Below are 72,089 nucleotides of genomic sequence, written 5' to 3' on the forward strand. Positions count from 1 at the left end.
TTTTCTTGAGGCGTGTGGGCCTATCTCTGCGAGAACCTTTCTATCGTAAGTAACAAGTTGAGACAAGATGTTTAAAGGTTTCATTTGGAGCATATGTCATGTCTATCAGCTGTGAATCCTAACGCAAGTAACCGAAGGGGTGGGGGGTAGTGTGCTCCCATTTTTTTTTTTTTGCTCCAGTGTTGTTGTCTGTCTGCGCGCTGACAGCAGCAGTTGTGAGGCTGTGACTGCTAGCGCCAGAGGTGTTACTTTTCCTCCTTTGACTTTTGGATTCATCACCCAATGAGCAGAGGCTGTGACCCATAAAAACGCCCATGGGTAGGCTTCCAGCGCTTGACTATGCGTGCGGGGGTAAGGTAGCAGATTTCCATCTCAATGATGAGTCAGTAAATGGTTTTAGGGAAGCAGTCTGTGCAGAAGATAATCAAAGAAACACATTTGAAGGGGAGGGAGATTGAGGTTGCTCCAGTAAACCAATGACCTATCATTACAGGATTAATAAAACTATATTAAAAAAAACAAAAACAAAAAAACAGATTTGAGCACTTTCCACAAAGAGCCCTTCTAGTAAACGTTCTAATTTTACTACCCTATGTGCAAATGTACTTTTTTTTTAACATCTACTTAAAGGCACAGGATGTAGTGTCTACCACCAGGGGGCTCTCAATCAAGACATTAACCAAAGATGATGTTGAGGCTGGCAGGGAATCATGGGAGTTCTCTCTCTGCTTCCCCCCGACCCCCATGAGAACGAACATCGCCATCGTGGTGCAGAAAAACGGGCGAAATCATGATTTAAAAAAAAAAATTCTATGTAACATAGGTTTAGTCTATTTTTTATTGATTTAGATATTTTAAAGTAACCATTATATTAGAATTCAACATATTGTTAGTTTAAGCAATTTTCATCAATTGAGACTTTTGTCAAGATTCTTCCTCATCGCTCAACGTTTTTTCCCTTCTGTTGTGATCCACACAAGGAATAAATGTCATGCGTCATATATCATAAAACAATGTTGAACAACAATTATATAATTAGGTGACAAAACAAAAAGCAGTGTTCGTCTGTCACGCACATCAACACATATTCCAAACAGATCAACCTTTCCCCCATTCATCACTGCTAACCATAAATTCACAAACCGCGCAAAAAAAAGAGATGACTTATGTCAAAGCAAAGAATGACAGAAAGATGGCTGGTTTGGCTCAGACTCAAAAAATGTTAATTGACTGCTTCGGCGATGACTTGACAAGTGAGCCCGTGTGATCGATGTGCTCGTCGCCCTTTTCCCCTCCGAGAGAGAACATCTCTCTGGATGGGAACAAATACCGCTCCACATTTGCTTTGTCGAGAACCTGGGAGCAGGAGACGTCGGCGTATGAAAGCGTAATGATGACAAAAGACTGTGCCAGCTGCTCGGGTTACTGTACACAGTGCAGACACAACAAATGACTGTGATAATTAAACACAGGAAGGAGTGGAGATCCTCTGGAGAGACCGCTTCCTAGAATACTTCATGGAATTTACTTCACTGATGTCATGCCAAACTTTCTTTGAGAAGAGGGTGCACATAGAGCGGGCTGTCACTTTGTTTCCATTAATACAGTGATGTGGGGCTTAACTTGCAAAAGCAGTGTGTCTCAGGAGTATTGCCTTCAAACAACTTATTTTCAAAAAGTGCTCCTAATGAGGCCAAATATTGGAACAATTTTAAACTTATACTTTGTGTTTTAGTGGCTCACCTTCAACAATCCCCTGTGCTTGTGAGTGGCTGCACTTGTAGAACACTCTAGCACACAGTGGCACCAGCTCCGCCTTCATTTTCTTCACGGCTTTAACGAACGTAGCCGCGACTTCCTCCGTCACGCCCTTCACACCGCCGACCTCCAGGTGGTCGTCCGGCACGCTGAGGGAGAGGGAAAGTGAAGCGCTGGACGTGTCGGCGGACATGACGCCGTGGCACTCGATGGAGCCGTGCGCTAACTTCGTGGTCACGCGTTGAGAAGTCCTTCTGGTTGGCTCATCCTGAACCGCGTGGACGTGAAGCTCGACCGTCGCACTCCGGGGTAAGGCGGGCACCGTGGCGACAAACAATGGCGGAGGTTTGAGCTCAGGCCCCCACAACAAGTCCTGCAACGCAGAGAGATTTGATTCAAATTAGCTGGCTGGGAAATTATATACTTGTAGCACTTCAATCATGTATATGGCCCTCCTGCTGAGACCACACAGCAAAACAACCTCAATACACATGAAACATTATCATAAAGCACTCCATAGAATTCTATTACACAGCACTAAGAAAGGCTTTTCTCTTGACAGACTGACAGAGTATCAATTAAAATGAGATTGTGAGGTGACCCTTGGTAATGATAGTGTACAAAACACTTCAGAAAGAATCCATACTGTTTGAATCTGCCACCCCCCCCCCCAAAAAAAAAAAACACACACACAAATACATTTACTTTCACAGCAAACATGACAGGCCCTCTGCACGATGACTTCTAACCTTCATAAGAAGATCACTCACAACACATTACGGCGGTTTTTCTGCCCAAACGTTAAGTGGAAAACTGCCTCAATTTTATCCACAGAACCCAAATGTGTGCCTTTTTCTCTCCTTTGGACTCGGGGGCCATTAGCGGTAACAAAATGTCTTGAAGCAGTGCTACAATGTGGCCCCCTCTAATAATACTTGGCTATGGCTTCATCTGCTAATGGGAGAGAAATGAGTGTTTTATATAACCGTCATTCCAGTCGGAGTCGATAGGGCAAAAACACTTAACCCCCTTTTCAATTTGCTGGATCAATTTTCCTCCACTTACACCCCACTTTGTAAGAGCAGACTAATAACAGGTTACATACATTTTATTTTGATATTCACTCGCACACTCACACACAAAAAAAAAAGAGAGAGAGAAATCATTGACAAGAGCTGTGGCCGGCCTCTTTGTCCCTTCATCAGACGAGCCCGTCATGACCCAATCAGACAGATTCACTGAGGCTGCACTTACCTTCAGATTAAACTTTTGCAAACGCTTAATTGTGTATCAACAACTAACCGCTCGCTTCTTTGAGTGGAGACTGAAAGCGAGTGTCCAAAAGGAGCCCGCTGGCACAGGTCGGGTTAACATTTCTTTACTCCGCTCGCAGTTTGAAGAGAGCCGAGGTTTGCTGTGATCAACAATAACAACCTCAAGAGCAACGAGAACAATGGCGGACGTCTTGGCATGTCAGACAAAATGACAGCACACATACGTGTCCGATGCTTTGATAAATGTTATATTAGCACTTCTGGCGCAGGCTAGGTATTCTCCTGAAGGGGGAACTGCTCCTCCACTTGTCAATAGTGATTGAACATGGAACATAGAGTGGGAACTGTGGAGAGAAGTGACAGGACAGGGGGGTCCTGCTCAGCCAGGCTTAAAGGCCACCCTGCAGGCCTTGTGTGCTGAGGAACTCTACCCAACCGACCATCCACAAAGGAGATCAGGGGACTTTCTGCACTGCAGTTCCAGCCTCTGGCAGGACTTTATTGTCACGGCACAGTTGCTCGACTTTTTGTCCGAGCTGTCGGACGAGGTTACATCAATCCTGATTTGTTTCTTTATTAATGTAACCACCGAAATGTTACGTTTCGGAAAGTTTGTTCAGCACTTCTGTGGAACTCGATGTGCTAATCTTGCATTTATTATGTGTGTGTGTGTGTTTCTGCATGTACATGTGTGAACGAGTCAGACTTGGCTCTGAGTGCGAGCTCCTGCCAGAAGAGTGAGAGGGGGGAGAACACTAGCTGACATCCCTACCTGTCCAGAGATCAATTATTTAATGAATCCAATAAAACTCAAACTTTGATATGTGCTGTAGCTGAGTGCTGGAGTGGCATGGAAGGACAGGCAGGAGGCAGCAGGTGGCAGTGTGTGTGTGTGTGTCTGTGTGGGGCTCTGTTCTGTTCTCCATCAGCCACTTAACACAATCCATCTCATTACTTCATCCCACACCAGGTTCCGGCTTGCAGCCATTTCCCCAGTGCTCTCTCGCTCCGTGGGCAGCAGGTAAACGCATGAAGTCTGGATCTGCTGCGCTCAGCTCTACACACTGATGGGGTGTGACCTGCCTCTCTTTATGTTTGTTTTCTTTCTCCCCACTTTCCTCCCTCTAACTCTCGTCGGTGCGCCTGGAGCGTGCGGCGGGTCGGAGGGCCGAGAGGCGTGAAAGCCGAACGGTAAACACGGTAATAAGGAAGTGGTGTAAAGGCGGGGAACAGCAGGGAGCTGATGGGAGTGCGCTGCTTAGCCAGTTCCCCTACATTTCCTGCCCAGCGGGACACCTTCAGCATGTGGCTCTATGTCTCAGCACTTACTGTAGTGCTGTCAGTCTGCAATAATATCCCTGCCCATTCACTCTCTTTTTCTTCAACGGCAGACATTCTGGTGTAAATGAAGCACACAGGGCCATGAGAGTGGGGTGAGTAAAAGTTTAAGGGCAGGAGGGGGCATTAAAACCATAGAAGAAGCCTGGGTGTCTAAAGTAAGCAAGCTAAATATAAAAAAAAACTGTACTTCAGTATACAGAAGTTCAATACTATCAAGTCAAATTAATTATCAATCCAAATTTTATTCATGTCTTGACATTTTTTTTCACATTTTAAAAATAAATTAAAAACAAAATAAATAATCAAATCTGCATTGATAATTATTGTTTTTTTAAACTTTCTGACATGTTATCAGAATGTGTTATTGCCACACAAAGAGATTTCCGTTTAAGATTTATTGACTTATCACATCAAAATCTCCCTGTTCATCAAAGCCTCTGACGCACGCCGACAAACAAGCTCTTTGTGGTTTAATGCACCGTAAATACAATTTCACACTCGTAGCGACTCCAGTATGCTCCCAATTAACCCTGCAAGCTTCCTTATCCACCTGATTAGAGAAATTATCAACGCACAGCAACAACATGGCCCCGTGGCTTCTTCACAGACTGTGGTATTTCTGTCAGTGTACGTTGCAGATGGTCGTGTCTGAAAATACACCCGACGTATCTTTAAAGGATAAATCGAGAGGTCGCGACCCTAAATCTCAACATGGATCCAAAAGTGTAAGTCATAAGGACTTAACCAAAGTTGTGCTTTAAAATGTCTCCAGAATGCACATTAAAGTACAATATGTTTTCCTTACTAATTCACACTGAAGTAACTACAGCATGACATATTTATATTCTTTATATGATTTATATTGAAACTTGTAGATTTTTTCTTCCGAGCAGTTATTGAACATTTGGAATCATTTTCCCATTTCTTTATTTTATTTTGTTATGATGAACTAATCAGATGACCCAAAAAAAAATCAATCAAATTTAAGGTTACTGTGCAGCATAATATAGCCTCATATTTTCGCAGACCCAAGCTCCGTACACACAAGCTCCAAGTGTTGTCAACATTGATACGACCAACCCGACCACATGGCCCCCACATGGCCCCCACAACTCAACCATGTAGACTGATGGGCCTCAAGAGCCAGGGATTGCCGGGGTTGTTGAGTGGGCCACTTCTTTCTTAAATTGCCCCCCAGGGACAAATAAAGTTTTTTGAATTTGAATTTTGAACTTGCAGTTTAAGAATAGTTTTTATAATTCTTTTTATGTTAAATTGATCAGAGGGAAATATTCATTGTCAGACAGGGTGGGAGTCGGGGGTGTCTGAGCAGGCAGTTTGATATATATAAATGCCATATGATATTAGACTTAACACCTTATCAGTGAAGGATTAAAAGAGCAGATTCAGATTCACGCAGACATTTTTCTCAGTGACTGGATGCAAAAGTTCCAGGGCTGAAAAAAATGTAACCATTTTGCATTCCCTCGTGGAACTCACCCTTAAAACAATGGTAAATGTGAAGTAGTTTGAGTGTGTGAAACTCCATCAAAAGCTCTCTAAGGCTTTAGTTCAAAGAGGGCTGTACCGGTGAGTTTAGTGTTTCTGCCAGCGAGCGTCGGTTACTTTATCTGCTATCCATGGGAGTGGTTTTCAGTGTTTGACCTGCGCTAAACATTCTAATTACAGTCCATTTAAATGAGCACTGGTGCTTTGTGTAATCCTCACCCCAGGGAGAGAGCCCCCCCCCCACCTCCCTTTATACAGCTGTTCTTCAACTGGAAGAGAGGGGAAAGTGTGAAGGCCGAGTTTGGAAGTCCCACCTTGATGGTTTGCCCCCGGGGAGAAACCGAACAGGGTCAGGTCAGTCATCCACCACCTAAGCAGGATGCTCTATTCTTCAGGGGAGAGCTCGACTGTTTACGAACGGAGCTGTCAATTAGTAACAATATTTTTTTTTGATTGTTCCGACATACAGTATCTCATGGAAGGACAACAGATGGAGGATGTTGTCCATCTTCAGTGATCTCTCACATCAGGTGAGTCGTGTCGGCTCCCAAAGCTTTGCCCCGGGTTAGCCTTGATATCTGAACAACCTAATCTGCATGCTAAATTACTGGTACATTTTCAAGCCAACACCGGTATATATCCAATCCAATCCATCGTAACAGACACCTGTTTTTTTTTTTTTAATTGGAACTCCAAAATTCACACTTTAAAGCTTACAGACAACCATTGCTGGAATTGAATAACTTAATTTTTCATATACTTCTGCACTTATATGGAACTGACACAATGTTGACATCTTCTCTCCAGTCTTTTAGTGTTTGTCGAGGAACAGAGCCACATGTTGGAGGTGGGCTCCCGCCTCTCCCTTAGGCCCTATTCCCATGGCTAGACAGATTACAGTGGGAGGAGAAGGGCTGCCAAGGGAGACTGGTGCCCCTATTAGACGTACGGAGCAGGGGTTGTAAGCCGGCGTGGTGGAGCGGAGGGAGGGATGGAGGGAGGTGGCAGGAAAAAGGGGGGGGGGATAAGCTGCTCTGAGAGTTGAACGGAGCTCCAAAATGGTGTGTGGGGGCAAAGGATTAGGGAAGCTCTGAGGAAGACATCTGCTTCTGTGCCAAGCTCCGCATTATCAAAGACACCAGCGTTTCCCACATCATCAACTTTTCATGAGCGCGCTCGCTGGTAAATATCAGTCGCAGCGACTTGGGTCTCAAGGGGGGCAGAGAGGGGTGAGGAACTTTCACTTATTTCACAACTGTGAAATGTAATTCTGAAAGGCCTCTGAAAAAAACTTGCATAACGTATAAAGTTTCTCCTTTCTTTACTTATTTATCGACACCGTCTTCTAATCCATTAAACATGTGTTCATTCTATGTGGCTGTAGTATCACATTAGAAGCGTGATCAATATTTCCTCTGCATCTATAATAAAACAGCCAGTCAGTGCTCTTCTTCTTAACCACTTGTATAAACTTCCCAAACGACACTCTCACTCCGCAGTGGCTGACCTTCTCTTCCTCAGCGGCCCTCAGCATGCTCTCCCACACGGCCCTGATGATGGGGATGTCTTGGTGTCTTGTTGTGTAGCAATGGGCCTGCAGGACATGAGCTACAGTCAGAGTGCCGATCACCGCCTCCAGAACCTTCTTCACGTAGCTGAAGGACAAATGGGCCTGCGTCCTGGCGCCAGCGTTCACCAACTGCATGGTGCAGGGGACCAAAGCGATCTGGCCTGCACAGAAAACCGACTGATCAACCTGGAGAGAAAAAAAAGCATGCAAGGAATATTGTTAGTTATAAGGGGGTAAAACCTGCTGCATAAAAATGTGACAGTCAGAATGCTGAAGCTAATGTAGGTGTATGTTTGTCATGTTCACTGCTAACATTTGCTTACTAATAACACGTTTTTTGCGTCTTTTGTTTTTTGTAGAATTTGGTCACAAACACAACTAGTGAAATATGGAAAGACGGTGGAGCTACAATAGTTTAGAAACAACCAAACCTATTTAAATGAATACTAGGGAGCACATATATGTCAGTACCACATTTCAAACTATACAATAGCCATTGAGATATTGTATTTCAAGATGGGGGTCCCTGACAGAAGCTAATGCTTTACGGGGGTCCCTTGGCATTGCAAAGTTTGGGAACAACGTAGCTAACCGATGGACTAGGAAAAAGCCGAGCATCTCACTTCCAATTAATACTCACTAATAGTCTTTCACAGAAATGTTGTTGTTGTTTAGAAGTGTTGCTAAATAAAAGGAATATAAACCTATTGTTCCTGGAGTGAAACCTGCCCATCAAGGCTACAGAGTGAAGATGTAGGAGGTATATTTCTAAAGGAAAGTTTACAAGAAACCAGTCATCAAACTCCAAAATGACTTTTATAAAAAAAAAAAAAGAATACTCATCAACTAGGTGCGACAATCAAATTAACATTAATTATAATCTTTTGTTTGAGTAGCACTGCATTAATTAACAAGTCTACCTTTGCCTTTTTTTCTCGCATCTTATCACCAACAACTCCTATTTCACAAGCAGGAATTCAGCGAGAATCCTGTCAATGTATCTCGAGCACCAGTGTTATTTATAGGCCTAATCACCTCTGTGATAATAAGCTCAATTTCTGTTAAATACCTCTGTTAGAATTAAGCTTCTTGTATAATGCATACCTGAAAAAAATCTATCTGCTTAATGCAGGGAGATGAGTGGGGATGAGGAGTGGCATTAAGGAGGTCAGGTCTTTAGAGACCTTGTGGCTTGCCAATGTTTGAGGTTGGATGGCATTAACGCCGGACACTAGCTGCTGGTCAATGCAAATAGCTGTTGGTGACATGTTGATAATTGCTGGCCTACGCGAGGACCCTGAAGCACATGCAGATCTCCAGGGAGGATCAAGACGTCCTGAATCAATGGATGCAAGGCCTGAGACAAGGTCTTTTGCTTATTAGCAAAGACACAGCCGGGGTATCACGTTTTCAGCGTGGATACCAGGGTATGAATAGGCCAGAGGTATTACTTAACATTTAGAACCCTCTTAACCAAATGTATTCTCCAGCTCATTTCAAACAACTGCAGATAGGCCATTACAAAACTTGTTCAATGAAGAACTGAAAAAGACGTAAAATTTCCCTTCGAGAGATCTGTTTTATGAACATGCATTTTATGGAATAGCAGAAGAACAAGATGCTTGGCACACATTTATTTAGCTATTTAGCTATAGGGCAAATGTGATCGTTGCAATTTCCATAATCAGATGGGTTTGCCATGATCCCCAGCTCCTGGGATCACTTGTCAACTTAGATGAATCTTTATGGTGTGTGCAAGACACGATATGGGGAGAAAATAACAGGAAAGGGAAATAAGGTCTCACTGTTATCAACCAGTTGGATCAAACACTCGATCATCTACCTGCAGACACAACCTGCCCAAGCACTTCTATTAATATATCTGCTGAACTTCAGAGCAAGATTCCCACACATCAACAACAAATTGCCAATGGCATTCCATTTATGAGCCATCAAATACCATCATATCCCCCTACAACAAGAAAGGGCTCCATCAGGTTGTATGAGGTGGTCAGATTCTCTTAACAAGCTCGTCCTCATGAAAAAAAAAAAAAGCTTGCTCCATTTTGGATTTATAAAGGCAGGCTACCATTTGTCGATTTGAATATCAAAAGGGGCTAGCATGGGGCCCCTTGACTGTTAAAGGCAGACTCCCATAGCTTCCACCGAGCAGGTGTGTGATGATCAATTATTAAGGATCCCACTCTGGTTACTCTTAGTGGGAGGTGGAATTGGGGGGTTTGGGGGTTTGTGATGACGGGGGCACATCTCTCTGTGCTGAACCTGGCTGGGGGAGAGACAGTAGAGAAGGGAGAGCGAATACTATTTACATAAAATTAACAGTTCAAAAGAATAAGTTCACACACCAATCAAACTTGATAATTGACTGTCAATGGTGTGTCCCTGAATATACAACACAACTACATTATTCATCTTAGGCCCTGACAGGGAAGACAGGCCAATTTGCATGGGCGTTCTAAACGTGATCAACAACCACAATGCCACATGCATTTTTAATAGGCCAGAGATGGGGTCCTTTAATATTCATGAGGGTCAAATAATAGCATATGACATTAAACTTTCTATAACAAGGTAAGTATTTTCCAAATGTAAGCCTTAGCGGTCTAAATGGCCCACAGAGAAATGGCTCAGTGAATCAATACTACAAGTCCTTAAGGGTATTTTTCTGCCTATCTGCTTAATCATTACATTGGCTGTTTGCTATCATTGTTTTTCGTTTTTTTTAAAGAAATCTCTAATTAATATATCTGGAGAAAATGTAAAATTGTTTTTTCATTGAATTCATGTTTCATTTATTGGTTAAAGTGTTTGGATGTGTTTTGGTAAGAGGTGAACCCATTATAGAGAAATCTTTTTAGTTTTAGAATTTGGTCAAAATGTTTAACAGTGGACTTTTCTACAAACATACAAATTACTTCAGAAAGCCAACTTAGCCAAAGTTAAGAAGTAACTAACTCTACCCAATTCATCTGCAAATTTGCTCATGAATAATTGACCTTTATTATATTGTTACAATGCCATCACTTTTCTTGTCAATCCAATGACATGTCAAAAGGTCACCATACTTAAAGACATTCTCTCTGTCCATTTCCGTGTGCCGCAGACAGCAGCAAACATGTAAATGGACTCAGGAAGCGCCCGGGCAGTGTCTGCTTCCAACGGTTGAAGGTGTCTAGTTTCAGGCTGGAGTGTCTAAGGTGTTTCTAATTACACTTTTTTTTTGGTCAAAGAGCATCCAGAGATGACCAGACAGTGCCAGACTATATTCACATTGGTGTTGAAGGTGTCTCCATGTGTCATTAGCAGAGCTTTGGAATGGTATAGATGAACTGGTCTGGCCTGGATAAAATAACCTGGTATTGACGATCAGTCACTTTTTTTTCAGCCTGGTTCCAAGGACAGAAAGAGGTGGAAAACTGCTCCACTGCTCCTATCAGATATGCTAATGGTCACATTTCTCCCCATTGAGACCTCATGCATAATTTAACCAGGAAAATGATGGTACAAAATGAGTAAAATAGGTTGGATTAATATGCTGCAACTTCTCCCTTTGTGAAAGGACCCATGTAACTAAGCTAACGGGATGATGATGAGTGTTAGCAACAGAAATCAGAAATGTACAAATTTAGTTTTGGACATGATGCTCCTATATCTTTTCACCAATATTGTCTTGTAATTATGTAAGATTAAACCTGTGTATTATTGTCAGTGCTGCAGGGCAAAGCTCTTCAACTGTGCGTTTTAAAGACCATTTTGAAAAGTGGATACCTTATAAATGGTGAAAAGAATAAAAGGAAGAGAAATAAAGCATGAGATGTTCATCTCATTTAAATGCTGCATTATGTGGCATGTATTTTGATATATTAACTTTTAACTTGCTTTAAATGGGACAATCTTCTTATCACTTTTAATCCCTCATCAAAAATTCCTAAAACGTCTGACACTTTTCCATCTTGATTTTCTAGTCACTTTAATAATTTCCATTCATTTCCTGAATATTTTAGGCTTGGCAAATAGCTCAAAATAGTTGAAAATGTGGGGATAAAAAAAACTAAGGCTGAAGTTTTGTTCAATGTATTTAAGTGCATATATTATTTCTGCTTTTTGGCAAGGATTTGATATGCGACGACTGTTTAATCCTTGTGTGGTGGATGGCAGTTTGTCAGGGATGTGTGCTGTGATTTCATCTTGAACTGGCTTCAAGTCTGTGAGGCTCTTTCAGCATTAGTGCATTCAAAGCAGATCACGTCTGGGAGTGGGAAATGATAAGAGATGGGCTCATGTTGTGCTGCGCCCCGAGGAAATCCTGCCTCTTCTGACACCTAATTTCTACAAATACAAACCTTTCAGGAGAACCACAACTGTTCCTCCCTTCTACAGAATCTCTCCTCGTGTTAGACTTCTCATTTAAGGCTTCATGAGGGAAGAAGATTTTTTTGCCTTTTTTTTTTTTTCATTCCCTCCTTTCTTTCTTCACTATCTATTTTTCGCTTCCTGTTTGTGCTCCAGTTTGAGCCTAACCCCTGTATGCTCAACTGTCACACAAAATCAGTGTTACTTAAACGGCGACATAAATAGCCGTATGAAGTGCACAAAGACAGTCAGTATACAGCGTTAGTGAATGCATTCTCTCAGGTCTAAAAGTGTACATTTATACAGTAAACAAACTGTAAGCATACGTTAAAAACACAAAGTAATCATGATGATACTTTTAGGTGACTAATAAAAAAAAAAAAATACAACTATACTGAGCCACTGTTGAGGCAACGTGTGGTCAATCTGAGCTGGGGACACTTTTCTCCCCCAACCCCCCACCTTCTCTGAGCTTATGTGTATTTTTCTGTCGTGACTGGATGTCTGCCCTCAACATGCCCAGTGCATAGACACTGAACCGTGTGGAAGAGTAACACTGTCATGTCAGCTTTGGTCAACTTTATGCTGGTCAGGAGCTGCCGCTCAGTACTATAGCCAAGGTCAGGAGAGTCTGACTGCTGGATGCCCAGGGAGACATATCTGAATGCCAATGGGCACAAAAAAATGAATATATAAATAAACCCCTCCCACCATCAAAACAAAAACAAACAAACACAGAAAAAAAACAAGTTTTAAAGGGATTAATTATGTTTTTTGTGTGTGATTTATTCATGTCTAAAGAAATGCTTGAAAAAAATGGAGTAAAATGGAATAAAATGTAACAAATAATCTAAGCTGATGCTATAAAAATGTCTTCTGTTGCAGAGTAGTGTGCCACACCAGAGCCGGGCTGTGGAGGGAGAGTGATGGAGGGGCATGCTTTTTCGTTGCGTTAGGCAAAATGCCCTGCTGCCTTCAACTGTCCCGACCTCACATTTTTTGACAAATTGGTTGTGAGGCTTTTACGACTGATGCACATATCGCAAAAATCATTTCTGCCAAGCTTCCTCTATGACCTGCCCGTGGGACATGACAAGCCCCTCCATGCATCGCTCTATCAAACCGAATCTTTCCAGGACAATGCAAATTATGACAAATTCCATCATCCTGCATTATGCGCTTTCCTGCTAATCTCCCTAATTCGAGAGAATCGGGGAGGGTCTCGCTGTTTCAGCTGAGGGGCATGTTGTCTGATTGAATGATGTTGAAACTGCAAGCCTCAAACCCCCGTTTCTTTCTCCCTTCCCAGCTGTGACCACCTCGTCTCCTCTGTCTTTTCATATTTTTTCTCTTTTTGGAGCTCTGTGTCTCTGTCTGGCTGGTAATGGAGTCACTAACTTAACCTGGGCTTGAAAGGTTGATGTTAACACAATGTGCTGTGGCACAGCCGTTAAAGTGTCAGAAGAGGTGAAGTTTAGTCTATGAGTGTGCGACATAAAGGGTACAACCAAAGTCTAAAATGTCTTTTCTCAATGAAAATGTGTAAATGTCAACAACACCAAAACCACCTTTCGACCCAGTGCCACGAAGCTTCTGCTCCAAAGAGAGAGTCATCTGCATCCATAACATTCAGTTAAACACAAATGCCCACTCACTCTCCTCTCCTGGTCCTGTGCTGCTTGTAATGGATACAAACATGTAGTTGAGTTATAGAAGATGGACAGTAGAGCAATAAAAAACGCAGGACAGAATGAAGAAGACAGTGAAGAAAATGCAAAGGAGCGGAGAAAGAGATGCAGTCCCATTCTGTCTCAACAGATGGCAGTATTGCTGCATTAAAAAGGAAGCCGCACCGCTGTTCATACAAATCCATATACAAGCTGGCCTAGACAGACAGCATCAAAAGTCTTCTTGGATTTTCCTTTTCCTTTTCTGTTTTTGTTGTAAAGTCAAATATTTGCATAAATAAGCCACAAATTCCACCAGTGCACAGTAGGCATACTGACGAATGAGGAAAAAGGGTGGCTGTGTGTGTGTGTGTGTGTGTGTTGGGGAGGGTTGGATTTTATATTTAAAATTCTTAACAAGGACTGAAAATCCAATGTTGCTTAAAAGTGCCTTTAAGAGATTTTGTCAAAGAAATAGAAAACAATGTCTTTAAATTTCTAATATTCTAATTATTGACTTTTATTTTGGGAATATTGAATATGTATTTTACAGTAAATTTGATCGAATGAAATAATTTAAAACTACAGATTTACTTCTGAAAAATAGTGTCAATATTAACACTTTTGTCCCAGACATATTCAAATCAATAACTAAGGGCATGTTGAAAATATTGTGTTCTCTACAGTAGACGTATAAAACTCTTACTCTGAAAATCCCAACTTCGTCACATTACCTAGACTCACTAGACCTGACATCCCCTTACATAATAAATTCATAATATTAATAATAAAGTACTGTTAAAAGTGAACATGCTGATATGTCCACAGAAAAACCGGGGGAGTGTGTATTATTAATCTGCAGCAGGTTTTTTTTTTCAGCCTCAGTTTAGCATGCTACAATGGCATTTGAAAAATGAATGACCCGGGTTAAAAGTTACAACTCAGAAGAACTGCTCCATTTCAAATTTATGATGGAGCGAGTGGCCAAATTTAAAATGGAAAGTAAACGCCAGCCCTTCTATGAGTCGAGTGCTGCTGAAGAATGACGCTGAGACAAAATGGCAACACCGTGCACACTGTTGCATGTTGATGGAAGAACCATTTCTAACTAGAGGACACTTACAGAGCTGCAGCAGGGCATAAGAGTAGTTGAAATAATCTGTGAAATGTGCAGTGCAGCTCTGGCGTCAGATCTATCATGACTTGTCTTCGGTATAACGTTTGCCAAAAATCAACTCCATAAAAAATGCGAGACAATGTCAGTTATTCTGGCATCAAAAAATACACACAAAAATGGACTTAATTATTGCAATGCTTGATTCCTCATATTTCTGTGTCTATTGTTTTTGGAGATTTTTGTTGTCAACAAGTATACTTCTTGAAAAAGTATGGAGTAACATTTCCCCATAACAATGTCCCCTATTACAGTCTGTATGTCACCACATTAGTATGTGTGGGAACTGTCCAAGGCATTGTTTTGTCTGTATTTGCAACATGTGTATATTTCACAAGGAGCATCTTCCAGACTGTGTGTGTGTGTGTGTGTGTGTGTGTGTGTGTGTGTGTGTATGTGTGTGCAGGCCCTGTCAGCTATGCCCTCTCGTCACTGCAGGGGGAAGAAACACACCCGGGCAGCTCTGAATATAGTGGCTAGTTACCATAGTAATGGGACGGTCATACGTCTCTCCTCTCTCAGACAGTGATGGGAGTGGACAGGACACGCCGCTATGCTTTTTATCTATGCATTTGCTATTCAGTTATTTCATTCCACAAATAAAAAAAAATAAAAAAAATAAAAAAGCAGAGCAGGCCCACCTCTCCTCTCTCCGTATTCAAATAGAGGGGTGAAATGGGAAGTAAATAGTCGGATATGGGGTGATAATTCACACATGGGACTACAAATAATGATGTGTTTTGACTGAGTGCTTGTGATTGCGATTGTAATAGCGTTGAGTGTCGTGGCAGATATCTGCGGCGGTGGGATCTTTGCTGTGATGCTTTTCAGATGCTTCCTTGTTGTCTTTGAACCATTCACCCCTCCGACACTCATCATCAGCGGTGACAAAGCCAGACACAAACAAGCAAACACACACATTCATGTAGCATGTGATAGAAATTCAAAAGCAGTCTCTTATATTTTTTTCATAGAAAAAGCGGATAACGGATTACACTGTCGTTGTTCTATTAAATTCTCCAGAATAATCTACTCATAAAAATGTAGCCAGAACGTTCATGACGCAATTATTTCTGCACTGAAAGCAGTCCAATCATTCACATATCCTTAAAAACTAAAAGACCCCTGCACAATTAGGATGCTGACCACAAAGAGAACTTTTTCTTTTGAGGTTTCCAGTGCAATAAAGGAGGGTGAAGTTGTACATGTATGCACATTACCACATGACCCACATACTGTATATGTATTTGCATATCCAGTATATTTGTATTTCTCTCTGTAACAAAAAAGAATAGGGGAGATGGCTGTGGCTAACCCTGTCCCTGCTTCCCATGGCTTGTTGACATGAACCAAGGCAGTCAGGCACCAATAATACATGAAGAGCTGTTCAAAGGCAATTAGGATCAGTTGTCACGACTGGGCCCATTAATGAGTGGGAGTGTGGCAGGGGCCGGGGCAGAGGCGCAGCGCCGGCGTACGTGGCCGCCTGAGAGTCGATGCACTCTGACAGATCCAGTCCTTCCCCTGTCCTCGCCTGGTACAAGCAGATACCAGCCTGTTCCCACGTGGTGCTTGCAGACGCAGCAGCACGGGATAATGTAGCAGAGAATGCAGTGACTCCTGACAATGACCGCTGCCATGGTGGGTCAGGCTCGACGAGGTCACAGCAGGAGAGGAAGGAGGAGGGGGCGTGAGGCGCGTGGCATAGGGTTCAGAGAGACATAATTACCTTAGCTGCCTCCTGCACTCCCCAATAACTGCCCACTCATCACATTTATAAGGCGATCGGATTCGACCGCTTACATACATGTGCATACATGTAGGGGGACAAGTGTCCAACCCACATCCACAAGTGCAGACATTGTCTCAAGCAGGAGCTACAACAATGTGTCAACGCAGATATACGTCTCTGGATGAGGAGCTTTATGAAGAGAGGGAAGGACATCTACACGTGACACTTGCATGGCAGCATTGTATTAATGCACCAACACCAAATAACTATCTCTTATCAATAAAATGGTGACGTAATTTTGAAAAATAAGAAATCTTTTTCTTGGACACAAATGATAAAAGTAGTCGTTAACGTCTCTCGGCTGAGGTCTTGTTTGCAGATATGTTGGAATAAATGTTGGAAATTGTAAACATTGTATCATGACTACAGTGTTAAATATCATTATTTGGTCATTGCTGTCCCTTATACATGCATACGTGTGATTGGTTCACAGTAATGTCATAAATACCTGGAATATCAAGGTATTTATCGTTTTTAGCTCTTGTGTGTGAGTGTGTGTGTGTGTGTGTGTGTGTGTGTGTGTGTGTGTGTGTGTGTACTCGACTGTCTGTTTTTATCTATTTGCATGTCACAGAACGCTGTATATAAGCTGTATACCTGTCCTGTCAGTTACGCGCGTGTTTAAGTAAGTCACCTGTGACTTGTTTTAATAACAGAACCAGTTTACCTTGTCACACAGCCAGGGTTTATCACTAAGAGCACACAGGTGAATGAGCGTGTCTGGGTAAGGTCTGGCCTCGGGGCATACAGAAGACATGCCATTGTGCTAAGGTCTTACTGGGTTTGATCAGTGTGTGTGTGTGTGTGTGTGTGTGTGTGTGTGTGTGTGTGTGTGTGTGTGTGTGTGTGTGTGTGTGTGTGTGTGTGTGTGTGTGTGTCCAGCTCATGTGAAGACAGTTGACCCCAGTGTTTGGGGTAGGATGAGTAGAGCCTACAGAGACAGACTCAGGTGATGAACAAAGACAGAAAGTGAATGGACGCTCACTGGGGAAAGGTTGTGAGATGAAGCCCGACTGTCAGTCAAAAGAAAAAAAAAAAAACAAAAACCTGACTCTGACTCTCTCCAGACAAAAGCCCCACAAATTCTGGCATTCAGGAGAAGGAAACAACCAGGGTATTCTACGTTTGCCTTCAGTCAAATGAGAAGGAAAAAAAACAAAACAAACTGTGTTAACATCCATTCTGCTGCAAAAAGGAGCAAGTAACTACACGTAGTGAAGAAAACCCAAGATTTAAGTATCCTTCAATCTCCTGCCTGCTAAAACCGCTGAGCCTTCAAGACCTCATTTTTCATCGACTCAATTACTCGACAACTGTTCCCCCTCCCGGCCCCGTCTCCCCTCCTTCCTCGGTGGAAAGTGATCATTTGTTCTTTTATTAAACTTGATAACATCCCTTGCATTGTCTGAGTGTGCACGCCGGAGTGCCGCCCCTACTGTTCTAGCCTCCAGCGCTTCGTATTATTGGTGCATTATTTCACGCATGCCCTCCTCTTTTATCAAGCGCTTTTGAAGCAATGTTAATAGACTAGAAAATTGAGACATTTATGAAGTATGGGCTGTGTTTATGAAAAAATCCATAAAGTATGACAAGGGGAGAGGTGAGATAAAAGCAAGGTTTTAATAGATTATGGCAAACAGGGGAGAGGCATCAGATGCTGACAGGCACCTCCTCCGAGATCCCTCATATTTTATGGGATTAATTTTGTTATATTAGAAATGAAGTTAAATGTCCTAATTAATCTGTTCGTGCTGCCTGAATACCTCCCTGAACGCAGATGCACGCACACACACTGTTTTTGGGCTAATTACTCTTCTGCGGTAATTGAGGTGGATGCAGTCTCTCGATGTAAGCAGAGGAAGTTCGGGGAGGCGGGGGGCATGTTTGATGTGAGGGGGTTTTAGGGGGCTGTTGAATTGTGCATTGTTGGCTTTTTACAGTAGTTTAACAGTCCGGGTGAGAATAACAAAGCAAAAAAAAAATTAAAGCACTTAGCTTAATTTCCACCATTCATCACTGACATTTTTTTTTTTTTTTTTTGCTTTCTCATTTGGCCCCGCAAGCTCATTTTTTACATCGTCAACTGTTCGTAAAGCAGGGGCCTGCTGTGGACACACACTTCTCCGATCACATTTCTTATAGAAAACACTGTGGCACATTTGTGTTCTTTTAAAACACAGACGGAAAGCTCTTGTGTATCGTATGGTTGGCTCTGATGAGTCGGTGGTCACTGAGGGAAGACTGTGTAACTTTAGTTTAACAGAGTTTGGAACTCTTTATCACAACATTTGTCCACTTATCTCAAAAAGTCCTCACAGTCTTATTAACCCACTGGGTGTTTTACTTTGGTAAATGCTGAACGGACGTGAGCTTGTTTAACGCTTTTCTATTCTTCTGATTAGTCAAAGCGCTTTTACACCCGCAGGTCACAGCTACACAGTCACACGCTGATGGGAGAGGCTGCTATGTAAAGTGGCCATCACTGTTAGCTTAGCTCATACATACACATTTATACGCCACGGTCACAGAAGAAATGGGAGCCACTTTGGGTTAAGTGTCTCGCCCAAGACCACATAAAATGTGGCTGCAGGAGCTGGGGATCGAACCCCCAACCTTCTGGTTGAGAGGTCTTACAGCCACCCTTTCCCTTTATCTTATTAAAAAATATCTACATGGTTACGTTAAAAAAGAACTGCCTCTTAATGATATTTTTGATGAAGATAGTGATGATGATGATGATGATGATGATGATGATGATGATGGCTCTGTTTGATTATGGTGATTTCAGGATGGTTTTGATGCTGGTTAAAGCTCTCCAGAACAGCCGTCCATGTTGTGCTTTGCCTCTGTGCACTTCAGCACCTGTGTGTCCGATCGGGCTTAAAGCTGTTCTACCGACGCTGTTGGCTCTCTTCCAGATCCTTGTTCGTGTTGAACATACACACTAACGTACGTCGCTTTGGAGCAGCAGCATCAACATGATGTGACGTTCTGTTACGGTGAATATTAATGAGCGACTACCAAAGCTAAGCCGAAGACAAAAAGCTCAGTTCATTCTTTTTTTTTTTTTTTTTTAAACCATTAACTGCTGCTGCTTAATTGTGTTTTTTCATTCTGTTCTGATTTGTTGATTTTGAAGATTGTCCATGATGTGCTGCTTCTCTGTCAGGAACAGAAGTACATACACGTTATAAACCACTCTATAAACTCTCTCTATAAACCACTGGACTAAACAAGAAGAGAAACTGCTTCAAAAAACATAGACAACTTCTACCCATGGATCTTTTTTTTCCCTTCCTGGCCCTGAATGGGTGGCCCAACTTTACTGTGACTCATTCTGAACCTCTAACCTTGTCCATCAAGAGGGTCAGACAGGAATGATCTTATTGTTTTTAGGCATTAAGACTCCTGTGAGAAGATTATTCAAATTCAAGCGCCCGCCACTGCTCACTCCTCCCTTTGACGCTAATTGGCAACGTCAGAACCACTTCCCTCCTGATGCCTCACAGTCCACTTTGACAATTTTCAAAATCCGATGCAAATCCTATCGCCGGCTTGTGCTAGACAGCCTTCCACAATATTGACTGTCACTCACAATTAGGGAAATATGGCAAGGGGTTAGTGTTCACCAGCAACCCGAGGCTAGAGCAGTCGGCTCCCAAAACACACCCCGCAGAATCTGATCAGTGAGTATAATTTCCCGGCAAATATCCCAAGGGTGAGCCACTTACCTTAACAGGAAAGAGGAGATGTTTAACAACCATACAAGTGATAGTCTCTCTATTCAGACCTGGGTAGGCCATTGTGTTTGCCTCTGTAAATGTGGCTCCAAAGGGAATGGCAGCATCAATCTAAATAGATGTGGTGGGGGGAAAAAAATCCTGCAGTTTGAGACTCCTGTTGTTAACTCTGACTTCAGCAAATCATAGGTCAATTTTCTTCCCGCTAAGCGTAATCATCTGTTATAAGCACAAATGGATTCTAAGCATAAAAAAAAGAAGGAAAAAAAAGAAATATCTGAGCATAGCTGGCTGAAGACACAGGCTCTTTGCTCTTTTTTTCCCAGTGCCATTATGTTAATGCAAGAAAATGGTTTAAAAGCTCCTCCTGAGAAACAACGGACAGAAAATGCAGTAATAACTTTGATTTCTTTTAAAAGCATACCATTACTTGGCTTTCGCTGTACTGAGAGAATTTGTTTTGATTTTTTTTCTTTTTTCTGTCCTGCCATAAAATTGGATGTCTGAGAGCCTCCTTTGATTGTAATAAATTGACTGGTGTAATGCAAAAGGGTGATTTCTTATATCTTAATTAGATTATGCAAATGTCGTTTTAAACAAATGACAGCACATTTGCATTCGATATCTTAAAGTGTTTAAAGTAACAAAACAAAACAGTTAGTGACAAGATACCACTGAATACACAAGTGATGTATCAAAGTGCAAGAACATATTACAGTGATGGCAAAAACATGCCAATCAGATAAGGCGAAGATGTAAAAACAAAGCATAAATTAAATCACTGTTTTTTCTTTTGTCTTTATACCTTAGGGCTTTCACCTAAACCACCGGCATATTGTGCATTACCATACAATACAGAGACAGGGCTCCAGCTTTGACATGATAAAGGTTAACTAATTCTTTAACTCAAAGCAGATCTGAATCTGTCAGCTCGCCATTCCCGAGAGCTGAAGCTGCGAGACGTGACACGCCGAGCAGATAGATGGAATAGATGGATGGAGATGGAAGGTCCAGCATTCATCACATGCCAATCCCTAATGCCACCGCGCTCCGCCTCCACCAGCACCAGCCTTCACTGTGGACAGTCACATCCTGCAGGGTTCCCCAGTGCCGTGTTCTGTCAGCAGCCATGTGCTGGCTCTCAAAGCGATGGACACTCGTCAAAGGCATCCGCTGGTCTCGATACAGCTGGGCATTGGTCGACTTATGAAGCCTAATTGATCTACCGGTACATTACAATTTAAGTTCGGCAGTTTGCAATGGTTTGTCCATTGTTCCTGTTAAATCATAACTCCTTAACCCTAAAAAGAACTAATAAAAATCCAACGCTGTTGTTTAAAACTGACATAATAAAAAAAATAAAAAAATCATTATTTAATCTTTTCAAGATCCCCCGCAAAGAGCTGGATTGATATTTTAATTACTAGTTTTCCTCCAGGGAAAGTAAAAGTGCAGGGCTCCAGGTGATTTGGTCGCAGACAGCTCTGTCTCTGTCGTCACCAGAACTCGTTCACCATGGTGTCACATGGCAAAAAAAAAGAAGAAAAAAAAATCACAGAGGAAAAAAATTGTCATTAAGATGGAGCCAACGTGGTGGTGGAGAGAGGAGGGGTTTGACACTGCCTGCTCGCTCACAGCGAGGGGGTAATTGTATCAATATGTAAAAATCCCTGGCCGTACTGGAGAGTTGTTAAGACATTTTTGATCAAATTAAGCCATCGTAGCGTCGAGGAGGAGCAGACACGCTGGGAGGCAGCGCGGGGGTCGCGTGAAGTGCCGCGCGCCGCTCTGAAGCGGGCGAACTCCTTTCTCACTGTTTTCTCAAATGGCTTTGGATCTGAACGATCATTAGAGGACTGAGAGAAGAGACTGTTTTCCAGAGGCAAGAGCACACGCCCGCAGCTGACTTCAATTTCATGTCTCAATGAGACTCCATTGAGAAAATCAAACACTGCTGGCGTGCTAAAAGCAAACCTGACTCTGGAGGTTACATCTCAGGAATCCAAACTGCACAAGTTCCCCTGAGCTTCGGTGACACGCTGGTGAGATACGCCGTCAGGCTCTAAACGAACGGCTAATCCACACATGTTCTCACTCATAGACAGATTTGGCTGCAGGATCAAGGACAGTGTGGAGGAGATGGACACTATCCTTGTTGACAGTACCTTGACAAGTGTAATCCCATATAATACACACTGGGTAAACAAAACACCAAGCCAACCGTGCAACCGCGGCCCACACTTCCTCTGCTATGCCTTTGAATCCGACATTCTTTCTCTTTCTGAAACAATATGAAAGACGTTTAGCTCGTAGCTTTACAAACAAGCGCAAAAATTCGTACACACCGCCGATTGTAATGGGAGCGCGTATTTACATGTGTACAGTAATGAGAACAAACTATCGCAGAGAGCAACAATCACATGCATCTGCAAGAGTGCGTCTGCGTGTAAACAGACGACGAAGACACACTGAAAGTATTCCGCGTAATCCGAGATTCTTCAATTGCTTCGCGAGAGCAAACAACGAAGCATTACGAGATCCACCAGCTGGATTCGTCATTCACCAAATAAATCCTTAGCACGCCTGCATTAATCCATCACCTTCCCTCCTAGAGTTTGATTTGCTTCGCTAACAATAAGCAAAGATAATAACACGTCTCGTTTGTGGCTGAGCCAGCAGACGAGGAGAAAGACACTCACGAGTGTCCCACTCGTTTGCAATCGCAAGATATGTGAAAACTGGGAGCAGGATATGATATTGGATTTCAAGCAGATTCTTTGGCAGGGCTGTAATGCCTTTTTTTTTATTTATTTTTTTTAAACAAAACCATTGTGGCCACCACCACATTTAAACTCCCAAGATTGTAAGCCACCACATGCAACAGCCGATTGCTCTGCTGCGGACCTTGCAGACTCACCCTGAAGGCCTGGCTGTAGGGCCCGATGTTGGCTGGGGCCCAGTGCGACATGCTCTGCACATGCAGGGCATCCTTCTGGTGGAAGCAGCCCTCTTCAGGGGGCTCAGTCCAGTCATGGAGGAGACAGTCCATCTGCAGCAGCTGAGCAGCAGGTAAAGGAGCCTGGACACACACTCTGCATGGAAGAGCAGGGGAAGAGAGGAGGGTTTGAAGGACGTAACGACGTTCTTGAAGAGAGATTTAAAAAAAAAAAAAAAAAAAAAAAAGAATCAAAAGAGATGTGTCAGAGTGTTTAAATCTTTACCTAGCTGGAGGGTTTATGCCAAAGTGTGTCTTATAAACAGCATTGAGTGGGCCGAAGTCTTCCATAGACCTCACATACAGGTGAACCAGGATGATGTCGTTCATCTTCCACCCTCTGCTGTCCAACTCACCTGGACACAGAGGACACAGTAACACTGCAAATCAATGTGTGGATTATTGTAACATAACCCAGGCTACAATAAACTGAACTTATCCCGGCTAAGCTAAGTTGTTTAGATCTGGTAAATGTTGTTGTGAAAAATATAAACTTGCGCAGAAGTATTGCATTACAAATAAAAAGAAAAGGCATCCACGACAAATGCATTCCACATTTTCAGTGTTTACAGAGACAAAAAGGTTTGTGGACAAAGAGACGTGCTGCATTTTTCCCCCCATAACATCTCAGGACACAAATTTTGTGCAAGTGATTTTTTTTTTTTTTAAGATTTGTGGTTTTGGTTGACCTCTGTAAACTCACTCCAGAGTGTCTTTCAATGTATCTCGTTTCTTTTTCACTTAAGGACCACAGCAGATTCTGATTCTGTGTTCATTCACACAGAATGTGTACACCTACCTAGTCATTGAAACACTATCTCTGCTGTACATAAGATAGGTCATATTTCATTCTTTTTTCTTTTTTTTTAACAGAGGTAACGTGGTTTTTCCCTGACTATAAAGTCTAACACAGTATGTGCATATCACAGGCTTCAGATGCAAACTCAGGCACGAGGGCTCAAAGCGAAGCCTTTCTCCCTACAACCATTTGAAAGAGCTTCAAGTTTGTTTTTCCTTTGCCAACACAAGCGTCTCAGACTACTTCGCCCTCATACAAAGAGGTTGTTCATTAAATATTAACTTGTTTAATATTGTCTCAGCACTGTGAAGGCTGTTCAGCCGAGCACCACGATAAACATTAAATATGCTTTTCATCTTTTCGCTCCTCTTTCTCCATCAAAAAAAAAAAAAAAAAAAAAAAAAAAAGAGAGAGAGAGGGGAGGAGGGTAAAAAGACTCAGATACACTGTAAAAGCATGCACTTTTAAACTTCTGCAGGGCAAAAACAATAACCCACCCAACATGACTGCTATGTGTGTGTGTGTGTGTGTGTGTGTGTGTGTGTGTGTGTGTGTGTGTGTGTGTGTGTGTGTCTTTAAAGATGCTTGCTTTCGTTTAATTTGAAGTGCTTGTCCTTGTTTGGTGGCCGGCACGCTATCCCATTCTCGTGACGGATGGAGCCTCTGACACGCAGCGGTTTTCGCCTGCTGGGTTGACAAGCACTTTTGAATAAGGAACGACTACCCCGGCGCTGCCACACCTCCTCCTGCGTCTTTAGCAAAACACAGCGAGGAGAAAGAAAGACACCCAAGGGACAAATAAGTTTTCCTCCATATGTTTCTCTCCGTCGAATTGAGTGTGGATTTTTGCACAGAGAGCCCCCGCAGATTGCGTTCCACTGGGCTTCTGCAATCACCCCTGGACAAAAGGAATTCTCGAGCCTTCTCCCCCCTTGATCATATCAAAGATGCAATCTTTATTTGATCGAAGAAAGCATCACTTATTAAAGGTTAGCTCACTTTCGAGCGTTGTAATGTTTGTCTTTTGATTTGGCTTGATTTGAGAGAGGCGAAAAAAGAATTCTCTAGTAGCCTCTTCGTTATTGTTCTTCAAGAAACATCCCCTCTCCCTTACTTTTCAGCTGAGTGAAAGCTGCCCATGTCTGGCCCCGGATTCCAGATTCTTGGCTCTGAAGGCCATTGATGCCAGAGATCCACTGAAAACCTTTGGAGCTTCTTGGTGAGCAGGATGGAGGAAGATCTGCAGGAAGAGAATGAAGGGTGAGCAGGTTTGGACGGCTCCACAGAGGGCAGCTCTAATGCTGTCTAAAATGCTTGATCCAGGACTTTAAGAAGGACAAACAAAAATCAGTGCTTTCTTTTGTTATCTTATTTTAGAATGAGGAAGCATGCTGCGTGGGAGATAATTGATGCATAGGTTGGTCTATGTCAAAGACGAAAAAGGAATTCTCAGACTGTCACAAAAACACTGCTGAAAATGACAGCTCTTGTCAAACAGTCACTCAGAAATACTAGCATCATGATGCCGGCCGGCCACATGACACAGATTGGAGGAGCAAACACAGCACACACACACACACACACATCCTCTGACACACACACTCAAGCATTCATGTCAGCGTGTGCATGTTTCACCATAAATGAGTCTCACCGTGGCCTCGCTGACAACTAAGGTCACAATTTGATGTAAATTCTTGCCGGTTGTCTTCAGCTTGATCAGCATATTCCACCTCCTCAGTCATCTTGTCAATGGCGTTCTGGCAAGGACAACTACCATGGGGCAAAGCTCTCGCCACCACATCCTGCAATAAAGCACCACAGGGAATACATCAGGCCAAACGCCCACCAAAGAGCGCTGATCCTTTTGCAAAGACAGACAAAATGCTGTATAATTAGTCGGGCCTTTTTTTTTTTTTTTCTCCAAATACCCCACCAAGCGAGCTTTGTGTATGTGTGTCATTCTTTCGTGACAGGGGCCTAGACAGACATAACTTCAAGGTGAATGAATATGAAACAACCGACTAACGTATTCACAGTTCAGGCGAATAGGGAGTGGTGTTTTCTGATACTGTAGATTCAATCACGCCGGCTGTCAGTCAAAACTCCCGACTTGATGGCTGAGACATGTTTTGGATTTCACCTTTTTTTTTTTTTCCCCTTCTGTTTACTTATACTCCGCCTGTACTTATTTAAATAACAAATCATAACCGTTCTCTAAGGCGTACATATTACCTGCCAAATCCTGCTGGGCCATCACGCATTTAAATACATATTTCATATCTCCTCAACGGCCCTCCCCTCTCGCCCTGCCCGACACTCATTCAACCCCCCTCATCTGCTGTCAACTGCATTAGGCCATATGATAATCAAATTAATTATACTTCAGCCCCTCTCTCCTGGCCAGCGAGGAAAAATAGCTTGACTAGCATTAACGGAGGGCAAATGATGGTGGTCCTTCCCCACCCCCTGAGCCCGGTGCGGTTTCCTCTAGTGCTGGTGTCACCGCCGATCTGTCACCCTGACGAGAAGAGCTTCAGAAGGCTGAACCAGGGCAGGTTCTCCTGTGGTTGCCCCCTCCCCTCCCCTCCCCTCCCCTCCTCGCAGGCTCTGGATCTCCCTCGCTCACCCCCTTGCAAACCTAGGGGGGGCTACAGGGTCCGTGTTAGCGTTTGTGTGTGTGTGTGTTTGTGTGATTGGGGGTGGAAGCGGGGCGGCGTGGAGAGTGAAAAATATATAGCTGTAGGGGTGTATGGAGGCTGCAGGGTCAGGGAGGTTGTGGGATGGGGGTATGTTTTCTGTCCATAACACTCCCAGCCCCCCACCCAACATGCAGAAATACACACACACACACACACACACACACACACACACAAAGCTAAAAACAGAGACACGCTTCCACGTAAACAAAGTCAAATGTACACAGCATTGTGGGAGGTGCAATTAAACACACATGTGAATCACACGCTTTACCGAGGAGACATCTCGGGCCACCGGCGAGGAGCATCCCCCCCCCGGTGTAAATCTTATACTTTTAACTCGCTGCAGCAAATATAACAGCGTTCACGCGCACATAAAGGGTTATCCACGACGCTTGTTGACAATAATTTGAGGATTATAAAGCTGCCTGGACTTGCAGGGAAAGTACAATGTTTCAAGTGTCACCCTTCTTGATGTGCTGATTAACTCCTTCCAATACACCAAAAGCCAATCCCCACTAACCCTCCCCGCAACAACAAACCCCCCCCCACCCCCCCACCCTTTCTGCGTCTGCTTAGCCAGCTACCTGAATGCAAAGCGCCCTAATGTGAGCGGACATGTTTATTAAGCTGGGCCTAGTTTGGGGCGGCAGTGAATATTGCAGACGTCAAAGTAGGCCATGTGGAGCTAGAGGAGAGAGTGCAACGACGAAGGGAGATACCGAGAGCGAGAGAGAGAGAGTGTGTGCTGGAGAAAAAAATAAATAAATAAAAAAAGGGGAAGGCCCCTCTGGAGGTCGATCTGAACCAGTGCCCTGCAGTGTTGTGTTTCTCTTCTGCTCGACAAAGTTATCAGACACCAAAAGGTTTTGTTCTCGTGTTTGTTTGTCCCTCGGAGGGGTTTATAAAAGTAATCCAACCCCCAAAGCAACTCAAACTTCTGTGGTGCAAATGACTGTTTCGTGATTGAGCAGTATTGATCTCATCTGGAAAAAACAAGATGCGCTCTCGGAAGTTTGACTCACGCCGTCTTTGCTCTCGGTGTGCATGGCGGTGAAGCGGAGGTAGCCAACTGGAGCGAAGGCATCTGCTGAGTGGATCACTGTCTCTGCCGCATCGCTGCGCACACACACAGAAAAGGGGACTTCTTTCCAAACTTACAGCTTCCACAAACGAAAAGTACAACTTTCGTGCACGTTTATTGCTTTACTCACATAACAATCTTCCTCTTGAAGAGCGGACAATCAAGCGTGAAGGTTTCGTATTCGCCTCCTTCTCCACAAATATGAACTCCATACTTCTGGGAGAGCTGGTCAGCGAAAAACAAACACCGTATTAAAATCATCGAAAACATGTTTATTCTACTAGAACAAGCTAATCATACTCATCAAGTACTTAAAATCTTTTTAATTCAGCTTCATCATCAATTTTGGCTTAGCAGACACAACAAAAGTAATCAAAAAAAGTGCAAGTCTGACATTTCTGAAATCGTTTTCATTTTAATCTATTTAAAAGAAAAAAACTTTTTTTTTTTAATTCTTAAAAAAGCAGAAATCTAATTATAGAGGATTATGACGTTTTTTTTCTCCAATAAAATCAACAAAGTAAAGCTGTAGATGAAAATGTATTTGAGAGTATAATATTCAGCTCTGACTTTAAGGACCTCAAGATGTTTGAACGTGAACATCAGGTGACCCGACTCCGAGTGGAATAATGGAGAATGATGTCGAGTGTAAACAGGGAGGCAGAGCATCTGCCAGTCTCAGACCTGTTTGAGATAGGGCTCCATGTCAGCCAGAGGTTTTCCCAAGTGCTTCTCTGGATCCAGGCCTGGCACCCATGAAGGAAAACACACACACAGGGAAATAAAAAAAAAGAGTAAGACACATCGATACACAAACAAGCATTTCCCATAGACACACGTTTGGAAAGAGAAGGGAGAGAGAGGGAGAGAGAGGTCTGATCAGGAACAGAGAACAGTGATTGAGTATGACAGGCAGGGACGTTTACGGGCAGTCGCACAAACACACAAGTAAACCTGCTCGCTGGATCTCTTTGTTTGACTTTGCAGAGTAGTGTACACAGATCTCTTCGGGTAAGGGCAACAGTTTTTCAATTGCTGGCCGCAGACTCCCCGTGCCCCCTTCATCAAGTTCTCTTTGAGAACATAAACTCTGGAAAGAGATCTTGTTTGTTTGCCTTTTCCCTCCCCTTCCCCTGAAATGGTGCATGGTAGTGACTCACAGGCATGGGAGAGAAAAGAAGGAGGGGAGAGAAAGCTTGAGGAGAGCACATACAGGAAAAAGATACCAACGCACCAAAGTGGAGTTTGAAGAAAATCCAAATTTTTTCCTTTTAATTAAATATCCAAATGAACTTTCCAAAAGATTAACCTTTTGATCAGACCTATCATAGTATTCAATAAATTTTTTTTTGAGCGTCCTATTGGTACCACACTGAACTCTATGTCACCGTGTAAACAAGCCCCACCACAATAAAAGTGCAGCCTAGGTTTTCCTACTGTTCTGACAAAACAACCGCTCAGAGTAGCAGGTGCTTTCTACAAACAATAGAGCACTAAAAACATAACAGGACATGAGTGTAAAATGAATACTTAAAAGGAAATTCCCAACAAGATTGTTATCGAGCAAATTCGGGCCTGTAATTAGTGAGTAAGCAAGGGGGAAAAAAGTAAGAAAATACTTAATGAGTGGTAAGAACGTCAGTTAAAAAATGCGTAAACACTCACTCATTGAAATACTTTGAAAATCAAAAATTCAACCTCAGAGAGTTATTGGGGAACAAAAACAGAACTTTATTTCTGTAAAAAAAACAAAAAAAAACTTTTTTTTTTTTAAATTTCATTTAGAAAAATAAACATTGACAAAGTTACCATATTTGGTTCAAATGCCACAATAGCAGGATCAGTGACGTAGGGAGATCTCTTCTGATTGGCTGAGTGAGGATCACGTGCTTCTCGACCTTACTGAGGTGCAGAAGGGTGGCCATATGTAATGTGTACCGAAATGACCAAAAATAGTCACTTGCCCAATAAAGGGATAAGAAAGTACAAAAGTATGTAGGTGAATACTTATAAATAAGTTCCTAAGTACGTAAGATGTAAGTAAGGAAGTATGTATGTCCTTAAGTAAGACAGAAAGGAAGTAAATACTTAATATGAAAGCAGGTAAGTAAGCTAATAGATGCTTAATAGATGAAAACATGTTACTGGGATGATACTCACTGGTTCTCCAATAATATCTATCCCCTTTCAGAACAAGAGACTGATGACCTATACTGAGTGACGAGCTGTTGTGACAGTAACGCCAACACAATGACAAAAAACTGCTGACCCGTCTGTCGTAATTTCTCTGAAAATCCAATAAACCCTCCTCAATTCCAGAGTATCAGGTGGGTGTGCTCATCAGCACGTTCATGTGTTTAATTAAAGGAACAAAGCTAATCGTAATGTGAGAATCTCTCCTCTCTCATGGTCTGACAACCTCAAAGGTTAACGTGTCACCAGCGGGGCCCCCCATGGGGAGCAGAGGATGGGAGACGACTGGAGATGAAAAGAAAAAAATTAAATAAAATGAAAAAAAATGGAGAGGAGATGTGAAGGAAGGACGTCGCTTCCCATCCGGGGTTACATGTTAATCCCAGCTGTGGCTCTCCTGTGGGGCGGCAGTGGTCCAGCAGTGCATGGGCGGGGGGGGGAGAGAGAGAGAGAAAGTGTGGAGGGAGAGAATGAGGAGACCCTCATTCTCTTCCCAGGGGATCCGTGGTCTTAATTAGTGTGAGAATATCTAATCTCAGCATCCTCTCATCTTAACCCTGCCACAAAGGTAATAAGGAGGGAAGAAAAAAAAAAAGCATTAAAATTCAATCCCATTTAAATATCCTCTTTAATTAGTCATGCCTTTTAACAAATTTTAATAATTGGATCCAAATTGCTGAGGGGATGCCGCCTTTTCTTTAATCTGTTCATTAACTTCACTGCTCTTAAATAATATATGATACATGATTCGATATTTACAAGGAGGGAAGAGGATGATGGGAATCGAGGAGTACGGGTGTGAGTGATAGAGTGATACAGAGATGGCATTAACTTCACATTTCTCCCAAGACCACTTAGCACTTGTATGAGTGTTTTCTTAATTGAGGCTCCTGACTGACTTAAGGTTACAGAGACCGTTTGGAAAAACGGATACAGCCGCAATGAGCTGGCGCTTGAACGCTACATGCGTTTTCGAAGTCTTTGAGCGGCCACCGGCGTGAGCCTTCAAGCGATCTAACACCGCTCATTTACATGATCTTCACATCTCTTGTCTCCTCTGAACCTGTTTTACAACTTGACCTAAACCCAATTACCTAACCTCATTATGCCACATTAAACCCAAATAAGCCCACTAGAAGCTGCCATTAGTCTGCCGCCAGAGACAGCGAGAGCGCACTTTGGAGGGAGAGGAGCTTCCCTAAGAGGGAAGGAGAGGAATGGTCCTCCTTTAAAAGGCCTTTTTACCTCGTATTATCCTATAAAACTCCGATTAAATGCAGTGAACTTTCAAAGCAGGGAGTCCAGTAATGAGAGAACACATTTGTTTCAGAAGCTTGTTGACATTTAGAGGGGTGAAATTAGCGAAGAATAAAAAGTTTACCAGGAAACAAAGAGCCATTCAGACATCCCAGCTAGTTTTATATTGTCATATGGACCATTTTAAAAAGTGATGTCCAAACCTGTATGCAGAGCTTTATAGGCCGGCATACAAGTCGACCAATGTCGCAGGCTTATAATAAGAACATCCCTTTTTAAAGTCGAAATTTAACCCTATACTCTCTCTCACTTCTACCCTCATAGAAGTCAATGGCAATTATTTCCCTTTGCACACTTCTGCACTATTTCTTTGAAAAGATCATGATGGGCCTTTTTCCAGCGCTTCATGTAAACCCACAGCAGTTAGTTGCCTGTTTAATTGAAACTGCTTGTGATTTTGCTTACTGAGCCTAATGCTAAATTAGAAGCTGAGAGATTCCAGATACCGCCTGAGCCGAGCTGAGCTGCAGTATCGCAGGCATCCGCAGGTTTGTCTTAAGATCTGGCGCGCACAGCTGACAGCTCGGCTTTAATCCCTTCCCTTCAGAGAGAAAAGGCAGAGAAAATTGGATTCATGATGTGTAACATTTTAGCCTTTAAATGGATGAAATAAGCATCTCCTCCCTAGTAGGTGAGCTGCATCAGCCTTTAAGCAACGCTCTCAAAGACTCCGCCAAAACAATAGCTGCTCACTATCACCTAATCTCCGCAAGAGAGTGAGAGAAATACAGAACGGAGAGGAAGAAAGAGAAGGCGGGGAGGCGGCGGCGTACAAGGATGATAAGATTAAGGTTATATGTGAAATTTGTCAGGCTCTTATCTGAAATTCAACGTCTGTGAGCAGAATAATGGGCAGCAGGAGGCGAGTAGAAATCACATCAAGGGGAAATCTTTTCAGTCACACAAATCAAAAAGGGAGAAACTGGGAGGACTTGCAGAGACAACAATGCAGAACGTAACTGGACACAACGGGCAGCAGGTTTCGTTTGGCTGTCCTTAATATTTAGGATGAAGTTAAGGTTACCCATAGCTGAAGCTTGACCTGACTCCTCCACTAACTGTGACTGGATAGTTCAGAAAAAGTTCAGTGAGTAGTTCACAGAGCAGGAACGTCACACACATGTCCTGTCATCATTCTCTTTCCGTCTAGATTCTGTCGTTTGTAAATTTGTCTCACCGCTTGTGGAAATGTTTCATATCTTGTAAAATGCTTTACTAAATTGTAAATTTACTTTTTTACTTAGTTTTCTCAAGCTTTGCTTGTTTTACACTTCAAAACTTCCCAGCCACCGTACACGGTCACTCTTGAGACACTAAAAGATGACAGCTTGAGCTTTTAAGTTGAAAGTCATTTAGCAGAATTTTTTAAGTAAAAAAAAAAAAAGAATTTAATCACAGATTTTCTTTATTTAAAATTTAATGAATAATTTTGATTTGATTTTTTTTTGTTTACAGAAATCAATTGGTATTAATTGTGAGCAGCAAACAAAACACGAGTCCCCCATTCACTATAACAGTATTTCATGTGTACAGAAAGTTTTGCCTATGAGCTTAAATGTTGTACAGGAAAATGCTAACAACAGACTCGCCTCAGTGAATGACTACAAGCGATTTGGCGAAAATTAGAGAGTCATCAATCTCATCAAAATCTCAACTTCCTGGCATTAAAACATTCATGTATCATCTGTAAGTCTACAGCTCAAATGTGTCTTTATATTTAGACAGGTTGAAGACAAAAGTTTGTGCTTTGTACACGTCGCTTCAGATAACAGTCGTTGATTGGTTTAAACGTCCTCTTCATTGACTCCATTATGGGAAAATAATTCAATACATTGTCTTTAAAGCTATCGAACATAAACTACACATTATGTTTCCATTCAATTATATGAAATGTCTTACAGCATGCGAGATGATCACTGAGAGCACACTGGTGACACAAAGGCTACTCTCGTGTGAAGGGTAAGAGATCATGCGGTGATAAAAGGTTTTCCAGCGGATCGACCATCATTTCACACGTGTGCCAATTAACTCTGGAGCTGAGGACCAATTACCGGCTGAACCTGTGCCCCCACACACACCTGCACTAATCAATCAATTAACTAATTACATGAATATTTTATGCAAGCTTTTGGGATTGCCAATTAGCATGGTTAGCTCATGAAGACATCGCGTTATAAAGAGACAGTTTCCAAACTAAAACGTAGACGGTGTTTTGTGCTATTTTCTTTTCTGCTAATGAGAAGCCTTTTTTTGAACATTTGCAGGCTTCGACTCAGACAGTGGAACTTACTTTACTACATAGAATTTTACATCTTCAAAGACTGAAATCTCCTTTGTCTCTTTTGTGGTTTAAGGCTGCCATCAGCACACAAATGAACACTTCTGGAGAATTCACTTAGGGGATCATCTCGCATTTGGATAGCTGTCTTTTCACTTCAGGGATTTGTCATCAAGGAATATATCCTCCTTATAAAAAAAAGAGAGATTTTTTTTTTCCCTTTTTATCCATTCACTGCTAATTTCCACCTGTCTCTGAGTGCCTAATGACGGAATATTAATCTTGAATGACTTCTCACTGCTCAGAGCTGGCGTAAAACGAAATCTTAGCACTACACGCTATCATAAGCAGTCTGGCTGTCAGTTCACATGCAGACTTAACCTTTACCCTGTTGAGAGTTGTTTTTTTATCATCATGATGTCTGCACGAGTAAATCCCACCAAAGCTCGCTCGTCTCGCGCGCACACAAACGCAAACACCAAAGGCCACCAGGTACGCCCTTCTGTCACCTAATCTCCCCTCAACAGCACACCTCGTTGCTCAGACCTGCTCCCACCAAAGCTGCAATTATATCAGTGCTGCCTAAAACGCCTCGGGCACTTGCACCCCTATTCAATTCTCTCCTTTCTAATTACCTCCGCCTCGGGACAGGTGAGGAGTCAGGGCTGATAAGATCATTCCTTTTTTTTTTTTTACCTGTAGCCAAAACACACATGCACACACACTTGCTCAAACACCTACACCAGGAGGCCGGGAGTATGCACTCAAAGGCACCCAAGGCAATTTTCCTTTCTAATTATAATCTTCCGAAAAATGCTGAGAATTTGCTTTTAGACAAAAGTTGTGTTTGGGGTGGAAGGCTTGGCGGAGGTAGCTGGGTAACAAGGTGGCTGAGGTCTTTAAGGTGTGGTTTTGTGCTATTCCAGAAAGGAAATTCAGCCTTATAATTGCTCAATTAATATAAATGCAGACAAAGATGTTATCTGAGTACAAGTGTTATGGAATGAAAAACAAGTTGACTGGGAAACGGTAATAAAAAAAAAAAAAAGGGTTCTGACATCACCTCTTCTCTGATGGGCATCTGACAGCGATGTTATTTAATGCCAAAAAGTCCTCTATCAGGAGACTATTAAAAATGAGAAATGGATCCAGAAAATAAAGTACCAGTGATGAATGGTGTGACACGTGCATTCCATGAGTCATTATTGAGTGCTGTTAAAAGATTTGCACCACTCAGCTCTGCAGGTCATCAGTCAGCCGCGGACCCCTTTTTTTCCGACTGACTGCTACCAAAGGTGACAACAAGCACTTAACTGCACGTAAACAGTGTCTCTGTGATGATCTATCGCTGCGAGCAGTTTGAGAGTAAAAAGAACCATTTGTAGCCGTAATGATCATTTATCACCGGCTCCTTTTTAAAAAGGGATCCAGCTGCACCGTCGAGTACACACAGGTAGGGATCTTTAACGCCATGTACCTGATGAAAGAAAAAAAAAAAAAAAAAAAAAACTTTTTTTTTTCTTCTTTCTTTTAAACACTTTCTTGTTATTCAGTAATCGGATCTTCTTGTCCTCAGGCTCCAAAGCAGGCAGCTAGAGAGCAGGTGACACCACATTAACCTCGTCCCTCAGTGCTGAAGCAGTTGAGAAACGTAAATGAGAGATTTTAATCTTCGCTTCACGGGCCGCGTACTCTGAGCTATGCGAAAAGCGGAGAGAGCGCGGCGTGTCTCTTGCACAATGGCGACATGCGTTGCTTATTGACAGGTTGCATTAATGTGAGGGGCAATCACCTGTTATTATTTCTCAACTGCCAACCCCTCCCTCCTCCTCAATGCCACATCACTTCTCCCTCCCTCCCTCCCTCCCTCCTCACTCTGCGCTTCTTATCTTCTCATATTGTTCTCTGCTTCAATACCTTCGCCGCTGGCACAAGTCTCAACACCGCCGCTAAGCCGTGGATTAATGATTTGGGCATTAGTCTGCTTGTCTCTCTTTTTTCCCCCCCCCTCTCTGGTTACACCTCCCTTTCTCCTCCTCCCTGCCTCTCACTTATCCCAGCTCGGTCCCTTCGATCCCCTGTGCCAAACGCCGCTGAACCAAACGTGGCACTTTCAGAGAGAAAGTACAAACAGGCGCAGGGAGGGGGACACGAGACTGCTCACCGGCTGCCACAGACAACAAAAGATTGAGTCACAAACTCACCGAAGGCGGCGACTTTGATGAGGATAGCGTGGAGGTCAGATGATATCATCGCAGAGAGCAGGGACTCTTGGTCTTGGCGCCACAGGTAGGCCAGGGGCTGCAACGCTAGCCGCAAACATCTGGGGAGCAGGTGAGAGGTGAGGAGGGATCGTGCCAGCTTCGGGATAACCTCAAAGCCAGCTGGGCAGGGCACTTCATCTGTTTCTTTAAGACAGTGTTTACCCTAAAAGAAAATCTGCAGCCTCTAAGTCTTTATATTTGTTGTCAATGAATTAAAACAGGTGTTGAGATTGTTTGGTTTTAAAGTTTAATATCTACGTTTACATTTAGAAATGCCTCCATGTTTATGTGCTTGAATCGAGTGCGTTTACATGGACACAACAGTTGCATGACGGCAGGATTGGTTCACAAGGAGAGCTCTGAGCTGAAGTGTCCTCAGTCTGTTCAAGTTTGGAATAAAAGAAAGGGATCTGTGTCACAAGCAGGCCTGCTCATATGTCTCCCAACAGTGGAAAGGGGAAGTTAGGAAACTTTAATACAAACCTTTCTTTAAAAGTGTTGCGTCATGTATCAGAGCGGCACCATTGAATCAAAGCGTGTGCAAATGAAAGGGCAAAAACAACAGTGTGCGTGAATGTGTGTGTAAACAAATCCACCGGTCCACGTTTGGAACACGCTGTGAGGTGAAGACGACAGAGGGGCGTAGTCTTTTCCTTCCAGCGGACCACGGAGCGTGCGTCACTGGAGGCCTTTAAAGAGGCGGGTGTGAGGACGAGTGTGTTTCTTGACTTACACATTTTCCACGCGGACCCTCTGATAGTCGGAGAGAATTGCCCCCACGGACACCGCCTCGACACTCTCCTTTTCCTGTGGGGGGGGGAGAAAAAAAATGGAGGTGGAACGTAACCTTGAGGAACTCCCCCCCCCTCCCTCCCTCCCTCCCTCCATCATACAGCATGATGTGCAGCATACACATATATGATGTCACACTTTCCCGTGGTGCCAAATACTCCATGCAATGCTCGGCCTTACAATGGTATCCCAAATGTGTCCAAAACAAAACCTCCGAAACGCATGTAAACGACGACGCGCACAGACTTCAACAGACACAGACAAAGCAGCTCCTTCCTCTCACTTCACCACAATCGTGTGGGGATGTTTACACTCTGGTTGTATCGAGACCTTTATGGTCCAGCCCATATCCCCCTGGAGCCTTGCATCCAGGGCTTTGTGAGTGAATGTATGCGTGCGTGTGTGTGAGGCGGCTCCTGGACCTTATCAGCGGCGCATTGCGAAGCTGGAGACGAGCGTGTCCGCCCGCCGTTTTCCCTCCTCGACACAAAACCCCGGCTGGAACTGCGGCGACAACTTGGAGGTATCGGCGGAGCAGCGCGTCTGTGAGTGACATGTATCTTTAATATTGCTGAGGGCTAATCTAATTGCTTTTCATATCGTATTCATATTTCACAAACGGGGAGACAACGATGCACTGGAGAGGTACTGACACAGCCTTGAGATGTGTTCAATCTTCTCCCCGGCCCCCAAACAAAAAAAACAAAAAAAACAAGTACACACAAACAAACACACACGCTTATACATGCAGGACTCTCTTCCTTCATCACGTCCCTCCCCTACAGACACACCTGCAGATTCATTAGAACATTACATGGGCTGTAATTAGAATAAGAGGCAAGGGGTAGAAGCAGTGGAGGGATGCACAAGTCTCCAGTAAATTACCTTGTAGCCATTATCAATTTCCCTGGCTACTGGTCCTTAAGATAAACCCCCCCCAACACACACACACACACACACACACCTCCACCCCTCCCTCCCCCTGTGGTCCCTTCCTGCAATTTTTCTCTGCCTGATAAACATGCTGATTAAAGCGAACAGCGTGTAAACCTTTGATACTTTCCTAAATGAAATCCATGCCCTGCCTGGGGCCTGACGCTGTAACGCAATGTGCATCTCACACACATAGCTCCACGTAGGCGTGCCAGCTAATCAGATAAAGGATGTGCTCTGGCGGTGTGTGTGTGTGTCTGTATCTGTGTGTGTGTGTGTGTGCAGCCACGTACATGTTTGTGTGAGCTGCAGCCAAGAACGTGAGGTACAAAGCTCAAAAACGCAAAAGCGACGATTTAACTATTTGACCCGAGAGTTACACCCCCAAGAGAGCTTAAGTCGTACTCATGTTTTAATATCTCTGCTATGTTTCCAACTCTGGGATATACATTACAGTCACTTCCGCTGCCCAGTGACAGTAATTAAGTCGGACTGATAACATTTCAGCCCAGCACAGAGCGAAGGGGGCTGCAGGCGGTGCCATGTAATTCTAGGTAAGCCTCGAGGCCTGCACTCTATTCTAATGAAATGATAACCTTTTCCCTTAATACAACTGTCACTTCCTAAAGAGGCATATTAGGAGGTAAAGAGTGGGATCAGGACGGACAGAGAGAAAGAGGAAAAAGACACAGGGATGAGAGTGTTGAGGGAGTGTGTGCTCCATCAACATCAATTTGGTCCCTTGGCTTTAAACTTGGCAGGATCCGACTTGGCCTGACAGAATAACAGCGCATCAGAGAAACGGCAAACAACATCCTCGCCTTGGAAGTCCGTCTCTCTGTCTCCTCTTCTCTCTGGAGGCCGGTGGGCCGCTGAGGTTCCACCAATTTAATGGCTTCTTTTCCTCACTGGCTCTCTCACTATATTACATCATGCAGCCTCGTAATACCCAGGCATAGTCGCCACCAACGATAACACAAGACTACATTTCCCACACACTCTAGCTCGTAGACTTTTGGGCAAATAGCATTGGAACACGATTATTTTTGGATGGGCTTGTATTTTCCTCAGCGTTATAGCTATCGCCATGAGACAGACGGGCTGGAATGAGGGGGCGGCTAACGCTGATCTGGATCTTATTTTAAAAATTCTAAACATACTTTCTCATCCTCTGTGGGAAAGGTGGGATTATTTATTGCGAAAAAAGTGGTTCACGCGCGCATAAATCTGAATTGATGGGTTTTATGGGAATTGTTCCATGTGTATTCATTATGCCATAAAAAAACACAAACTTTGATTTTTATGGTTAGCAGAAAAATGTATCAAAATGTTTTATAGTGGGAACACCTGACAGAGCGACAAGGTAGCTTATAAAGCACAGTAAAAATAATAAATAATAATAAAATCTTTATGAGCGCTATCACGCTGAACGATGTTTTGACCGCGTTAGAGGTGGAGTCTGGGTAAAAGAAGCTAACTTGACGATAAATCAAATCAAAGGTCCTCAGGACTCTTGTGACCCACGAGCCTGCTTTTCTTCCTTCATGACTGTTGGCACAAGATCCCAAGAAAGGGCTCCCCCTGCCTGCCCCAAATCCATGTCTTTTTTTTTTTTTTTTTTTAACGTTTAATGACCCAGGCTCATTAAAGGAAGCTTCACCTGATCCAGGACCCCGAGGCCCCAGCATTAACTCACGCCCAGAGCGGGACTAATTCTGGCGTGGCGTTGTGCAACAGTGCGACCCCTTCAGAGGCAGACTAAACAAAGGGCCTGTCCCGGCTTCCCCTGTCCTCTCCAGCCAGCAGAAAGCTATTAATGAGGATCTATGGCCCAGAGCAATGGAAGCCCTCAGTCCTCCCACCCCACACGCCCCTCAGCCATGTCCATCAGGGTACTTAGCCCCATGCAGTCATTAACTTCTGTTACTAATTGTCAAATTCATTAAACTAATCCTTCCCCAACATCCGGATGTCTCCTGTGGAAATGGATGGAGAGGGCTGAGTTATTAAGATGTCAGCTGTGGGGAAGATTAAGGCCAGCAGACATGCTCCACAAAGAAACGATACGGCCATTAAACTCTATATCAAGGTAGTGCGTGCGTGATATACTTTGTAATTATATCTACATTCATCTTAGTAAGGGAGTTAAAGGCTGGTTCAAATGTATTCACAGTCACGGACATGCCTGCAGTCAAGATATGTATCTGCCCCAGAGATACATACACCACAATCATCAAACTGACAATTCAGCTCGAGAATGCTGCTTTATTTTTTTTATTTTTTTATTTTTTTTTAAATCTGAGCGCTCAGCTCACTGAGGGTAACATTCAACAGTCGGAACCATTAACAGCAACCAAGGCAATTAGAAAGACATAAAATATTAAAAATTCAATATTCAAATTCATATGGAATACATCAGAACCCTCATTAGCTCTCTCGCTCTCCCTCAATGGCTGTCACAATGAGGTCTTAATTATACACCCTAACAATACAAAGCCCCATTTTGCGAAATGGTTGGTTTCCAAAATGTCTGCTTCAAACCATTCTGACAACTAGGACACTAGCGCTGGCGGATCTTAGCTATTATAGACACACGTCTTCGTGTTTCCATCACGAAATCCCCTTTTTTTTTTTTCAATCAAATCTAAAGTTGTTAGTCTGCACTTCCTGTGACTGCTTCCTGTATGTAGCATGCCGGATGGCAGGGAGGCAGGGGAGAAGACAAAGTGAAGAAATTAATTAAAGTGGTTTGAATGACAGTTTGCTCAAGGGCAGCGAGGTAACATTACGAACCTTTTCGATGCGGCATCGGCACTGTCACATCGACACACCCTTCTCACCCTACAGCCGCCTCTCCCCCTTCCCCCCCTTTCCTCCAACACGCACATCTCTTCCTCCACTTCATCCCTTCCTCTCAGGATCCATCAAGTAAGTGACTGGACGCGACATGGTTTTAATGTTCTCTCCATTAGATCAGCTCTGGGCCCTGTTTGTAATGTAATGGGATTGTTCTCCCCCGTCATGTTCCCCCTTACATGGTGGGGAACACGATGAGGGGAGGGAGGGTTGGACCTTGTAGCAGCAGCTCAAGTAGATGTGGTACAGGGGATCGGGCCAGTTAGGGTCAAGCGATTGTGTTTAATGTAATGCAGACGTAGTCCTGGGGCGTGTTGGGCTGTCCTGACAACTCAGACATGGTCAACTGACAGGAAGCTTAGGGTGAGCTCGGTAGGAGGAGACACTTGTTATTTGTTTTAAATCAGCTTCCTCATTAGCATTCTGTGCCGACTGTGGTCCTTCAAGGTGACTCCCAGAGTTAGCAAAGAAGAGATAGGATCCGTGCACCAGGTGCAACAGAAAGTTTGGACCACTTGTAGGGTTTTTGGAGTTACAGCCAATTCTCTTCAGATTATTCCCTGCTTATATATACAGAAGCTAAAACACGACGTGCAATGTCTAATCCGGCAACACAAAGCAACAAATGGACACGCGAGCTTAGCGAACGTCTTTGTAAAACAAACATCGGGCGAAGTCTTGTTCTTAAAGGTTGTCAGAGGCATTCCCGTCGGTGAATTGGCGAAGGGCTGTCTGTTTGAAGCAGCTGTTGAAAGACGGCCTCTTCCTTTGTCTGGCGAGATGACTCATCACGTGTCAGTCCTCGACCGTGCAGAGTGGTGGAAGAAGAAAAACAAAACAGCTCCGAAAAAACCCAGCTGCTCGTGAACTGAAATACCCCGGCCGGTTCCTGAGATGATGCAGGTCGGAGTTACGAGAAAGCCGGAGAGGAAGCACAATAGGGGAAAGTATTATCCGCCTCCGAGAACATGATGCAGGTGTGAGCAGCCAACAGAGGATATGACATTGGGCATTGCCTCATCAGTGCGATGAGTGAGGGGTGCTTATCCGCCAACAGCTGTGTGACAAGTGTCAGGCCAATGTGCAATTATATGAGACCACTGAAGAATGAAAAGAAACTGCAGATTCAATCCACGGAGGATCTTCTGAAGCTTTTTTTTCACAGCAGAGTTTTTTTTCATTTGTAAAGGTTGCTAGCCTGAAGTTTTTACACACACACGCACACACCAGCACACACGCTCTTTAGTCTCGGATAGTGATTCATTTACAATGACAGAGCTGTTTTCAGCTATAGAGCCTGAGCATAAATATGCCATGCCGCACAGCTGGAAAATGTAGAAATTCATCAGGGTTAAAAAGTAGAGAGATTAACGTTTCACGAGCTTCCTCTCAGATATATATGGTTACGTAAACACGGGGCCCAGTCAGTCTTCAGACAGGGAGGGAGAGGGACGAGGCCAAAGCAAGCACAAAGCCCTGGTTTGAGCAGGCCAAGGACAGGGAGGCTTTCCATATCTAAAAGCATGGAAAATTCAATGTTGAGAAGAAGCAGGGAGACATAAGGTTGTTTATCGATGTTAATGAATACTTGCAATTCAGGCGTATACTGCAAGTTATGAGTGGCTCTTTAAAAAAAACGCAATATTTTAGCGGTTGTTTCTACATAAAACAAATTGTCACTCTGGGCTTTTACTCTGAGGCGATAAAATGCTTTGGATTTTTTTCTGGTTTTTTAAGATGACAGGAACCCTCCAACTCTCTCCAAAAATCAAGGTCTTAACTTTTACCATTGAAAGGATAAGGTGTTCTAATAAATACGCCTTTGCAAAAGTTTTCTGCGGGGCATTAAACAAAGTTATAATCCCACTTGGCTAAGGTAAGAGTGTGCGAGCGTCAGAGACAGGAAGCGAGCTAAGGACAGAATCAAAGAGGGGAGTCTCATGCCACAGAGAGGTAAACTATGTCAGTTGCTTTTCATGGTCCGTAACAACCACCTAGTCCACAGAGTGTATGCACGCACATGTATTGCACTCCATGTATATAGACACAGTCACGCACTGGCCCTGAAACGCACACACACTTGAAAATGTAAATGTTTTTCTGGTGAGGTCAGGTTCCAGGCTCTTTGCATCTTGGCTCTCCTGTCCGCTATCCTCCATCGCGCCAACAGACCTCATGAATCCCCCCCCCCCACCCCCCCCCCCACACACAGATTCCTCCCCTATTCCCTCCCCAGAGAGAGACTAGAGGAAAATATAGCTGTGATGCTGGTTTAACCCACTCTCCAGACTCCAGACAGTGTTTTTCTAGGGCTGGTTATGACTTTAGGTGCGGGAGGTGAAATATTTCTTGAGGGGAATGGTTCACAAAACAAAACATAAAAGCCCTCTTAATTTTGGAGTAGATGAATGGCAGGGAGTTGAAAGACTTAGCACTTTTCCTCAGCTGCCCGCTCTCAGACAGGCAATATTGGGCCTGACTAGCTGTTTGTAGTGGTGAGTTTAAAAGGTTTTATTATGTGTCCAATTACCTCAGTGAGTTGCTGGGGGTTTTTTTTTCCTCTAATGGCTGAATCCTCCCTCACACTCAGACATGGGGCTGCAGAGTTGTTGTTGTTGTTGTTTGTTTTTGTTTTTTTAAACAGCTTTGGAGCCAAAAAGTTAGCAAGTGGAAGACAATGACATCAAATTTTAATTTCTTTAATTTAACTTCAAATTATATTAAAACAAATGCAAACAGGATAAAGCAAAAAAAAAAAAAAATCATGACCAATCGTAGAAGCTGTTTTAAATGGACAAAATCAAAAAGAGGTTTGAAAAATGTGACACTGCACAATTTTACTTATATTTGGTTAGCCAGATTTAGAAAATGATCCCATATTTGCTTTGACTTTGAGTATTAAAGAGATCAATTAAAACAATAAATATTCTGTCCTGGAGTATGTAAATTATTGCATAATATCAAATATTTGCTTATCTTACATATGCTAATAGCAAATAATCATCTAATTCATCCGGCATCCAAATAAAATCAGAAAAAAACACCACATGGTCTACAATGGAACAATGTTCACCCAGGCAGTGGTAGTGGTTCATGCCCTTGGCAAGGCGAGATAAGGCTATCAGCTTCCATCATCGCTAAACAAGATTGAGCAAAGTACATTAAGCAGAAAAATACAAACAAATTACAAAGGCTTGGGGCTAGGCTCTTTATCTAATGTTTGTGGGGACTGTTAGCGTCAGTTGAAGGGAAATGGGCCTGCGTCTAATAGATCCTGTCCCACCACTTCCACACGGCCAGCGAAACAATGCACAGTGCCATTATCTCGGCGCTAATGCTATCCTTCCTCGTGTGCAAAACAAGCCTCCAATCTCAACCCCACTGCAGCCACGGCGACCGGCGTGAATAGGCCAAAAGAAAAGATCACAGTGGATAGCACAGAGAGAAGCGACACAGAGAGACGGCTGTTTAAAGGAGCTGGTGCTAACGTTTCACCCCCTTCATTCTGGGCTCCAACGTGGACGGAAAATGTGATCAAACAAAACTTCCAGCAAAGTGATTATCAATTGGTTTTTGGACTCCTTGTAAGCTACTTCCAATACCAATATTTAGAGGTGTCTCTGCACCACAGAGCAGCTAGCGCATTAGCTTTGTTATTGATCCAATCTCCTAAACCCTTGCTGTGACCCCAGAGGTCATGATTTATGTATTAAGCAGGTTTTTAAAGAAATCCATTTTCGTGTCGAGCCCCCGATGTACGTCTAATGCTGCACCATGCCGGTAATCAGAGAAGGGCTGCGTGTTTGATTTTAACCACCCCTCCCCTTTTGTAGTTCGCACCCCTCCTCAACGACTCGTCTCGCAACACCTCGGCTCCCTGATCAATACAGCAGAGATCTCGGTTCAACAGGAGAATCCTCCGCCGGCTTGCCAGCCTGCCCCCCTCCTTCTATCCTCTCCTTGCCTGCTCCTCTTCCTCCGTCCTCCTTTCTCTCCTCTCTCCTCGCAGCAGGATACACTTCCATCCGGTCGACCAAGTCCCAGGCTTCTGAAGGGTCCGGATGAAAGTGCGACGACAGCGAGACAGAGACACACAGATGCGAGAAGAAAGGAAGAACGAAGGGGAAAGTGAGAGGGAGGAATGAAAAAAAAGACTGTTTAGACTTGTGGACAGACTGCGATCTCAGAGGGCCCCACTTCTGTCTGCTGATGTCGATAACGGAGCAGCAGCAGAGGGTGAGGATGAGGAGGGGGAGTTTGTGTTTTTGTGTCATAATGGTCAGGGCGAAACAGGAAACAGGGGAGTGGAGTTTTGCAAGTTTATGAAAAGGAATATCGCCCATAAAATAAGTTGTTTTATACGCACGTAATCTGAAGGGATTCTTTTATTTAGAAAGGCTGCTCTCCAAGACTTTTCCCAGGACTTAAAAAAAACTGCTGACTTGACACAAGGACGGATGTTAACTAACCCCCGATATCCCAAAAGTAAAGGAGCAAGAAGAAAATTCAGTGTAGCTGGATAGTCTAATGCATTACAGGGTAAGAAATGAGATTTGAAAGTAACATTTCCATCGTTCTCACGGCAGCGTCTCGGTACGACAGAGATGTCACGTCGCTGTTAATTAGAGCTGGCAGAAAGGAACGTGTGCGTAGATACCATCTATTGTTTCTCATCACTCTAATGAGCTTAAATGTCTTTGTCTTCATTCATCAGCTCAAAGGTTGCAGGGCTGCTGAAGCGGAGTCACAATCTTTTCGTATGTTTTCTCTTACTTTACCAAGTCATTGAAGATTTGGTTTCATCTTCCGGGAAAAACGTTGCTGATATTCATGCCCGGTAGGCCGCGCTAACTTCAACATCTGTGTGTTGTAAGGTGTTGTAACTGCTGGGGAAAAAAACAAAAAAAGAGAGAGCGGCTTTTAAATACAAGGTATGTTCGAAAAGGAAAAGGCAAGTGTAAAAAAAAAAAAAAAAAAAAAAAAAAAACTTGAAAAAGAAATGAAAGAACGGCACCTGATTCTAAAAGAGAGACGAGAAAAAAGAGGAGCAGTGAGCACGGTCCTTTAACTGCAGAGTGATAAAAGGAGGCAAACTGGGGCGAAATAAAAGGGAGCCAGAGGTGTGTAAGGAGAACAGAGATAGACCTGTTATCATGTAACAGAGGCCCCGGTTTAACCTGACCTTGAACACACGAGCGTGTGCGAGCACACACACACTCACGCGCGCGCAAGCAGGGTCACTGGGCATAAAGAGCCACTGTGTCAGGTCACAGAGCACAGAGAGGAGGATAAAGGACTTGAGGGATGTGATATGACTAATATGAGGGGTTTTGCGGGCCTTCGGGGGGACTGGCATTACAGCCGGGGGTGACTGACACTGCTGATCTGTATCACATCAGAGCAGATCACAGCAGAGGAAGGCAGAACCAAACCACTATGAAATCTAGTTTCAGAATCAACAAGAACAAGGAAAGAGTATGAAGATGACAAACTACCAATCCAAATATTAGATTTTTACACTTTTGTCACTTGCTTTGAAGCCAAACAGAGGACACATGGACATATATGTCTTTAATAAAAACGTACCCTCACAGGCAGTGATGAAGTGCATACCCCTTTGCCACTAACAGAACCGCTGTTTCTCCCTCTCAAAGTGCAGGTTCAAAGATCATCACCTAGCAGGATGGGACGGGGTGCGCTGTGGCCTGCATGTCGATCAGGTTACACACTTCAAAGACTCAGAGCCCTACACAGCCAGCGATGAGAGCAAAGGAGCCAACCATAGGGCCACATTGTCATCCTGCCATTATCACTACAGCCAGGGGATGGACGGCTCATTTCTCCCGTCATAATTGGGGCGTTTTTTTTTCCTTTTGTTTTTTTTTTCTTTTACCCTCCCCTTTCTCTATCAACAATGGTTCTGAAGAATATGATCTCTTCCTTTGAATCTTTTGACTGGCTCCAAACATGAGAGGCCAAAGTATAGAAAGAAAAAAAAAAACCTCTTTGGTCTGTCAGCTTCTGGGAGTGGTCTATAGATGGCACTGTTGGCTCATGCTACGAGTCTGATACCAGCACAGCAAAGGGAGGAGGAGATAAGAGTATCCACACTTAAAACTCATCAACTCTGGATCTGAGAAAAAAAAAAAAAAAACTTCTTTCATCTCTGCTCGAGTGTCATTTGCCAAATATAATCTTCTAATTAATTCAAACTGCTCGAAAGAATCTCTCAAAATTTCACACTTTCCAAACTGCTACTTTTTTCTCTCTCAATAAAAACTGCTCTTTTCTTTTTAATGCATGTATGAATTAACAGCTTATTATCAAAAGGTCTTTTAACTAATCAACAACAAAACAAACAAAAAGGAGTTTATTCTGCATAATAAACAGGAAATATACATTACACGAAAATGAATGGGACCATGACTCGTGGAGGAATAATGGCCGAATCGTGTGAGATATCAATTAATGTGATACAACTAATGCAGGTTGACTAAATCATCGATAAACGAAACCGTCAAAAAGGGGAAAAACAAACCTGAAGGACTTGAAATTTGAGATGAGAAAATGGTGTCATTATGGTTGACATCACTCAGTGAGAGAGAGAGGAAGCCTTTTGTTTATGGTGCAGGTCTGTTGATGAAGGTGAGAGGGGTAAACAGGGGGGGGGGGGGGGTTCCGACTGGGGGTCTGCTAGTCTGCGAGCGCCCCATGGGAGTCCAACTGCCCTGATCTATGGCCTGTTTGACTGCTGAGGTCAGACCAGAGAAGCCTTGGAATATGTGAAATTAGCAGCCTTTTGCAATTAGAGCCCTGACCCCAGACAGAGAGGGTTTTATATGTTGCATCACATACAAAGAGAAATGTCAACAATTTAAGTAAGGTTGCTCTTGAGAACCCCCCCAAAAAAACAGGAGTTGCAACTTTGTTAGTTTGTGCATGAACATAAGAAAATGTACAAAGACGTCCTTTGTTATGTAGCTGCATGGGTAAGTCCTGCGATCTTTACAGAAGACGACAAATAAAGTCAGGATGAGGGCGCAAAAATGCCCTTAGGCAAGCTGACTGGCCCTTGCCACCCAGGCGATGTGCGTACATGCAGGGGCCCTGGAGCAGCCCTTAGCTCCGGATGAACATGTCTCCACACAAACCTACAGGAAGAACCAAGCACACACACACACACACACACACACACACACACTTTCTCATTTACACCACGTCAAGCAAGCTCCCCTCTCAACAACAAACTCCAATCCAACATCCCATAAGAGGCGCTTAAATTTTGATGCTGCAAGCTAAAATGCGAGGTTGTGTTGGGTTGCAGAGGGGAAAGAGTGCAACACAGGATCAATCCCACACCTTGTTTGCGCTGACAGCGGGGAGAGCTGTTGCTGCTGTCAAAGTGTGCGTCCAGGTAGCTTTCACATGGCTGCAGGCGGTCAGGTAGGCAGGCAGCGCCAGCGGTGTGTTAAACACACACGCAGTTGTCTCGGAAGCTGTCAGTCAGCCACCCTGCACCGCATCAGACCGCGAGGTCTCATACATAATTTGGCATCAAATGAATATTTTCTCAATGTCCTGGCAAAGTGGTATTTGATGAAATATTAATTTGGTGATTAATTTTTGCATCTGATCTTCTGTCAAGTGAGATAAAAAAGAATGGCTTTTTTTTCCCTGTGAAGCCAGTTGTTGAAGGGCACCTCTCTCCAACTCTACACATTAAACATTCATTAAGCGATACAACCTGCATACTGTTTTCCCAAACTCTGAATAAAAAGTAAACTTTCCTCACTTTTAGTGAAATCAAGACTTGCTAAAAAAAAAAGACAGACTAAAAGCACTAACGTGGCTTTTTAATCTTCAAAGCAGCTTGGTGGCACTTTGCGGAAGGTGTCTTGGACTGTTAGCGTACAGCAGGCCGGATGAAGCCAGACAAGCAGGGACTCTTCGAGACAGTGCTGATGGGCTACTCAGTTACCCCGAATCCACAGAGATGAACTTGTAAAACATGTCAACAGGGCGACCCGTGTCCTGAACCAAAGATGAGCTGAGAAGTTTAGTCGTGCCCTGAGGAGTCGAACACGTCAATGGAGTTTAAACTTTATTCACTTAATACAGCGTTGAATACACTTACTGTACATATGAAACACTTAATATTGTGTGCTTGATAACCTGCTCCTGTTAACGCCACAATTTCCCAGTTTGGGATCAATAAAGTCAATCACTCTATCTATATCCTATATTGATGACAACTACGCTTTTATTTACAACAAATGTGTTTTTCCCCTCGCAATTAATTTAGTTTTTGCAACAAACAACTTTAATCTGCTTAATTTATCTATTCAGGTTTTGAAAAAAGCCATAACGAAATACAGGATCAGAGTGGATTTTTAACAAAGAAACTTCACAGCCATATTTCTAAAACCCTGAGACGTATTTAAAGTCGTTGAAAAGAAGAAGTGGTCTTTAATATTCAATTTTGTGGCAGCTTCTTAATTTGATTTTGTAAACAAACAGAAATAAATAGGCCTCAGTCTGCTTGATTAATTGGTCAATAAAGTTGTTAAAGCATAGTGTAAATGAAAATAAATACGTATACTCTGTGTGTGTGCATGAGAACCTTTGGACCACAGGACCTGGCCTCAAACCAAAACGTGAGCACACAGTTGTGCACACTGATGGTGTTGGGAGAGGACCTTACCTTGACCAGCTTCAACAACTCATACAGGTCCTCCACTTCGTCCCCCTCTGTCTGATTATAGTTTCTGCCGGTGTCCAGGCTGGAACCCTGGATAGTGCGTCTGTAAAGAGGCAGATCCATGGCTTCAGCATACAGCTCTATGGCCTGGTGGCCCACTGTCTGGTACATGTAGCTGTCCAACTCATCTGTGGCAGGAGGGGGGGGGGGATACTTAGTTTATCTCAACAGTTTATGGTGAGCTAACCAGAAACAAAACAGTAGTGGCTTTAGATAACATCGGACTGAGGGCCTTGGAGTACTGTTAAACTATTCATCACAAACATTGTGCTATTGGTATAGCTGATACAACTGGGATGTACAGACAGACAGACAGAGTTAGAGCCTGCTATATGACTAAGAATAAACATTACAAATAAAAACCATCCAAGTAAAAATAGACTCATATTGCTCTCAAGTAATGTACATAAAGGGACTGCTGGTGCAGTTTTAAAAAGTAAAAAGAAACTCTTGGGATCAAGATCAATGTGGTCTCAAATGTATCAAAGAAAAAGTCCAGAGTCAAAGAATACACTTTATTAAAATTGACATTGACTTGACTTGTTTTGCAGAGGGACACAAAAAAAGACTATTTGATTTCAGTGCTTCACAAGTAGAGGCATGTGAACATGTGTTGTGTTACTACAGGTTTAACACCATTCACTTTAACGCCACATAAACACACTTCTGGGCATTTAAAGGGGGTACAGCTTCATGTCATATGAACTCAACAGATTCTGGACTCCACTCTAATTTCAGGAAAATCCCATTACTGTGTATTAAGTTTCCTCTTCTTCTACAACCATGCCTGCACATGTCTGACATGTTCGGATTCAAAATACAGCCTGTGTGGAGTTGTCTATACATTTTCAGTGTCAAATCTTCATCTGTGTAAGTTTATATCCAACTCATTTTGTAATGTGCAGTCTTATCAGTATCTTTATCTGAGAGCAATGCATAGAGATATGTTTTTCTGCACTATAGAAATTGAAATTAGCAATATATAAACAAGCTATATTTCAAAAAAGGGGTTTAGACCAGTGTAGATTAAAATAAATACGTACAAACAGAGGCAAAGCATTTAAACTCAGGTTTCTGTCCCTTTCCTTCTTGAGTGATGGCAATCAAATGAAACAACAATGGGAAGGTGATCTGTGTACAAACTTAACAGACTACCCATCAAAATACAATTGGATAAACTTATACATATGAAGATTTGACACTGAACATATATGCATGTATACACACATACATACATGCTGTATTATTGCTGCTTAATTGATTTCATATCGATTACCTAATCAATTAGAGGTAATGGATCCATCGCAGCTTTAACCACTTGATGTTGGTGAGTGTATTAGAGATACTCTGGTATTGGAGGTTCTGCAGCACTTATTTTTTTACAGTTCTTCTTAGTTTGTTGTTGAATTGCAAAAGTGCAGCTGCATGGCTGTCCCATTTTGCCCTGATAGCCCTGTAGATCATATAAACCCCAGCAGGGCTTCTTCCTCACCTGTGTTAGCAGGACGAAGGTTGGCCAGAGCCACGATCTGGTGTCCTGCACAAACACACTGCATCATGTTGTAGCAGCTGTCTTTGCCCCCACTGGTTCATGGAAACAGGAGCAGATTTTAAATCATTTACAAGCAGACCAACAGATTACAAGGGACCCACAGTTATAAATGAAGGACGCTGATGCTGCAGCATTAATATTTACTGGTGTCGAAACTGTGCGTGGCTGCTGTTTAAACACAGGAGATGCCTTACTTTAAGCACACACACACACGACCCTACACATTAGCACATGTACACGACCACATTACACAGAAGGGCAGCAGACTTACATCGAGTTGATCTCGATAAGCGTTTAAGTTGACAAATTTGGATTTAAAAACATTTTACGATATGGTAACAGCCTTTTAAAAAATTGACCTCATGTGAATGAGATATGGACCGTTATTTTCATAGTAGCACGCATTAATATTCACTTCTATGATCGCAATAATCTCCGATAAAGAGTTTACCTTATCAACGCGACCACTTTCATCTTCTTATTTTTATAACAACTGTCTAATGACATCAAATTAATACACTATAATGAGCCAAAGTGTTATAACACTGCTAAGCAACCGGTGAATGTACACAACAACATGTGAGGGCTAGACTTCCTGGTTGTAAAAGGACCCTTGTATAAACCAAGGTGCCCGAATATATGCCTGATAGAAAATCCGACAACGGCATTATTGTCTTTTTTAATCGAATTGAATTTAAAGATTTTACAAAACAAGTCTATTTCTTTTCTATTCGCTTTTATTCGTATCTCCTCTTCTATGTTGTTAGCTCGACGTCACTGTAAATGGAGTAGACCTACGCCTCAGTGTCTTTTGAGTAAAAATAAAGGTTTTTTTTATTTAATTTACTGTGGCTATACCAAAATGAAAGACACAAACCAATGCCAAAAATCACGAAAGCATACAAACAATATAATTTAAAATGAATAGCAATAAAGAATGGTGTCATTAATATTGAATATTTATTTAGAAATAATATTGGCAGCCATAATCGGCCCTTCTTTAAATGTAATTTAAATATAAGCTAGCTACTCTTTTAACTCTATACATGTGGGGAAAAAAACAGAAAGATACATTTAAAGTAGAAGTATATCTGGAAAATACATAAATAGTCATTTTTTAAGTGTAAGATAAGCATTTTATAGTCTCTTGAACTCTGATAAAGTAACCATAGTTAAGGAAAACTGCCTCGGACAATATCACCATTGCATACTGTACTTTAAACTTAACCCAAATGGATATGCACTCAAACTGAAACTTGCACTGACTCACATCCTTTGCCTGATGTGTCTCAGGAGAGGACCAAAAGTCCATGCACTGGTATTCACACACAGGTTGCACTTTTCCTCTGAGGGAGCCCTATTTCGCTCAGAGGAAAGCCTTTGATGCTCCTTTTGCTCTCTGTTGTTGTGCCAGAGCAGAATAATTGCGCTGCTTTTGTGCGCTTTCCTCACCTTCTACCCCTAAGCAGGCTAAAGGCAACTGATTTTGTTTTAGAGTACAAAATTGAGAGAGACATCTCTTCATCCCATCCCTTTTAACTGGGTTCCCTTTTTGTTTTTGTTTGGTTTTTGTTTCATTCATCTGAAATTTATGGCAAAATCTACAAACCTGCAGATGAGCAACATTTGTGTTATGGTATGGCAGCACGGACTGCAGGATCCCTTTGTAAAAAGATATGCTCTCTATTGCACTGTTATTTTATGTTTTTGAAGCAGAAAGTTAAATACAAAAAATGCTTGAAATTAACAGTAACTTTGTCCCACAGATTATTTAATTTGATTATGACATTGCACCAGAAACTGTCCATTCCACTTTCATTGTCTGTTTCATTCCCTCTTCATTGACTGACTTATTTATCTACTATTACAGATTTACAAACAAAATATCATACTCTTTTTATAAATACCTCATAAGGATGTAAATAAGTGTAAGTAAGTCTTGGATATCGAATTTGACAGCAAGAGAAAAAAGCCTGGTCTTGAATCAAGCAGGGCACACTGGCCGGCTCAGATTGTCCTCCATTTTTATGAACTCATTATACCATTTTTGTTTTTCAATTTTGTGGGTCATCATTTACCCAGTAATGTCCATGAAAGACCATGCCTGCAGGATATGGCCAATGCAAATGGAGTCACTTATCAGTTTTAATTTATGTTGTTTATTACCCAAACAAATAAAGAATTGTGCATCTCAGGTTTTTATTTGTGGCAGCATTTTGCTGACGTAAAAGAGCGTTTTATGTCCGTATTGTTGGTGTGATGGGGATAAAAAGTGTTGATGGATAGTCCAACTGAGACACAGCCAATGGACGTGAATATGAGACGCATAAATATGAAAGCGAGGCAGCAGGCATCAAATGACACCCATGGCCTTTTCTTAAAGGAGCATGTGCATATGACAGGTGATTTACAAGGACACACAAACTCATTTTTGGTCGCACAAGGACACAAAAACTTTAGCTGTAATGAGAAACTAAGGCCTCAAATCACAGGACAATAAATTGAGTGTCAGAACAGGCCAGCCAAGGTTGCACGCTGAGTGGCCAGAATATAAACACACATACACACTTGTGGCCACAGCAACAACATGACAAAGCAAGTACTGTACATAATGTTGCAGAACGTTTGACAATGGGTTCAAAACACCAAGTTGTTTTACTTACAATTGTATTTATTTTTTTTCTATTGATTCAACCGGTTCACACAAAACATTAAAAAAAAAATAATAATTGGGGGCACGAACTGTGATACTTCATGACTATACCAATGCCACAAACAATGCTATATATAAAAATACATAAACATGTGTTGACTATTTTGTGAGGTTATTTTGATTCATATTTCAAATTTAAATAGTCCAAAAATCAAATACATTTTCTCAAACTATGGTCTCCCTGTTTGAACATGTTATCAAAGAGATGCTGGATATTGATAATAGCGGCAGATGACGTGCTATGAAACTCAACACAGGAAGAAAATAATGAATATTTCATTCAGTGGGACTGTTTTTGGAGAACATTAAGTAAACTTTGTTACAGTAATCCCAATTTCCTCCCATTAAAGTAAACATGAGTAACTGATGTCAAACAGAACTTTCTGCTGCAACTCAAGCCAATGTATAATTCATTTGCTGACTGTGTGCAGAACGTAAATTGGATTTGAATTTTGCTTAATCTGAATGTTTTAACTAAGCCACAAACATGAAGCAGAGAGCGTACAGTAGAGGATGTAGAGCCAAATAAAGCCTGGAACATCTGGAAATCCAGTTCCTGTACTTTCATTCATGGACCTGAATCACGTCTATATTCAAATGTCAGAGGTTTTACTTCCTTCACTGAGCGTAGTGAGCAAAATAGAAATGTACAGATAAAGTTTGATAAAGGCTGATTACTGGAAAATATTAAATAGTGATCGTGATTAATGTAAAATAGTGATAAATCTGAACTCATTGAGAAATGGCTGAAAGCAGTCCTGTGTATTCTTAACTCTCCTCCACCGTGGAGTAGCCTCCATCAGGGGCTCATTTTCCAAAGAACTATCAACATAATGATACCTCTTTAGGGCCTAACCACATCCAAATCAGTTAGTAAACAACCCAAACGGGGATCTGTACACATTTTTACAGACAATTAACCGTTATCACGAGGGGCCCAAATGGATTAGTAGGCTCATTAATGTCTGAGGCTAATCGCTCCTTGATTGGAAATGTGAGAGAATGTGAAATAAAGTCGTGGTTTGATCCAAATTGTGTTTGATCATGGCCCCGTTCTTAACAACAGCCCCAATCTGCAAACAGTAATTGAATTTTTTTTCTCAGAATCCCTCAATGAAAATCTGGCTTTGTACCCTCTTCTTCAATTTAGCCTCTAAACTCAAAGCATTAAAATGGATAAATAATGTTTTTCCTCATCAGCTGCTGCTCTTTTCTAAAAGCCCTGGGATCATTTTCATAATCACCATTGTTTTGTCGTCAAAAACAATTAATACGTCTGGTAAAAAAAACAAAACAGTTTTTTTTTAGTCATTTCATGATACTGATACATACTACTTTATTTATATTTATCTTGTTTTCATTCAACCTGAATTGATTTGGCATCAATCTATTTTCACATTACATATATTTGGTGGTAATGGACAACAGATTTTAAAAAAATAACCATGACATGATATCATAATCAACGATGCCTATTGGGATCTGCAATGGCTATTTAAAACATCTGAAAGCAGTGATGAGGTTCTTTGGGGAAAATAGAGAAAGAAAATTAAAACAAGTTCAGAACAAGATTTCCTTCAGTAAAACAAGACTTACTTTACCTATGGCCATCAGCTCTGTGAAGCTGTACTCAGGCCACGTTGGGCTCTGAGGTCATGGCTAAAGTATATTCACAGTTAATGCTAACACACATATTATTAGTATTAACCACAAAGAACAGCAGAGAAAAATTGGACTGAGTTTACTTTTAAGGTATTTAGTTATAAGAATTTGTTTGAGGATGGATTTGGCAAAACATTTATGCAAATGAGTAACAAATTTTATCACAGATCGATCCAACAGTTGTCAAAACATATTAGCATAAGCCAGAAATATAAATGTGGTTTTGGGGAGAAAAAGTCCTGGGATCATTCATCAGTCATCCTCTAGGGGCAATGAAAGTCTAACAAAGCCAAAAAAAAGAAAACGAAAAATTTCAAAGCATCAATACACATTTGTTGAGATACTTTGGCCTGGACATAAATTGTAAACCCTGAATGCTGTATAGTGAAAGAAAACCTCTCTTTTTCCTTTCCACCACTGCTGGAAAATAATCTTTCCAACATACAAACCAGTCGACCATCCCTTAAGTACAAATGTCATTTCCTAAATATTTCTCCTTGATTAAAAATAGTCTTGCCTGTCTTCTAACGTCCTAGAATGAAATTACAGCTTCAGTGTTTTAGCCCTGTGAAGCTCTAGCCAAGAGGATGTGGTCCATTAGAATACATCACCATAGCAATAATTATAAAGCAGCCAAAGCAAACTGCACGCACTGATTTCACTTGACCATGACATTTCCACATACAGAATCTGTAGTCTAATGGTTTACAGAGACACTCTGCTCTTACAAAACCAAACCATTGGATATTTAGCCTGTATAGCTATTAGTTCACTGTAAGGGTACATTATAACCTTATGCTTGCCTTATAGAGACAGACAGACAGACAGACAGACAGACAGACAGACAGACAGACAGGCAGACAGGCAGACAGGCAGACAGACAGACAGACAGACAGACAGACAGACAGACAGACAGACAGACAGACAGACAGATAGATAGATAGATAGATAGATAGATAGATAGATAGATAGATAGATAGATAGATAGAAAACGTTTTTTAATCTGTAAATTGTCCAGTGGGAGATTGAAATTAGTGTGTGTGATATGCAATCCTCTCAGCAGACAAACACAATCCTAATCCAGGAAATCGCCTGCGATCAGAATATTAGAGTTGACATCAGAGGTAGCCGCAGAGGCGATTCCCACACACCCCTCCCTCGGCTTCAAAGGTCTTCCTGGGCCTGTTATGGCTTTCCCTCGTGATGAAGTGTGACACTCCACAAACACAAAAGCCCCAGCCCTCTTGTGGGTCCGCTTTGCTTTTCTTGGATCGCTCCGGTCTGACCAACGCCAAGTCAACTTGGCGGTTGTCAAAATGGGCCCCATATCTTCAGAGGGTGTGTGTGTGTGTGTGTGTGTGTGTGTGAGTGCTGTCTGTGCAGCTGTGTGTATGTGTGTGGTAATGTGTTGAGCGTGTGTAGATAGCTTGTCACAGACACCGGATCATGTCTGCATGTGAGTCCTGTCTGTGTGTGGGTTATGTGTGTTTGTTTCCACCTCCAAATGATGTAATGTGTACCCACAATCAAAGCCACCACCTGGTTGTCTGTGGTAGTCAAAAAAAAAAAAAAAACTCCACTGTGTATTCTCCAGAGACAAATGATTTGGTTTTTTTTCCCCTTCTCTTTGACTTTTAAACATTATCATTAACCCTTACATTAAACTATCTGAAATCTCATAATCATGCCCCCGACAACATTCTGATTTTGATTATGGAATATTATTTTTCCTTTCACCTATCCACCTTTTTACCCCGCCCCAAATTTTCTTTCCCGCAATCCACCTCCCTTCCTTTAACAACAATTTTTCCTCTCGCAGTAAGACGTCACCTGCGCTAAATAACCGGCTACTGCTAAGCCAGACCTGCTGACTCACTGCCAGAACACAGCAAGCTCGGGTCTGCCATTTGTCTTGTGGTTTCTGAGTCGGGGATATTTGTCTAACGTGCTGTCCAATGTCAACACTGGATCTAAATACCCTCGCTGCTGCACGAAGTGGGCTTCCTTAGGGAGGATAAGGATTAATGCTGGGTTGGAGATGAAATAGAGGGAGAGGAGGAGGAGGAGGAGGACAGAGCGGATGAGCATTGAGGAAAGGGATTGATCAAGACAGGTGCTGTGTATGGCGATGACAAGCAGAAGAGGATGATAAGAAAGAAGCATTGAGCGCTGGATTTGAGGAGTTATCTCGTTCAAAAAGAGATCAATTTGTTCAAAATGGAACTATTATTTCTCCACCTCAAAATTGCTGAAAACAAAGCTCTTATTTCCTCAGTTTTCCAGCAACAGCTTGTACACTGAGGGTTAACCATTTTTAAGCAGTGACAGGCCCTGTGTGAAAGATAGCCTCTGATCATTCAGAACCATTTCCAAACCTGTGACTAACCATAAATAACAAACAAAATCCAAGGCCTCCCACCAGCCTCAACAGCGGTAAGGCTAAATGAGAGGCTGTCGCCTAGATAGAAGATGACCTTAAGTTTACGGCCTAAAACCTGTTGATCCTTTGCAATTGATTGTCTTCAGCAAGAGACAGCCCCTTCCCCCTCCCGATTCCTCCTCCATCAACCCCTCCACCACCACTCAGCGAGACCAAGATGAATTCTAGAAACGATTCTGCCATGAGAAGCACATCAGCGGCCTCTGCCTTTTCTTTTTATGAGGCAAATTCCATACACTGGGCCCAATATTCCTGGTTACTAGAGTCTGGTGATTAAAGTGTATAAAAAGGGGGCAGCACCACTAAAAGGCCGTGATTTAGTGAGCTGTCGCCCCAGTTCAGATGGGGCAACAAGTTCAAGTCCCCGCAGGAGGGTTGTAATGAAAATGAAACAAGGAACGAGACGGCGTTAGGGAGGAGAGGTTGTAGGGGTTGTGGAGGGGTAGAAGGTGTGAGAGGGACGGGGTCATGTGGAGGGTTGGGATGATGATGATGATAGTGATGCATGCATTTGGAAATAAGTACCAACAATTGTCTAGAGCAAGATGTAAGTTTTGGGAATACATTTCCTTCCATTCAGAGTCTTTGAGATGCAAAGATTTCAATGCAGAAAAATATCACTGTATATATTTCCAAGATGTTGTGAGTTCTCATATATTCTCATATATATGAGTTCAATACATGTGACTAACAAAATCAATGCAGAAACTGAAACAAATGCAATAACAGCAAACATGCACCACCAATGAGACCTTAGCAAGTTTCAGAAGGGAAAAAGTAGAAAACAGAAATGTAACAATGACAGTAACAGCTAAAATAGCTCCTGTACAGATAAAAACTATTTCAAATAAATGTCATGGATGGTTATTAAGGAAGCTTCAGAGGGGCTCTCGAGCAGATTAATGGCACTTTATATACTTTAGGATTTAGGCTATTTGTTTCCCACAGTTTCCTGTCTTTATGCTAAGCTATGCTAACTAATTACTTGCTCAAGTTAGCTAAATGTTGACTGTAAAAAGTGAGAGTAGTGAAAGTAACAAAAATATTCCAAAACTATATAATCTTTCAAGTCTTTATATGTCCACGTGTGAAGGTATTGGTGTGAAGGAGTTTACACACCACCAATGTCCCAGACAGCAAGAAGAGTTTACTGTGTCCCTGACCCTCCACTAACCTCATCCTGACCTTGTAAAAAACATGACCCTGATCATTTCCACCCTTACAGGATTCATCTGCTGGCTGGACTGCCTGCCTCTCTCATCTGTGGGAGTGGGGTTTTGATGCCTTCAAGTACCAGCCGGCTATAAAAGACACATCCTGATGGGCCTTCCTCTGTTGTGTTTAATAGCTGCCCCCCTCCCATCCACCACCCGCTCCATCAGCCCCATCCTGACCTCCGCCACCGCACCCACCCTCAGCCTCTGTGTTGGCCCTTGGCTAACCCCTCATATTCAAGGGTTCAGGGTCAGGGCAGCAGACTCCTAGTCAGTTGGGCGGTTGCCCAGAGGAACTGATGCAGCCGTGAGCAGCAGGAGAGACGTAAGAGACCCAGAGACCTCTCTGATGTCCCCTGGAGTTTCCAAAGAGAGGGAAAGGCTGCGCCGTGTTTACAACATCTTTAACTTAAGGAAGGAACGAGATACGCACAGGCTCAAACAGAGCATAACGAAAGAGTGGTCCGCTGTATGAATAAGTGTGGCATATAAAGACATAAAAGTCTTTCATTAAATTTGAAGAGCTGAATGGAGGCAGCTTAAAGAGTGACATGCCCATTCATGCTTCCTGTAGTAGGCCATGAATTAAAAGCTCAAAACCAACTTTTTTAAAAAGGTGCACATAAAGTACTGTCGGTCATTGCAATGTCATCCTTTTTTTTTTTTCTTTTTTTTTTTTTACTTCAAAACCTGATTTCCCGTTTCATCCTTAATTCTTCCTGCCCATCTTCTGACATGTGTCTTTACTCTAAAGTCACGTTTGACTGCGAGAGATTTTACGAGATTTGCAATTGTGAGAGTCAGGACTCTTTTAGTACCACGTGTGCTGTTTTGGTCATATAGTTGCTCTCCATGCTCTAAAAGAACACAACCATTTGATCAAGGATTACTTGTTGTTATGTCTGAGGTCATTCACATTTTTAAAATTCTTAAATTGGACTAAAAGATTTTTAAAAACTCTTTTAGTCCAAGTCCAAGACAAGGCCTTAAGGGAAATTGTTTTGGACTAAAGAGCTGAACACAGTTAATTGCCTTCATACTAGAATGAATAAATAAAAAAAGAAATATTAATAATAAGTCAGATGAGCACATACCAATGAAACCCACAAATAGCATATATTGCTCATTATTTGCATGTAGAAAAACATCACTGAAAAAAAAAAGAACAATATTACAAAAGAGAAAGAAGAGACAGCATAAAAATAATTTAACTTAGGCTACATATCCTTCCATGACTGAAGCTTCCATATAAAGCTGAATCCAGGGCTACTTCTTCTTTCAATAGTGAAAACCCCATCCGGCCTGCACAGCACTGATCCCAGAGTGCAGTTTAATGTTCCCTGCTACATGACAGAAAGCATAAACATGTGAGCACACACACTCCTCTGGCACTTAAAGATTACGTGCATTTGAATCTTTGACATCCTCAATTTACATCTGAGATTCTGTTGAAGTGAAATACCATTCAGCTGATGTTCCTTCTTCCATGCTGCCTACTTATTTCCTAAGCAACTAAGATAACACAGTGGACAAACACAATGGATGCAACACGGTTAAGGAATCTATTTTGCAGTGAAGACAAAAACAATACAAACAATAACACCCGCTAAGCTTACTTCCTGAAACGGGTTCTTTGGAATAACAAATGTTGGCTGCTTATGGCTCTCTGATGGCTCCATTTTTCACTCGGTTTAACTTGCTAATTTTTACTGCTCAATGTCCTCCATTCAGCCCGTGTCACTAAGTCATAAGCATGCTGCTCCTGGCTGATATATGGCTCGGCACGGTGATGTCAGCGGAAAACACTTTCAATAATTGCTATGATTAATATTCTCAACCTTCTAACACCTTCTCTACTCCATCCTGCCACATATCTCTGGCGAGGTTCATCTATCAGTCTGCTCTCAAACTGTTTAAGTCCTCCGAGTGATGCATGGCACGCTGCTAACTCGGTGTTTCAGCGCAAACTATTTACATCCATTCAAATTATGAGGCGATGAGCCTGTGGTGCATGAAATCAGCACGAGTTGAAGAGGTAGAAAGAGGGACAGGGTGAGTATTTTATTAGTTCAACTTGATAGTGCTTTATCAGTTGTAAAGACGTCATCAAAACTTCCTGTGTTGCTGTCTTTTCCCTAATATATAAAGAGGTATTTATGTGATGTAAACATGATTTCAACAGATAAAGATATGTTTATCCATATTTATCCGGCCCATGTATGTTCATGACATCTGACAGCTGTCCGACCAGGCTGAGATGAACGCAGAGCTCTCATGGGACAGATCCTTCCTCTCGATCTGCACGCCAACTGTTTCAGAGGAAAGAGGTGACAGAGAGATGTATAAACAGCGATGGTCTTCCAGAAAGCAGAGACAGGCGCAGGGGGCCTGGGACAGTAGCTGACCTGTTATATTCACCATTCACACTGAGGAGTTAGAATTGTCATGTTCTGTCCAGTGGTGTGAAAAAAAATAAACTCTCACTTCCTCAGTGTTGATGGACAGATTCATACTCCTGTCTGAAACATTTGTTCATACACAATGACTTTGGCATCTCACTGTCCACAGTGAGCATGCAGTGAAAGTGTACAGTAGATTAGTGGAACGTCTTTAATGGGAAAAAAAAAAAGTATATTCTGTCTGGTAATCAGTCATTGGATACTTTGTAGGAAATAAAGAAAAAAGGGAAAACAATTGAATTCATACAGTATATGTAGTGTTGTAGTTCTTCAAGTCAGTCTTGATCTCAAAGCCAATTTTTGAAGGTCAGTCAAGACCACCACTGATATTTTTCCATTTAAATACTGTGTATAGAAGGAAAGATACCTTTTCCTGAAAGAAAGAATAACTTCAGTTCATTCATAATTTCATTTTTATCCCCTGGTTACACATGCAACCTTCCCGGTGTGACAGTCTCAAGAGTGACACGCACACAAGTTGAGGATTTTTCGGTGATATTCATGGTCATGGTCTTGGTCTTGACTTGGTCTCAATCTCTCAATGTCTGGGTCTTGTCTTGGTCTTTGAGTACTCTGGTCTCGGGTATGTCTTGGATTCAATTAGTTCACTACATATATGGATATTCTGTCTGCGTAGATGGAAAATAGGTAGCTTATGTTGCTTTAATGATATGTGCTTACCTGAAGTATGAATATTATAGCATTCAATGTAAGACTAAAATAAACATTACAAAGTTTGTACATGTGTACAAAGTCTTTAAATCTATTATTCTTTTAAATCAATACATGGGTTAGTGTCTTTCACGTTTTTGTACATCTTTTTCTCACTTTCATCTGTTCATCGGCTTGGGATGTCTGTCTTGTGCTGTACGAGTACATGCAGCACTTAATTGTCTTTGCGTATCCCCAAAAGTGCTGATCATAAAAAAAGAAATATGTTCATTGCTGGGAATAAGCCTGCTCCCTGTATGAATGAGATCTTCAGACAGTGATGTTCCGTGTAACAAATTGAAAGGAGTCAATTTAGCATCTATTATTAACCTCCTATGGTTCACTGTCAATTATCTGTCCCATTAACTCTGTAATACTGTACGCAGTATGTGTTTAACACTGAGGAGATCCAACATCGCTTGTATCTAATCTGCACTTGGAAAAAAAGAGCAGAAATGATGACTTTTAATGTCAATTCAATTTAATTAAATCTAATGAAATGGTTAAGGTCATTTATACCTCTGTTCCTTGGCTCAAAGATGATTCATAGAAATAATAAGGAGCGCTTATATAGATTACTCATAAATTCCCCACACTTGTTCCACAGTCTTAAAGAAGATTTTTCTGCTATGATTACCATATTAAAGATTATATTACTGTCTACTTCAGAGATAGTAGAGCATAACTGAGATCAGTTTAAAGGCCTTAGAACAGTTGGAGAAAGACAGTTCTTAAAAGTAGATTATCTTTTCCTCTTGAGAGTATGACACATGCTGAAAAGCACCTCAGAAGAGATAATCACCGCCACATGGAAATAATGCATATTTATCACATGTGGGCTGGTGCAAAAATGTCCAACCATTTCTTCCACGTCTGTGCTACGTGATGCCATTTCCTGCTGTGTCCCTCTTGATGTTCATCAGCAAACTGCCGCACTTGTAACAGGAAATCATTCTACTGCTGCACTGACTGGATCCTATTTACACAAACTCCCCAAAAACACTTAAGACAGGATATTTGATTGTGCAAAGTCTTTTCCGTGCGTTTTTCCCAGAGCAGGACGTCACCCTGGGTTAAGCCCCAGACGCAAGAAACACCACTCACAGTAATGCCAAGAGCAGCCTGCTTGAGACTGAGGGTTAAAGTGTTGCACAGCAATCCTTTTTCAGGGGGTTTTGATGTCATTGTTTTTGTCGACAATGAACCAAGTCAGTCATGTGTAACTGAGTTAAGACACTCTGCATCAAGGAAAATGAACTCAGGAAACAGATGACACTGTAAACTATTTGCAGCGGTTAGAATACAGCACCAAACACAATGACATACAGGAAGTATATTATGCAAAAATTCAATACTTCTGAGAGTTGGGAAGGAAACCATTCCAACCACAAAAATCCCAAATACCAGCTGGCTAGTTGCTGACATGAAAAGCAGGGCTGCCAAAGCCAGACATGCTGTCATCGAACCCTGGTGAATAAGCTCCAACTGCATGCACTTGTGTCTTGAGTCAGTATCTGGACTTCCTCTCTATGTAAAAGCGACCAGCAGTGTCCCATGTGGTAGAGTCCCTACCAGGCTTTTTTGCTAATGGCTCTTCTCTCAGAGATTTATGATGCAGAGACACGGGACAATTAGAGAAAGGGAAACAAAAAAGCCAAGAGAAAGATTTATGGTTTACAGAGATGCTATTTTTGAAATTGAAAGTCTGATTAGAAAGTGCTGATGGTGTGATGCAGTAGAGGACTCTGTTACATACACAATGTCAAGTTCATTCAGGTGTCACTTAACTGTTGGCCTCATTACATCCGCTGCGGTACCTGGTCATGTGCTGTGACTGACACGTCCACTTTGTTTGTTCACTTCGATGTTTCTGCCATTAACATAAGCAGATGTAATGGATGAGTCATAGAGAGATATATGGAGTGATGGCAGTGCTTGCTCAGTTTAGAGTGTCTTAGATTATTACCCCTTCACCCACTAACACTGCCAACAGCACCTCTCCACTCAAGAAGTGAATCAAGAAACACTAGTAGACATGTTCTAGAACGTCATTCATAACAAGTCCTGTGACATACAGAAGAGATCAAACTAAGAGAAGCATGACATGTAGGGATACAGAAGATCTTTAGTTCGATCTTTGTGTTGGACTGTGAGACTGAAGTTCTGACAAAAGAATCGTTGAAAATTCAATGACTATGCCTATACTTTTCACCTTTATATGTTATCGGTATGTTGTCTTTTCTATACAATTTAAGTATAGATCATACCGATTCCTGCAATGACACTAAATCTGCACTACTGAGCATCTTCAACTGACTTCCTTTCTGTGGACAACATATTGCTCAGTGATTGTTTTTCGCTGATTGTCCGTGTTTAATGGCAGCCTCCATCTGCCAGCTGTGTGTGTCTGCAGGCTAGCGGCCCACGGCGCCCCACATTAAGGCCTGTTGGCGTGGGCCCCGGGCTCATTCTGCTTCTGGAAGTGTGATTATTGAGGCCTGATTACAATGTCTGTGGCCACGATAACAATCCAACCCTCATTGAGTTCTTGGCAATCTCACTGCAAAACAAAACGGTTGGAGAATTAATGGTGCCTCAAACTCGGACAGGTTTTTTAGTGCTGATAATCTGGATCCAGGGTAATTTGCAGCAATTGGTGGCATATGGTTTGATTTTACACTCGGTGTCCAGCAACAGATGTAAAATCTGTTGGACGGAGAGTGACGTGCATCACATAAACAAATTCATTTGAGTTTATTTTGAGATGATAAACAGACATGTAATAACATAAAAATTAAATAAAAGGACAATATATAAAAATGAGGGCAATAAAAGAACAAAAAATAAGACAGACTGAAAGACAGCGGGGAAAAAGGGATAGATAAAAGAAATAAGGGGGGGTTTCTAAAAATCAAAGAGCCATGAAAACACAATTCTGTTGTCTGTTTTGAGTTTTCCCGAGGATGTCCATGGGGTGGCTAAAGTATGTCGCTGTGGAGACTGAACCAGAGAACAGAAAGCATGCTGCTTAGTGTTTGACATGCACACCTGAAAGCCCCCATGTTCTCTCTCTGTAGAAGTGCCTGTGGTGGTCTCCAACTGCCAGCTTGTTTTTGAGGGGTACTCATTGCCTCATCCCTGCCTCCAGGCAAAACTCTAACCCTATCCCTACCTCTCTTTTTCCCCCCCCTTTTTTATTCTCCTTCTACCGACACTCATCAACTCCCACTCTTGCTCAATCTACGCTCACTCCCTCTCTTCTTTTTTCTGTTTCTCCATCTCTCTGTCCCCTCAGGGCAGCAGATTCTAGTAGAAGTCTATTGCAGCGATCAGAGATGATAACCTGTATACGGACAGGCGTGCCACATGGGGCCACACCTTGCCCGAGGATAGGTCCATCCATGCTGGGGGCAACAGAGGCACTGTGGCCACGGGGGCTGAGGCCGGGGGCTAGGTCCAGAGTCGAGGCTGTGAGGTTGAACCACAGCGGGAGCATGGGGCGGGGTGGCTGGATGCTGGGACGGCAGCTGCAAGGGCCTGAAGGCCAGAGCATGCAGATGGGGGCACAGGGAGTGGTGACGGTGCAGCGACATGAAGCCAGGAAAGAGAGAGAAGGGTCATGGTTAGTGACAGGGGTCTGCATGCTCCAGCCGACGTGCTACTGATCCATGGTTGAGTGGAGCTGACACTGAAGCTGAGGTGAAAGCAGCACCACCCCCTAATGAAGGTATCGGGGTAAAAGTTGGTTCAGGTTGGTGTGTATCTTTGCACTGTTTTTGATGGGATGATAGAGAGGGAAGTGGGAATGTGAGAAATAGCTTGGATGGAATCAACCGATATAGCCAGCTGAGTGTAAAGTTTCAATCAAAGATCATTTGGAGGCCTCCATCATGCTGTGTTTGCATTGCTGCTATTGTGCTAAAACAGAACTATTAGAAATTATCCAATGATCAATGGCAAAGCAATTCAATGATCAGACTATTTCGCTTTTACGAATCAATTATCAGTCTCACTAGGAAGTTGTTATGTCACAACCACATCAAACCAACAATGTTGCACACTCCACTCACCGCAACTTTTCAGCATATTTGAAACAATCACCAAAATTGTCATCCTATTAAACATCATACAGACAGATAGATCAATGGTAAAGCTGTAATAACCATTTAATTAAGGTCAGAATCAGCTTTATTGGGAAATATATATAAACACTGAGGGAATTTGACTCAGGTTTACAGGGTTCAATAAGTACAGACCCAAACACATAATAAAACAAGTAGTGCAAAGAATGATAGCAGATGTCATTGTGTAACCAGTAGTTACAGGCTTATTGTGCCGTGAACATGTAAACAACAGGGCACATGTAAGCTCCAAAAATGTCATTAAAAATGTGAATTCATGAAATCACAACTTGCAACGCATTGTTCAAGCGTCCAGCAATTTATGTCACCAATCTCCCCAAAAAGCCAGCAAAATCCTTGAGGGGCTCCAGAGTGTGTGACAACTGGTGATGTGTCTCTGCTCCACTGCAGTCTTGAACACTTGAAGTTTTTGTTACTTTAGTAAGAGACAAAATGCTTCTGCAGTTGGAAGTAGGAAGTACACTGAGGTGTTGTGTTTAATCTGAATTGTGCATTCGTAAACATCTTTCCGTGTATAAATGTGTGTGTTTAAAGATGCAGTACTGTGTAGCAATGCTCCATCTGCCTGGATTGCCCTGTTTTGGCTGCCTTGAGTCTGTCACCTTCCATGAGTTTGGGGAAACGCAGAAATGGGGCTCAAACGGAGTGGTGGGGAGTGCTCACAAAAAGTCACCCTGAATCTGCCAGCTGATTAATCAAGGGTGATTCGGCGGCAAGCGCAGCCTACCCGCTCCTTCCTGGCTAGTCCGTGTGTATTTATTTAGAGTAACCCGTGGCCAGTCACGCCTGACCTCAAACCATCAGGAGCAGCCACAGTTGCGCCCAAGCATAAACACAAAATCTGTAATGAAGGTAAGACGACAGAGGACAGGGTGGGGAAAGAAGGGGAGGGGAGAAAAAAAGGGGGTAAGGAAGGGGGAGGAAGGCAGGCACTCTCTTTTTTTTTCAGAGATAGGGATCTTGAGCTCAGCAGCAGAGCTCATGGGTCCAGAAATGGAGCTGAAATAGCCGTCTGTGTCCTGGTGTTTACTTCTCAGCTGACATGGGAAGGGAAATCATTGACCTCTGTCAGAACAGCCAGGATCCATCCATCTTCCAGGCCGAAGGTATTTTTATATTTGGTATAAAATAGCTTCTAGCAAGGGGGAAACCTTACTACTTTAATTTTTATTTTTTAGAAATTAATTTTTTAAAACTCCAGGTAATGCAAAATATAGCTGCTGTTAGAAGCAGATTTTCCAGACAAAAACGGGGATGGCAGCCATGATTGCATTTTTTTTTTCTATTGTTCGTCCGCAGCCTCTCTTTCCTTGTCTAAAATGCTCTAGTTCACGTTGAGGTTAAAAGCATCAGGCTTGATCAATTTCATCATCTTAGCCATGATGTAAGTCGCATTGCAAGCCGGAGAACAAGAAACAAACAAACTCCAAAGATGGAGCCTCTGTGGAGAGTTATTGATCGAACATGAAGGTTAGCCAGAAGTCTGAGAAGGTTGGCTCTCAGAGGTCCCACGTGGCGCCAAGAGGCCCCCTCTCTCCCTGTCTCTAAGAGCACAAAACACGGCGGAAAGAACAAACAGAGCGGATGGGAGAGAGGAAGAGAAGAACAACACTGAGTGCGGAGGAGGATGTGTGTTTTGATGAATCACATGGTCGAGATTTAGAGTTTTAGAAGGCGTCTCAGTGGGAATATTAGAGCACTACAATAACAAAACCTAAATGGTATGTAGTTTATTAAGTGCTAAGCCTGTATTCACATTTGTAATAGTCAGTTTTCACTTCTCTAGCGCCAAATCACAATCAAAGTTCATAAGAAGGTTGAGAATTTGCAGCAGTGAAATGCAACAGATACCCAACATTTATCCACCAATGAGCAAGCACTTTGCAACAGTGAGAGGAAAAAAACATGTTTTTTAACAGGCAGAAACTTCAACAAGAACCAGCCTCATTGGTGGACGGCCATCTGCCGCATCTGCCTGGGCCGGCGATAACCATCTGGACCCTCAAACTCTTCAAAGTTATTTTAAAGGCAAAGAGGGAGCAGAAGTCAACTGTGACAAGAGCAGGTGGCAATTTCGATGCCTTTAGACCAACCTCCATGTCCTACACACACGTCTGCCCTCTTTGCCTCGTGTTGGTTGGTAAAGTCGCACTGTGACTGTCCATGAGAAGCAGAGTGGCATTTCAGGTGAGCAGGTGGAGGCAAGCAACACACCACCTGGTGCTTGGAGGAGAGAGAGGCTCCCAGCACAGCTTGTTCAGTTGTGACCCACCGCAATCCTGCCCGCCTTTTTTTTTTTTTTTACTCCCTCACCACAGTCAGATCAGCCACACAGGGCCTGCTGGACTGAAGCAGGAAAGGGCTCCCACCACCTGTAGAGGCAAACAGACAGAGGATGGAAGGATAAAGGGAGGGCAGGAGAGAAGGAACATGGCGGTAAACAACAGCACCTTTTGTCCTGCATCTGTCTTAGCCTGGCATCCTACGGCGAGTGACAGTTTGAGGCATCGCAGTACACTCAGCAATCGCTGACACGGGTGTTGAGTCATCCCAGATGGCCGTTACTTTTTCCTCCCCTCTCCTTTTCCTCTCTCTTTCTTACTCTCACTCCTATTTGCCAACTTCCATCAACAAAGGACATGTCCGTGTGGCTTTGAGGAATGATTGCAAAGGCATTTTTTTACAGCATAAATTTTCTTCGAATGTGAATTGAATCAATGTAAACAAAAGGATGAGCACAACAGTAACGACTGAAGCCTTTAGCAAAAAGAGATACGATGAAATTTGAAAATAATTTTACAATAGCACAATTTACAACGATATAGTGTTTCACAGTGTACACTTTTTTATACATTTCTTTTGCAAGTATTATTACAGGAACTTCATGTACAATATGAACTGTTATATTGCACCTGGCTGGATCGTATTCCACAACCGACTGATGATTAACCTCCTCTTATAAAAGTTCTAACATAATTATGCACATGCCAAGTGTAAAGAAGAGCTCCGTATCCAAGTTAATACCATGACAGCGTCTGACTTCTGGTTGACAAAACAGAGGGATAAAGAAACCTAACCCTTTGACTTTCGACAGTTTGGGGTGTAGAAGCCGACTTGACAGATGCTATACTATTCCGGAAAACTTGGGGGAGATGGGGGAAAATATGAAAATGCATTATTAATTCCACAATGTGGATAGCCAATATTCGGTGTGAAGGAAGAGCACACAGGCAGGCAGGCAGGCAGGCGGATATGCCAGCCAACAAGAAACTCTAACCTTGAGCTTTCACCATCGCTGGTTGACATCTCTGAAAACATGTTCCTTTTTTTCCGAGCGTTGCTTGTCAGCTGTACTGTCACTGGCAGGGAGAGGCGACGTTAAGTAAAGAAGGACACATGTGGCTCTGTGGGGAGGGGGAGGGGAGAGGGGGGGTCTCTGTAAAGTCACTCACAGAGTTCCTGTCACGGTTAAGTAGACAGGTGCTTACTGTTAACACCCCACTAATATCTTTATGCATATTTATGAATCCCCCTCCCTTATAATACGCTGCTCGTTAATGTCACAGCTGCCAAATATTGACTATGACTTTCTTTTAAAAAGCGCATAAATAAAACAGCTTTTAAAGATTCTGACCTGCTTAAATACACCGCTTTGCCTGTCCCTTTGATCAGGAGGCTTTTCATTATTCAAGCCTCCACACTTCTTTATATTCTGCCACCTCATCTGCTGCAAATATGCAATATATCTTTATTTAGAGTACGTCTCCCTTCATGCACCGTACCCACACTTAATCCTGCCTCTCTCTTTTTCTTACTAGTGTCTTAAGTGTGGTCAAAGACATCTAAAGTGCTCTCATTATGGGAAAAGTTTTCAAGCTACGCCAAACTTGCTGCTGGGTCTCATCAGTGAGAAAGAAGGAAATGGCATTATAGTCTCTGAGGATTTGGATGCTGATTGCTCCCTAATTCTGACTCCCACTCCATAACTGCGCCTTTCTTTTCCCATGAAAACTTGGCCAATGCTTCCAGAGTTCTGCACATGAAGAAGGAGAGTTTTGAAGAGATTTGTATGGAAGTGGACAAGCTCCTTCTCTGATGTAAAATCTCAGCTCTGGTTTGAGCAAATAGTTCCATCGGACAGATTTGCTATCAAGTCCAGGATCAATAGTATCTGTCAGACCCATACAAAAGCCTGAATGAGAGAATCAACAGAGCATTACCAAAACATCAGATTTAATTCTGTAACTTTTCTTGGCTTTGCTGATTTCAAATTGTGTTTTTACTGAATGAGAACTCTGAAACGGTTCAATTACTTGTATTTATCTCATTGACAGCTCTGATGCATCCTGCTAGAAATGGAGGAAAGGTCAGGATAGAGAATACTTCACCTTTAAAACAGGCAAATCTGACTTAAACATTCACTGAGCACCCTGTTGGCCATACAGTGAAAAATATTTGCCATAATATAGATATAAATCAATTATATGTATACATATACGGTAAATCAAAAATGTGAGATATACTGTAACAATAAGAAACGATAGAACCAGAGTTTTGCAGAGTTGCCAAATTATTTAATTCAAACAAAAAGTCCAACGGGCAAAAACACGACTGACTTATTTGGACTCCAACAGAACCCCCCCCCAAAAAAAGGGAAACAGGGAAAAAGCAATTCACATTAGCACGAGAAGCAGGAAGACAGGTAGAGTGACATATGAACATGACACAGAAGGAAAAGAAAGGAACAATGAGACTAAATAGACACAGGTGAGACTAGTGACACAGGTGAAGACAATCAGAGCACTCAAACTAGAGGGACACACACAGAGGCAGAAGTAAACACTAGACATGATACAAAGGGAAATAAAAACTACAAAATTAAAAGAGGAAATGCTGAAAACTAAAGGAACATCAACAGAAAAATAGACAGGAAACAGAAAAAACGGTGACAAAATGAAACTAGACACAATAACTAGGATTAATTTGTGATTTCTTTCCAGAGTTTTTAGTCCTCGATGGATAAGGCTTAGATCAGCAATGTTCTACATTTGCTGTGTTTATTTAATTTTTACTCCCTTTCAAAAATACTTTCGCTGAAAATGGAAAGGTCTGAGGTAGACTCAGAATGGTGCACTGCAGAAATACAGTACATGAATCATCTTGAATTTCCCTCGGGATCAATAAAGTATCTATCTATCTATCAATCTATCTATCTATGATTTTTACAACCAAACTCAAAAAACCTGAACATTGTCAAAAGGAAGTACAAAGAAATGAGAGCAAAGGCTAGAAATGCAACTTTGAAAAACAGTGTAATAACAGAATATCCATGATTAAACTTCAAAGTGTTGAGATATGGTTGGATTTTGGTCCATCCCTTTCTGTCTCTGAGAGTAAACAAATTAGCCCTGTGGAGCCATGGGTGGGGTCAGAGGTCAAGCCTGACACGGGGAGGCATGGTGTGACAGGCTTAGGCCGCTTGGACTTCGAGACCGCAGAACAGATGTTAGCGGCGGCAGTGTGATTATCACCACGGCGACCGAGGAACAGGAGCAACGGCCCTTGGATGGATGCTGGTAATTACCCAGTCTCCCCTGGGAAGGAGATGACACGTGCCCGCCACTCTCGGAGATCACAGGGGCGTAATTAAAGCTGCAGTAACAGTTGTTAATAGGGCAGCAAATAAAGGTAGCAGGGGATGGAGGGAAGGAGAAAGCAAGCGAGGGAAAGGAAGTGAGGGGGGATTGTCTGTCCTTTGTCCTCTAACGTGTTTGTTTTGCACACTGTGACCTTCCCGTGGATTCGATGAAGGACAGTTATTTATGGGAAAAGAAAGTGAACTTCCTTGAAAACAGATTATTACGAGAGAAAAAAAGTATGGATATGTTTTGAGTGAGAAACAAATAAGTAAGCTTTATTTTGTTTATTTGTACAGATAAATGGATTAGCAGTAGAGGAGTCAGAATGTAAGAGGACAAAACATGAAATTCTATTTTATTTTATTTAAGTACTTGCTATTTGGCCTTATTTTG

The 72,089-nt window shown here is 42.4% G+C and overlaps 1 protein-coding gene across 1 annotated transcript; it reads right to left on the reverse strand.

Moving 5' to 3' along the window:
* Window positions 1-1,702: 1,702 nt before the first annotated feature.
* dph6 (diphthamine biosynthesis 6) lies at window positions 1,703-51,317 on the reverse strand. Its single transcript, XM_079369633.1, has 14 exons — window positions 51,168-51,317; window positions 50,657-50,748; window positions 49,108-49,292; window positions 36,559-36,632; window positions 35,766-35,884; window positions 28,458-28,519; window positions 27,904-27,998; window positions 27,715-27,808; window positions 25,645-25,795; window positions 25,108-25,233; window positions 23,421-23,550; window positions 23,117-23,291; window positions 7,390-7,638; window positions 1,703-2,131 (listed from the first exon to the last, which is right to left on the reverse strand). Exons 1-14 carry the CDS (start codon window positions 51,221-51,223, stop codon window positions 1,718-1,720), a joined length of 2,022 nt encoding a protein of 673 aa, XP_079225759.1. The 5' UTR covers window positions 51,224-51,317; the 3' UTR covers window positions 1,703-1,717.
* Window positions 51,318-72,089: the final 20,772 nt, after the last annotated feature.

The sequence above is a fragment of the Symphodus melops genome, assembly GCF_947650265.1.
Source record: "Symphodus melops genome assembly, chromosome: 19".
NCBI lineage: Eukaryota > Metazoa > Chordata > Actinopteri > Labriformes > Labridae > Symphodus > Symphodus melops.

Coding starts and splice junctions, on each gene's coding strand:
- dph6 (XM_079369633.1), bottom strand. CDS start 51,223: ATGTCATTAGACAGTTGTTATAAAAATAAGAAGATGAAAGTGGTCGCG. Junction 27,999..28,457: donor TGGAGCCCTATCTCAAACAG/GTCTGAGACTGG, acceptor TTCGCTGACCAG/CTCTCCCAGAAGTATGGAGT. Junction 23,551..25,107: donor AGCTTTCACTCAGCTGAAAA/GTAAGGGAGAGG, acceptor CTCTGTGTCCAG/GTGAGTTGGACAGCAGAGGG.